General features: G+C 41.1%; 3 protein-coding genes across 5 annotated transcripts; 2 read left to right on the top strand and 1 right to left on the bottom strand.

Annotated features, from left to right (window-relative positions):
• The first annotated feature begins 23,415 nt into the window (after positions 1-23,415).
• On the top strand, positions 23,416-39,931 carry LOC139949953 (translation initiation factor eIF2B subunit delta-like). Of its 2 annotated transcripts, none has more exons than XM_071948543.1 (11): positions 23,416-23,500; positions 24,935-25,209; positions 25,540-25,678; positions 28,994-29,097; positions 29,363-29,544; positions 32,079-32,186; positions 32,737-32,839; positions 33,942-34,066; positions 35,344-35,521; positions 36,324-36,504; positions 37,243-39,931. In XM_071948543.1, exons 2-11 carry the CDS (start codon positions 24,937-24,939, stop codon positions 37,440-37,442), a joined length of 1,593 nt encoding a protein of 530 aa, XP_071804644.1. In that variant the 5' UTR covers positions 23,416-23,500; positions 24,935-24,936; the 3' UTR covers positions 37,443-39,931. The 2 variants fall into 2 exon arrangements, with proteins under 2 accessions (XP_071804644.1, XP_071804643.1); XM_071948542.1 differs by having other exon boundaries at positions 23,424-23,588.
• A 421-nt stretch (positions 39,932-40,352) lies between these two features.
• On the bottom strand, positions 40,353-51,132 carry LOC139949941 (adenylate kinase 2, mitochondrial-like). Of its 2 annotated transcripts, none has more exons than XM_071948526.1 (4): positions 47,019-47,316; positions 45,149-45,385; positions 44,127-44,294; positions 40,353-43,214 (listed from the first exon to the last, which is right to left on the bottom strand). In XM_071948526.1, exons 1-4 carry the CDS (start codon positions 47,175-47,177, stop codon positions 42,993-42,995), a joined length of 786 nt encoding a protein of 261 aa, XP_071804627.1. In that variant the 5' UTR covers positions 47,178-47,316; the 3' UTR covers positions 40,353-42,992. The 2 variants fall into 2 exon arrangements, with proteins under 2 accessions (XP_071804627.1, XP_071804628.1); XM_071948527.1 differs by lacking the exon at positions 47,019-47,316 and adding an exon at positions 50,826-51,132 and having other exon boundaries at positions 40,356-43,214.
• A 235-nt stretch (positions 51,133-51,367) lies between these two features.
• On the top strand, positions 51,368-60,112 carry LOC139949850 (sorting nexin-17-like). The gene is made up of 12 exons (XM_071948402.1): positions 51,368-51,819; positions 52,942-53,140; positions 53,724-53,899; positions 55,167-55,260; positions 56,068-56,152; positions 56,473-56,542; positions 57,327-57,419; positions 58,293-58,493; positions 58,910-59,095; positions 59,243-59,353; positions 59,811-59,873; positions 59,973-60,112. The coding sequence occupies exons 1-12, from the start codon at positions 51,763-51,765 to the stop codon at positions 60,075-60,077; spliced, it is 1,440 nt and encodes a 479-aa protein (XP_071804503.1). The 5' UTR covers positions 51,368-51,762; the 3' UTR covers positions 60,078-60,112.
• Positions 60,113-60,948: the final 836 nt, after the last annotated feature.

Raw genomic sequence — 60,948 nt, forward strand, 5'->3', positions numbered from 1 at the left:
GGAATGGGAAAAGGCGTATAACTTGGTATAACCATGATTCAACCTGGTATACAGCCTATAGCTCCAATGCGAGGGGGTATGTGGTTGTACAAATCAAGTTGTGTACAGCCTCCCTCCCTCTGGAATGGGAAAAGGCGTACAACTTGGTATAACCATGATTCAACCTGGTATACAGCCTATAGCTCCAACGCGAGAGGGGGGTACGTAGTTGTACAAATCAAGTTGTGTACAGCCTCCCTCCCTCTGGAATGGGAAAAGGCGTACAACTTGGTATAACCATGATTCAACCTGGTATACAGCCTATAGCTCCAATGCGAGGGGGTATGTGGTTGTACAAATCAAGTTGTGTACAGCCTCCCTCCCTCTGGAATGGGAAAAGGCGTACAACTTGGTATAACCATGATTCAACCTGGTATACAGCCTATAGCTCCAATGCGAGGGGATATGTAGTTGAACAAATCAAGTTGTGTACAGCCTCCCCACCTCTGGAATGGGAAAAGGCGTATAACTTGGTATAACCATGATTCAACCTGGTATACAGCCTATAGCCTCAATGCGAAGGTGTATGTAGTTGAACAAATCAAGTTGTGTACAGCCTCCCTCCCTCTGGAATGGGAAAAGGCGTATAACTTGGTATAACCATGATTCAACCTGGTATACAGCCTATAGCTCCAACGCGAGAGGGGGGTACGTAGTTGTACAAATCAAGTTGTGTACAGCCTCCCTCCCTCTGGAATGGGAAAAGGCGTATATCTTGGTATAACCATGATTCAACCTGGTATACAGCCTATAGCTCCAATGCGAGGGGATATGTAGTTGAACAAATCAAGTTGTGTACAGCCTCCCTACCTCTGGAATGGGAAAAGGCGTATAACTTGGTATAACCATGATTCAACCTGGTATACAGCCTATAGCTCCAATGCGAGGGGATATGTAGTTGAACAAATCAAGTTGTGTACAGCCTCCCTACCTCTGGAATGGGAAAAGGCGTACAACTTGGTGTAACCATGATTCAACCTGGTATACAGCCTATAGCTCCAATGCGAGGGGATATGTGGTTGAACAAATCAAGTTGTGTACAGCCTCCCTCCCTGTGGAATGGGAAAAGGCGTATAACTTGGTATAACCATGATTCAACCTGGTATACAGCCTATAGCTCCAATGCGAGGGGATATGTGGTTGAACAAATCAAGTTGCGTGCAGCCTCCCTCCCTCTGGAATGGGAAAAGGCGAATATCTTGGTATAACCATGATTCAACCTGGTATACAGCCTATAGCTCCAATGCGAGGGGATATGTGGTTGAACAAATCAAGTTGTGTACAGCCTCACTCCCTCTGGAATGGGAAAAGGCGTACAACTTGGTGTAACCATGATTCAACCTGGTATACAGCCTATAGCTCCAATGCGAGGGGATATGTGGTTGAACAAATCAAGTTGTGTACAGCCTCCCTCCCTGTGGAATGGGAAAAGGCGTATAACTTGGTATAACCATGATTCAACCTGGTATACAGCCTATAGCTCCAATGCGAGGGGGTATGTGGTTGTACAAATCAAGTTGTGTACAGCCTCCCTCCCTCTGGAATGGGAAAAGGCGTACAACTTGGTATAACCATGATTCAACCTGGTATACAGCCTATAGCTCCAATGCGAGGGGATATGTAGTTGAACAAATCAAGTTGTGTACAGCCTCCCCACCTCTAGAATGGGAAAAGGCGTATAACTTGGTATAACCATGATTCAACCTGGTATACAGCCTATAGCCTCAATGCGAAGGTGTATGTAGTTGAACAAATCAAGTTGTGTACAGCCTCCCTCCCTCTGGAATGGGAAAAGGCGTATAACTTGGTATAACCATGATTCAACCTGGTATACAGCCTATAGCTCCAACGCGAGAGGGGGGTACGTAGTTGTACAAATCAAGTTGTGTACAGCCTCCCTCCCTCTGGAATGGGAAAAGGCGTATATCTTGGTATAACCATGATTCAACCTGGTATACAGCCTATAGCTCCAATGCGAGGGGATATGTAGTTGAACAAATCAAGTTGTGTACAGCCTCCCTACCTCTGGAATGGGAAAAGGCGTATAACTTGGTATAACCATGATTCAACCTGGTATACAGCCTATAGCTCCAATGCGAGGGGATATGTAGTTGAACAAATCAAGTTGTGTACAGACTCCCTACCTCTGGAATGGGAAAAGGCGTACAACTTGGTGTAACCATGATTCAACCTGGTATACAGCCTATAGCTCCAATGCGAGGGGATATGTGGTTGAACAAATCAAGTTGTGTACAGCCTCCCTCCCTGTGGAATGGGAAAAGGCGTATAACTTGGTATAACCATGATTCAACCTGGTATACAGCCTATAGCTCCAATGCGAGGGGATATGTGGTTGAACAAATCAAGTTGTTTACAGCCTCCCTCCCTCTGGAATGGGAAAAGGCGTATAACTTGGTATAACCATGATTCAACCTGGTATACAGCCTATAGCTCCAACGCGAGAGGGGGGTACGTAGTTGTACAAATCAACTTGCGTACATCCTCTGTTTTGATTGGGTAAAAGGCAGAGACTTTGGTACCACCATGATTCAACCTGGTATACAGCCTATAGCCTCAATGCGAAGGTGTATGTAGTTGAACAAATCAAGTTGTGTACAGCCTCCCTACCTCTGGAATGGGAAAAGGCGTATAACTTGGTATAACCATGATTCAACCTGGTATACAGCCTATAGCTCCAATGGGAGGGGGTATGTTGTTGTACAAATCAAGTTGTGTACAGCCTCCCTCCCTCTGGAATGGGAAAAGGCGTACAACTTGGTATAACCATGATTCAACCTGGTATACAGCCTATAGCTCCAATGCGAGGGGATATGTAGTTGAACAAATCAAGTTGTGTACAGCCTCCCCACCTCTGGAATGGGAAAAGGCGTATAACTTGGTATAACCATGATTCAACCTGGTATACAGCCTATAGCTCCAATGCGAGGGGATATGTAGTTGAACAAATCAAGTTGTGTACAGCCTCCCTACCTCTGGAATGGGAAAAGGCGTACAACTTGGTGTAACCATGATTCAACCTGGTATACAGCCTATAGCTCCAATGCGAGGGGATATGTGGTTGAACAAATCAAGTTGTGTACAGCCTCCCTCCCTGTGGAATGGGAAAAGGCGTATAACTTGGTATAACCATGATTCAACCTGGTATACAGCCTATAGCTCCAATGCGAGGGGATATGTGGTTGAACAAATCAAGTTGCGTACAGCCTCCCTCCCTCTGGAATGGGAAAAGGCGTATATCTTGGTATAACCATGATTCAACCTGGTATACAGCCTATAGCTCCAATGCGAGGGGGTATGTGGTTGTACAAATCAAGTTGTGTACAGCCTCCCTCCCTCTGGAATGGGAAAAGGCGTACAACTTGGTATAACCATGATTCAACCTGGTATACAGCCTATAGCTCCAACGCGAGAGGGGGGTACGTAGTTGTACAAATCAAGTTGTGTACAGCCTGCCTCCCTCTGGAATGGGAAAAGGCGTACAACTTGGTATAACCATGATTCAACCTGGTATACAGCCTATAGCTCCAATGCGAGGGGATATGTAGTTGAACAAATCAAGTTGTGTACAGCCTCCCTCCCTCTGGAATGGGAAAAGGCGTATAACTTGGTATAACCATGATTCAACCTGGTATACAGCCTATAGCTCCAATGCGAGGGGATATGTAGTTGAACAAATCAAGTTGTGTACAGCCTCCCCACCTCTGGAATGGGAAAAGGCGTATAACTTGGTATAACCATGATTCAACCTGGTATACAGCCTATAGCTCCAATGCGAGGGGATATGTAGTTGAACAAATCAAGTTGTGTACAGCCTCCCTACCTCTGGAATGGGAAAAGGCGTACAACTTGGTGTAACCATGATTCAACCTGGTATACAGCCTATAGCTCCAATGCGAGGGGATATGTGGTTGAACAAATCAAGTTGTGTACAGCCTCCCTCCCTGTGGAATGGGAAAAGGCGTATAACTTGGTATAACCATGATTCAACCTGGTATACAGCCTATAGCTCCAATGCGAGGGGATATGTGGTTGAACAAATCAAGTTGCGTACAGCCTCCCTCCCTCTGGAATGGGAAAAGGCGTATATCTTGGTATAACCATGATTCAACCTGGTATACAGCCTATAGCTCCAATGCGAGGGGATATGTAGTTGAACAAATCAAGTTGTGTACAGCCTCCCTACCTCTGGAATGGGAAAAGGCGTACAACTTGGTGTAACCATGATTCAACCTGGTATACAGCCTATAGCTCCAATGCGAGGGGATATGTGGTTGAACAAATCAAGTTGTGTACAGCCTCCCTCCCTGTGGAATGGGAAAAGGCGTATAACTTGGTATAACCATGATTCAACCTGGTATACAGCCTATAGCTCCAATGCGAGGGGATATGTGGTTGAACAAATCAAGTTGCGTACAGCCTCCCTCCCTCTGGAATGGGAAAAGGCGTATATCTTGGTATAACCATGATTCAACCTGGTATACAGCCTATAGCTCCAATGCGAGGGGGTATGTGGTTGTACAAATCAAGTTGTGTACAGCCTCCCTCCCTCTGGAATGGGAAAAGGCGTACAACTTGGTATAACCATGATTCAACCTGGTATACAGCCTATAGCTCCAACGCGAGAGGGGGGTACGTAGTTGTACAAATCAAGTTGTGTACAGCCTGCCTCCCTCTGGAATGGGAAAAGGCGTACAACTTGGTATAACCATGATTCAACCTGGTATACAGCCTATAGCTCCAATGCGAGGGGATATGTAGTTGAACAAATCAAGTTGTGTACAGCCTCCCTCCCTCTGGAATGGGAAAAGGCGTATAACTTGGTATAACCATGATTCAACCTGGTATACAGCCTATAGCTCCAATGCGAGGGGATATGTGGTTGAACAAATCAAGTTGTGTACAGCCTCCCTACCTCTGGAATGGGAAAAGGCGTATAACTTGGTATAACCATGATTCAACCTGGTATACAGCCTATAGCTCCAACGCGAGAGGGGGTACATAGTTGTACAAATGAACTTGCGTACATCCTCTGTTTTGATTGGGTAAAAGGCAGAGACTTTGGTACCACCATGATTCAACCTGGTATACAGCCTATAGCCTCAATGCGAAGGTGTATGTAGTTGAACAAATCAAGTTGTGTACAGCCTCCCTCCCTCTGGAATGGGAAAAGGCGTATAACTTGGTATAACCATGATTCAACCTGGTATACAGCCTATAGCTCCAACGCGAGAGGGGGGTACGTAGTTGTACAAATCAAGTTGTGTACAGCCTGCCTCCCTCTGGAATGGGAAAAGGCGTACAACTTGGTATAACCATGATTCAACCTGGTATACAGCCTATAGCTCCAATGCGAGGGGGTATGTGGTTGTACAAATCAAGTGGTGTACAGCCTCCCTCCCTCTGGAATGGGAAAAGGCGTACAACTTGGTATAACCATGATTCAACCTGGTATACAGCCTATAGCTCCAACGCGAGAGGGGGGTACGTAGTTGTACAAATCAAGTTGTGTACAGCCTGCCTCCCTCTGGAATGGGAAAAGGCGTACAACTTGGTATAACCATGATTCAACCTGGTATACAGCCTATAGCTCCAATGCGAGGGGATATGTAGTTGAACAAATCAAGTTGTGTACAGCCTCCCTCCCTCTGGAATGGGAAAAGGCGTATAACTTGGTATAACCATGATTCAACCTGGTATACAGCCTATAGCTCCAATGCGAGGGGATATGTGGTTGAACAAATCAAGTTGTGTACAGCCTCCCTACCTCTGGAATGGGAAAAGGCGTATAACTTGGTATAACCATGATTCAACCTGGTATACAGCCTATAGCTCCAACGCGAGAGGGGGTACATAGTTGTACAAATGAACTTGCGTACATCCTCTGTTTTGATTGGGTAAAAGGCAGAGACTTTGGTACCACCATGATTCAACCTGGTATACAGCCTATAGCCTCAATGCGAAGGTGTATGTAGTTGAACAAATCAAGTTGTGTACAGCCTCCCTCCCTCTGGAATGGGAAAAGGCGTATAACTTGGTATAACCATGATTCAACCTGGTATACAGCCTATAGCTCCAACGCGAGAGGGGGGTACGTAGTTGTACAAATCAAGTTATGTACAGCCTGCCTCCCTCTGGAATGGGAAAAGGCGTATAACTTGGTATAACCATGATTCAACCTGGTATACAGCCTATAGCTCCAACGCGAGAGGGGGGTACGTAGTTGTACAAATCAAGTTGTGTACAGCCTCCCTCCCTCTGGAATGGGAAAAGGCGTATAACTTGGTATAACCATGATTCAACCTGGTATACAGCCTATAGCTCCAATGCGAGGGGATATGTGGTTGAACAAATCAAGTTGTGTACAGCCTACCTACCTCTGGAATGGGAAAAGGCGTATAACTTGGTATAACCATGATTCAACCTGGTATACAGCCTATAGCTCCAACGCGAGAGGGGGTACATAGTTGTACAAATCAACTTGCGTACATCCTCTGTTTTGATTGGGTAAAAGGCAGAGACTTTGGTACCACCATGATTCAACCTGGTATACAGCCTGTAGCCTCAATGCGAAGGTGTATGTAGTTGAACAAATCAAGTTGTGTACAGCCTCCCTCCCTCTGGAATGGGAAAAGGCGTATAACTTGGTATAACCATGATTCAACCTGGTATACAGCCTATAGCTCCAACGCGAGAGGGGGGTACGTAGTTGTACAAATCAACTTGCGTACATCCTCTGTTTTGATTGGGTAAAAGGCAGAGACTTTGGTACCACCATGATTCAACCTGGTATACAGCCTATAGCCTCAATGCGAAGGTGTATGTAGTTGAACAAATCAAGTTGTGTACAGCCTCCCTCCCTCTGGAATGGGAAAAGGCGTATAACTTGGTATAACCATGATTCAACCTGGTATACAGCCTATAGCTCCAATGCGAGGGGGTATGTGGTTGTACAAATCAAGTTGTGTACAGCCTCCCTCCCTCTGGAATGGGAAAAGGCGTACAACTTGGTATAACCATGATTCAACCTGGTATACAGCCTATAGCTCCAACGCGAGAGGGGGGTACGTAGTTGTACAAATCAAGTTGTGTACAGCCTCCCTCCCTCTGGAATGGGAAAAGGCGTACAACTTGGTATAACCATGATTCAACCTGGTATACAGCCTATAGCTCCAATGCGAGGGGGTATGTGGTTGTACAAATCAAGTTGTGTACAGCCTCCCTCCCTCTGGAATGGGAAAAGGCGTACAACTTGGTATAACCATGATTCAACCTGGTATACAGCCTATAGCTCCAATGCGAGGGGATATGTAGTTGAACAAATCAAGTTGTGTACAGCCTCCCCACCTCTGGAATGGGAAAAGGCGTATAACTTGGTATAACCATGATTCAACCTGGTATACAGCCTATAGCCTCAATGCGAAGGTGTATGTAGTTGAACAAATCAAGTTGTGTACAGCCTCCCTCCCTCTGGAATGGGAAAAGGCGTATAACTTGGTATAACCATGATTCAACCTGGTATACAGCCTATAGCTCCAACGCGAGAGGGGGGTACGTAGTTGTACAAATCAAGTTGTGTACAGCCTCCCTCCCTCTGGAATGGGAAAAGGCGTATATCTTGGTATAACCATGATTCAACCTGGTATACAGCCTATAGCTCCAATGCGAGGGGATATGTAGTTGAACAAATCAAGTTGTGTACAGCCTCCCTACCTCTGGAATGGGAAAAGGCGTATAACTTGGTATAACCATGATTCAACCTGGTATACAGCCTATAGCTCCAATGCGAGGGGATATGTAGTTGAACAAATCAAGTTGTGTACAGCCTCCCTACCTCTGGAATGGGAAAAGGCGTACAACTTGGTGTAACCATGATTCAACCTGGTATACAGCCTATAGCTCCAATGCGAGGGGATATGTGGTTGAACAAATCAAGTTGTGTACAGCCTCCCTCCCTGTGGAATGGGAAAAGGCGTATAACTTGGTATAACCATGATTCAACCTGGTATACAGCCTATAGCTCCAATGCGAGGGGATATGTGGTTGAACAAATCAAGTTGCGTGCAGCCTCCCTCCCTCTGGAATGGGAAAAGGCGAATATCTTGGTATAACCATGATTCAACCTGGTATACAGCCTATAGCTCCAATGCGAGGGGATATGTGGTTGAACAAATCAAGTTGTGTACAGCCTCACTCCCTCTGGAATGGGAAAAGGCGTACAACTTGGTGTAACCATGATTCAACCTGGTATACAGCCTATAGCTCCAATGCGAGGGGATATGTGGTTGAACAAATCAAGTTGTGTACAGCCTCCCTCCCTGTGGAATGGGAAAAGGCGTATAACTTGGTATAACCATGATTCAACCTGGTATACAGCCTATAGCTCCAATGCGAGGGGGTATGTGGTTGTACAAATCAAGTTGTGTACAGCCTCCCTCCCTCTGGAATGGGAAAAGGCGTACAACTTGGTATAACCATGATTCAACCTGGTATACAGCCTATAGCTCCAATGCGAGGGGATATGTAGTTGAACAAATCAAGTTGTGTACAGCCTCCCCACCTCTAGAATGGGAAAAGGCGTATAACTTGGTATAACCATGATTCAACCTGGTATACAGCCTATAGCCTCAATGCGAAGGTGTATGTAGTTGAACAAATCAAGTTGTGTACAGCCTCCCTCCCTCTGGAATGGGAAAAGGCGTATAACTTGGTATAACCATGATTCAACCTGGTATACAGCCTATAGCTCCAACGCGAGAGGGGGGTACGTAGTTGTACAAATCAAGTTGTGTACAGCCTCCCTCCCTCTGGAATGGGAAAAGGCGTATATCTTGGTATAACCATGATTCAACCTGGTATACAGCCTATAGCTCCAATGCGAGGGGATATGTAGTTGAACAAATCAAGTTGTGTACAGCCTCCCTACCTCTGGAATGGGAAAAGGCGTATAACTTGGTATAACCATGATTCAACCTGGTATACAGCCTATAGCTCCAATGCGAGGGGATATGTAGTTGAACAAATCAAGTTGTGTACAGACTCCCTACCTCTGGAATGGGAAAAGGCGTACAACTTGGTGTAACCATGATTCAACCTGGTATACAGCCTATAGCTCCAATGCGAGGGGATATGTGGTTGAACAAATCAAGTTGTGTACAGCCTCCCTCCCTGTGGAATGGGAAAAGGCGTATAACTTGGTATAACCATGATTCAACCTGGTATACAGCCTATAGCTCCAATGCGAGGGGATATGTGGTTGAACAAATCAAGTTGCGTGCAGCCTCCCTCCCTCTGGAATGGGAAAAGGCGAATATCTTGGTATAACCATGATTCAACCTGGTATACAGCCTATAGCTCCAATGCGAGGGGATATGTGGTTGAACAAATCAAGTTGTGTACAGCCTCACTCCCTCTGGAATGGGAAAAGGCGTACAACTTGGTGTAACCATGATTCAACCTGGTATACAGCCTATAGCTCCAATGCGAGGGGATATGTGGTTGAACAAATCAAGTTGTGTACAGCCTCCCTCCCTGTGGAATGGGAAAAGGCGTATAACTTGGTATAACCATGATTCAACCTGGTATACAGCCTATAGCTCCAATGCGAGGGGATATGTGGTTGAACAAATCAAGTTGCGTGCAGCCTCCCTCCCTCTGGAATGGGAAAAGGCGTATATCTTGGTATAACCATGATTCAACCTGGTATACAGCCTATAGCTCCAATGCGAGGGGATATGTGGTTGAACAAATCAAGTTGTGTACAGCCTCACTCCCTCTAGAATGGGAAAAGGCGTATAACTTGGTATAACCATGATTCAACCTGGTATACAGCCTATAGCTCCAATGCGAGGGGATATGTGGTTGAACAAATCAAGTTGTGTACAGCCTCACTCCCTCTGGAATGGGAAAAGGCGTATAACTTGGTATAACCATGATTCAACCTGGTATACAGCCTATAGCTCCAATGCGAGGGGATATGTGGTTGAACAAATCAAGTTGTGTACAGCCTCCCTACCTCTGGAATGGGAAAAGGCGTATAACTTGGTATAACCATGATTCAACCTGGTATACAGCCTATAGCTCCAACGCGAGAGGGGGTACATAGTTGTACAAATCAACTTGCGTACATCCTCTGTTTTGATTGGGTAAAAGGCAGAGACTTTGGTACCACCATGATTCAACCTGGTATACAGCCTATAGCCTCAATGCGAAGGTGTATGTAGTTGAACAAATCAAGTTGTGTACAGCCTCCCTCCCTCTGGAATGGGAAAAGGCGTATAACTTGGTATAACCATGATTCAACCTGGTATACAGCCTATAGCTCCAACGCGAGAGGGGGGTACGTAGTTGTACAAATCAAGTTGTGTACAGCCTGCCTCCCTCTAGAATGGGAAAAGGCGTTTAACTTGGTATAACCATGATTCAACCTTGTATACAGCCTATAGCTCCAACGCGAGAGGGGGGTACGTAGTTGTACAAATCAAGTTGTGTACAGCCTCCCTCCCTCTGGAATGGGAAAAGGCGTATATCTTGGTATAACCATGATTCAACCTGGTATACAGCCTATAGCTCCAATGCGAGGGGATATGTAGTTGAACAAATCAAGTTGTGTACAGCCTCCCTACCTCTGGAATGGGAAAAGGCGTATAACTTGGTATAACCATGATTCAACCTGGTATACAGCCTATAGCTCCAATGCGAGGGGATATGTAGTTGAACAAATCAAGTTGTGTACAGCCTCCCTACCTCTGGAATGGGAAAAGGCGTACAACTTGGTGTAACCATGATTCAACCTGGTATACAGCCTATAGCTCCAATGCGAGGGGATATGTGGTTGAACAAATCAAGTTGTGTACAGCCTCCCTCCCTGTGGAATGGGAAAAGGCGTATAACTTGGTATAACCATGATTCAACCTGGTATACAGCCTATAGCTCCAATGCGAGGGGATATGTGGTTGAACAAATCAAGTTGCGTGCAGCCTCCCTCCCTCTGGAATGGGAAAAGGCGTATATCTTGGTATAACCATGATTCAACCTGGTATACAGCCTATAGCTCCAATGCGAGGGGATATGTGGTTGAACAAATCAAGTTGTGTACAGCCTCCCTCCCTGTGGAATGGGAAAAGGCGTATAACTTGGTATAACCATGATTCAACCTGGTATACAGCCTATAGCTCCAATGCGAGGGGATATGTGGTTGAACAAATCAAGTTGCGTGCAGCCTCCCTCCCTCTGGAATGGGAAAAGGCGTATATCTTGGTACCACCATGATTCAACCTGGTATACAGCCTATAGCCTCAATGCGAAGGTGTATGTAGTTGAACAAATCAAGTTGTGTACAGCCTCCCTCCCTCTGGAATGGGAAAAGGCGTATAACTTGGTATAACCATGATTCAACCTGGTATACAGCCTATAGCTCCAACGCGAGAGGGGGGTACGTAGTTGTACAAATCAAGTTGTGTACAGCCTGCCTCCCTCTAGAATGGGAAAAGGCGTTTAACTTGGTATAACCATGATTCAACCTTGTATACAGCCTATAGCTCCAACGCGAGAGGGGGGTACGTAGTTGTACAAATCAAGTTGTGTACAGCCTCCCTCCCTCTGGAATGGGAAAAGGCGTATATCTTGGTATAACCATGATTCAACCTGGTATACAGCCTATAGCTCCAATGCGAGGGGATATGTAGTTGAACAAATCAAGTTGTGTACAGCCTCCCTACCTCTGGAATGGGAAAAGGCGTATAACTTGGTATAACCATGATTCAACCTGGTATACAGCCTATAGCTCCAATGCGAGGGGATATGTAGTTGAACAAATCAAGTTGTGTACAGCCTCCCTACCTCTGGAATGGGAAAAGGCGTACAACTTGGTGTAACCATGATTCAACCTGGTATACAGCCTATAGCTCCAATGCGAGGGGATATGTGGTTGAACAAATCAAGTTGTGTACAGCCTCCCTCCCTGTGGAATGGGAAAAGGCGTATAACTTGGTATAACCATGATTCAACCTGGTATACAGCCTATAGCTCCAATGCGAGGGGATATGTGGTTGAACAAATCAAGTTGCGTGCAGCCTCCCTCCCTCTGGAATGGGAAAAGGCGTATATCTTGGTATAACCATGATTCAACCTGGTATACAGCCTATAGCTCCAATGCGAGGGGATATGTGGTTGAACAAATCAAGTTGTGTACAGCCTCCCTCCCTGTGGAATGGGAAAAGGCGTATAACTTGGTATAACCATGATTCAACCTGGTATACAGCCTATAGCTCCAATGCGAGGGGATATGTGGTTGAACAAATCAAGTTGCGTGCAGCCTCCCTCCCTCTGGAATGGGAAAAGGCGTATATCTTGGTATAACCATGATTCAACCTGGTATACAGCCTATAGCTCCAATGCGAGGGGATATGTGGTTGAACAAATCAAGTTGTGTACAGCCTCACTCCCTCTAGAATGGGAAAAGGCGTATAACTTGGTATAACCATGATTCAACCTGGTATACAGCCTATAGCTCCAATGCGAGGGGATATGTGGTTGAACAAATCAAGTTGTGTACAGCCTCACTCCCTCTGGAATGGGAAAAGGCGTATAACTTGGTATAACCATGATTCAACCTGGTATACAGCCTATAGCTCCAATGCGAGGGGATATGTGGTTGAACAAATCAAGTTGTGTACAGCCTCCCTACCTCTGGAATGGGAAAAGGCGTATAACTTGGTATAACCATGATTCAACCTGGTATACAGCCTATAGCTCCAACGCGAGAGGGGGTACATAGTTGTACAAATCAACTTGCGTACATCCTCTGTTTTGATTGGGTAAAAGGCAGAGACTTTGGTACCACCATGATTCAACCTGGTATACAGCCTATAGCCTCAATGCGAAGGTGTATGTAGTTGAACAAATCAAGTTGTGTACAGCCTCCCTCCCTCTGGAATGGGAAAAGGCGTATAACTTGGTATAACCATGATTCAACCTGGTATACAGCCTATAGCTCCAACGCGAGAGGGGGGTACGTAGTTGTACAAATCAAGTTGTGTACAGCCTCCCTCCCTCTGGAATGGGAAAAGGCGTACAACTTGGTATAACCATGATTCAACCTGGTATACAGCCTATAGCTCCAATGCGAGGGGACATGTAGTTGAACAAATCAAGTTGTGTACAGCCTCCCCACCTCTGGAATGGGAAAAGGCGTATAACTTGGTATAACCATGATTCAACCTGGTATACAGCCTATAGCTCCAATGCGAGGGGATATGTAGTTGAACAAATCAAGTTGTGTACAGCCTCCCTACCTCTGGAATGGGAAAAGGCGTACAACTTGGTGTAACCATGATTCAACCTGGTATACAGCCTATAGCTCCAATGCGAGGGGATATGTGGTTGAACAAATCAAGTTGCGTACAGCCTCCCTCCCTCTGGAATGGGAAAAGGCGTATATCTTGGTATAACCATGATTCAACCTGGTATACAGCCTATTGCTCCAATGCGAGGGGGTATGTGGTTGTACAAATCAAGTTGTGTACAGCCTCCCTCCCTCTGGAATGGGAAAAGGCGTACAACTTGGTATAACCATGATTCAACCTGGTATACAGCCTATAGCTCCAATGCGAGGGGATATGTAGTTGAACAAATCAAGTTGTGTACAGCCTCACTCCCTCTGGAATGGGAAAAGGCGTATAACTTGGTATAACCATGATTCAACCTGGTATACAGCCTATAGCTCCAATGCGAGGGGATATGTGGTTGAACAAATCAAGTTGTGAACAGCCTCCCTCCCTCTGGAACGGGAAAAGGCGTACAACTTGGTATAACCATGATTCAACCTGGTATACAGCCTATAGCTCCAATGCGAGGGGGTATGTGGTTGTACAAATCAAGTTGTGTACAGCCTCCCTCCCTCTGGAATGGGAAAAGGCGTACAACTTGGTATAACCATGATTCAACCTGGTATACAGCCTATAGCTCCAATGCGAGGGGATATGTGGTTGAACAAATCAAGTTGTGTACAGCCTCACTCCCTCTGGAATGGGAAAAGGCGTATAACTTGGTATAACCATGATTCAACCTGGTATACAGCCTATAGCTCCAATGCGAGGGGATATGTGGTTGAACAAATCAAGTTGTGTACAGCCTCCCTACCTCTGGAATGGGAAAAGGCGTATAACTTGGTATAACCATGATTCAACCTGGTATACAGCCTATAGCTCCAACGCGAGAGGGGGTACATAGTTGTACAAATCAACTTGCGTACATCCTCTGTTTTGATTGGGTAAAAGGCAGAGACTTTGGTACCACCATGATTCAACCTGGTATACAGCCTATAGCCTCAATGCGAAGGTGTATGTAGTTGAACAAATCAAGTTGTGTACAGCCTCCCTCCCTCTGGAATGGGAAAAGGCGTATAACTTGGTATAACCATGATTCAACCTGGTATACAGCCTATAGCTCCAACGCGAGAGGGGGGTACGTAGTTGTACAAATCAAGTTGTGTACAGCCTCCCTCCCTCTGGAATGGGAAAAGGCGTACAACTTGGTATAACCATGATTCAACCTGGTATACAGCCTATAGCTCCAATGCGAGGGGACATGTAGTTGAACAAATCAAGTTGTGTACAGCCTCCCCACCTCTGGAATGGGAAAAGGCGTATAACTTGGTATAACCATGATTCAACCTGGTATACAGCCTATAGCTCCAATGCGAGGGGATATGTAGTTGAACAAATCAAGTTGTGTACAGCCTCCCTACCTCTGGAATGGGAAAAGGCGTACAACTTGGTATAACCATGATTCAACCTGGTATACAGCCTATAGCTCCAATGCGAGGGGATATGTAGTTGAACAAATCAAGTTGTGTACAGCCTCACTCCCTCTGGAATGGGAAAAGGCGTATAACTTGGTATAACCATGATTCAACCTGGTATACAGCCTATAGCTCCAATGCGAGGGGATATGTGGTTGAACAAATCAAGTTGTGAACAGCCTCCCTCCCTCTGGAACGGGAAAAGGCGTACAACTTGGTATAACCATGATTCAACCTGGTATACAGCCTATAGCTCCAATGCGAGGGGATATGTAGTTGAACAAATCAAGTTGTGTACAGCCTCCCTACCTCTGGAATGGGAAAAGGCGTATAACTTGGTATAACCATGATTCAACCTGGTATACAGCCTATAGCTCCAATGCGAGGGGATATGTGGTTGAACAAATCAAGTTGCGTACAGCCTCCCTCCCTCTGGAATGGGAAAAGGCGTATATCTTGGTATAACCATGATTCAACCTGGTATACAGCCTATAGCTCCAATGCGAGGGGATATGTGGTTGAACAAATCAAGTTGTGTACAGCCTCCCTACCTCTGGAATGGGAAAAGGCGTATAACTTGGTATAACCATGATTCAACCTGGTATACAGCCTATAGCTCCAATGCGAGGGGATATGTGGTTGAACAAATCAAGTTGTGTACAGCCTCCCTACCTCTGGAATGGGAAAAGGCGTATAACTTGGTAAAACCATGATTCAACCTGGTATACAGCCTATAGCTCCAACGCGAGAGGGGGTACATAGTTGTACAAATCAACTTGCGTACATCCTCTGTTTTGATTGGGTAAAAGGCAGAGACTTTGGTACCACCATGATTCAACCTGGTATACAGCCTATAGCCTCAATGCGAAGGTGTATGTAGTTGAACAAATCAAGTTGTGTACAGCCTCCCTCCCTCTGGAATGGGAAAAGGCGTATAACTTGGTATAACCATGATTCAACCTGGTATACAGCCTATAGCTCCAACGCGAGAGGGGGGTACGTAGTTGTACAAATCAACTTGCGTACATCCTCTGTTTTGATTGGGTAAAAGGTAGACACTTTGGTACCACCATGATTCAACCTGGTATACAGCCTATAGCCTCAATGCGAAGGTGTATGTAGTTGAACAAATCAAGTTGTGTACAGCCTCCCTCCCTCTGGAATGGGAAAAGGCGTATAACTTGGTATAACCATGATTCAACCTGGTATACAGCCTATAGCTCCAACGCGAGAGGGGGGTACGTAGTTGTACAAATCAACTTGCGTACATCCTCTGTTTTGATTGGGTAAAAGGCAGACACTTTGGTACCACCATGATTCAACCTGGTATACAGCCTATAGCCTCAATGCGAAGGTGTATGTAGTTGAACAAATCAAGTTGTGTACAGCCTCCCTCCCTCTGGAATGGGAAAAGGCGTATAACTTGGTATAACCATGATTCAACCTGGTATACAGCCTATAGCTCCAACGCGAGAGGGGGGTACGTAGTTGTACAAATCAACTTGCGTACATCCTCTGTTTTGATTGGGTAAAAGGCAGACACTTTGGTACCACCATGATTCAACCTGGTATACAGCCTATAGCTCCAATGCGAAGGTGTATGTAGTTGAACAAATCAAGTTGTGCACAGCCTCCCTCCCTCTGGAACGGGAAAAGGCGTAGAACTTGGTATAACCATGATTCAACCTGGTATACAGGCTATAGCTCCAATGCGAGGGGGTATGCGATTGAACAAATCAAGTTGTGTACAGCCTACCTCTTTCTGGAATGGGAAAAGGCGTATAACTTGGTATAACCATGATTCAACCTGGTATACAGCCTATAGCTCCAACGCGAGAGGGGGGTACGTAGTTGTACAAATCAAGTTGTGTACAGCCTGCCTCCCTCTAGAATGGGAAAAGGCGTATAACTTGGTATAACCATGATTCAACCTGGTATACAGCCTATAGCTCCAATGCGAGGGGGTATGTGGTTGAACAAATCAAGTTGTGTACAGCCTCCCTCCCTCTGGAATGGGAAAAGGCGTACAACTTGGTATAACCATGATTCAACCTGGTATACAGCCTATAGCTCCAATGCGAGGGGATATGTAGTTGAACAAATCAAGTTGTGTACAGCCTCCCTACCTCTGGAATGGGAAAAGGCGTATAACTTGGTATAACCATGATTCAACCTGGTATACAGCCTATAGCTCCAATGCGAGGGGATATGTAGTTGAACAAATCAAGTTGTGTACAGCCTCCCTACCTCTGGAATGGGAAAAGGCGTATAACTTGGTATAACCATGATTCAACCTGGTATACAGCCTATAGCTCCAATGCGAGGGGATATGTAGTTGAACAAATCAAGTTGTGTACAGCCTCCCTACCTCTGGAATGGGAAAAGGCGTATAACTTGGTATAACCATGATTCAACCTCGTATACAGCCTATAGCTCCAATGCGAGGGGGTATGCGATTGAACAAATCAAGTTGTGTACATCCTCCATCCCTCCCTCTGAAATGGGAAAAGGCGTACAACTTGGTATAACCATGATTGAACCTCGTATACAGGGTATAGCTGCAATGCGAGGGGGTAAAGTTGTGTACATCCTCCCTCCCTCCCTCCCTCCCTCCCTCCCTCCCTTTCTCTGGAATTGGAAAAGGCGTATAACTTGGTATAACCATGATTCAACCTGGTATACAGCCTATAGCTCCAATGCGAGGGGGTATGTGGTTGTACAAATCAAGTTGTGTACAGCCTCCCTCCCTCTGGAATGGGAAAAGGCGTACAACTTGGTATAACCATGATTCAACCTGGTATACAGCCTATAGCTCCAATGCGAGGGGATATGTAGTTGAACAAATCAAGTTGTGTACAGCCTCACTCCCTCTGGAATGGGAAAAGGCGTATAACTTGGTATAACCATGATTCAACCTGGTATACAGCCTATAGCTCCAATGCGAGGGGATATGTGGTTGAACAAATCAAGTTGTGAACAGCCTCCCTCCCTCTGGAACGGGAAAAGGCGTACAACTTGGTATAACCATGATTCAACCTGGTATACAGCCTATAGCTCCAATGCGAGGGGATATGTAGTTGAACAAATCAAGTTGTGTACAGCCTCCCTACCTCTGGAATGGGAAAAGGCGTATAACTTGGTATAACCATGATTCAACCTGGTATACAGCCTATAGCTCCAATGCGAGGGGATATGTGGTTGAACAAATCAAGTTGCGTACAGCCTCCCTCCCTCTGGAATGGGAAAAGGCGTATATCTTGGTATAACCATGATTCAACCTGGTATACAGCCTATAGCTCCAATGCGAGGGGATATGTGGTTGAACAAATCAAGTTGCGTACAGCCTCCCTCCCTCTGGAATGGGAAAAGGCGTATATCTTGGTATAACCATGATTCAACCTGGTATACAGCCTATAGCTCCAATGCGAGGGGATATGTGGTTGAACAAATCAAGTTGTGTACAGCCTCCCTACCTCTGGAATGGGAAAAGGCGTATAACTTGGTATAACCATGATTCAACCTGGTATACAGCCTATAGCTCCAATGCGAGGGGATATGTGGTTGAACAAATCAAGTTGTGTACAGCCTCCCTACCTCTGGAATGGGAAAAGGCGTATAACTTGGTAAAACCATGATTCAACCTGGTATACAGCCTATAGCTCCAACGCGAGAGGGGGTACATAGTTGTACAAATCAACTTGCGTACATCCTCTGTTTTGATTGGGTAAAAGGCAGAGACTTTGGTACCACCATGATTCAACCTGGTATACAGCCTATAGCCTCAATGCGAAGGTGTATGTAGTTGAACAAATCAAGTTGTGTACAGCCTCCCTCCCTCTGGAATGGGAAAAGGCGTATAACTTGGTATAACCATGATTCAACCTGGTATACAGCCTATAGCTCCAACGCGAGAGGGGGGTACGTAGTTGTACAAATCAACTTGCGTACATCCTCTGTTTTGATTGGGTAAAAGGCAGACACTTTGGTACCACCATGATTCAACCTGGTATACAGCCTATAGCCTCAATGCGAAGGTGTATGTAGTTGAACAAATCAAGTTGTGTACAGCCTCCCTCCCTCTGGAATGGGAAAAGGCGTATAACTTGGTATAACCATGATTCAACCTGGTATACAGCCTATAGCTCCAACGCGAGAGGGGGGTACGTAGTTGTACAAATCAACTTGCGTACATCCTCTGTTTTGATTGGGTAAAAGGCAGACACTTTGGTACCACCATGATTCAACCTGGTATACAGCCTATAGCTCCAATGCGAAGGTGTATGTAGTTGAACAAATCAAGTTGTGCACAGCCTCCCTCCCTCTGGAACGGGAAAAGGCGTAGAACTTGGTATAACCATGATTCAACCTGGTATACAGGCTATAGCTCCAATGCGAGGGGGTATGCGATTGAACAAATCAAGTTGTGTACAGCCTACCTCTTTCTGGAATGGGAAAAGGCGTATAACTTGGTATAACCATGATTCAACCTGGTATACAGCCTATAGCTCCAACGCGAGAGGGGGGTACGTAGTTGTACAAATCAAGTTGTGTACAGCCTGCCTCCCTCTAGAATGGGAAAAGGCGTATAACTTGGTATAACCATGATTCAACCTGGTATACAGCCTATAGCTCCAATGCGAGGGGGTATGTGGTTGAACAAATCAAGTTGTGTACAGCCTCCCTCCCTCTGGAATGGGAAAAGGCGTACAACTTGGTATAACCATGATTCAACCTGGTATACAGCCTATAGCTCCAATGCGAGGGGATATGTAGTTGAACAAATCAAGTTGTGTACAGCCTCCCTACCTCTGGAATGGGAAAAGGCGTATAACTTGGTATAACCATGATTCAACCTGGTATACAGCCTATAGCTCCAATGCGAGGGGATATGTAGTTGAACAAATCAAGTTGTGTACAGCCTCCCTACCTCTGGAATGGGAAAAGGCGTATAACTTGGTATAACCATGATTCAACCTGGTATACAGCCTATAGCTCCAATGCGAGGGGATATGTAGTTGAACAAATCAAGTTGTGTACAGCCTCCCTACCTCTGGAATGGGAAAAGGCGTATAACTTGGTATAACCATGATTCAACCTCGTATACAGCCTATAGCTCCAATGCGAGGGGGTATGCGATTGAACAAATCAAGTTGTGTACATCCTCCATCCCTCCCTCTGAAATGGGAAAAGGCGTACAACTTGGTATAACCATGATTGAACCTCGTATACAGGGTATAGCTGCAATGCGAGGGGGTAAAGTTGTGTACATCCTCCCTCCCTCCCTCCCTCCCTCCCTCCCTCCCTTTCTCTGGAATTGGAAAAGGCGTATAACTTGGTATAACCATGATTCAACCTGGTATACAGCCTATAGCTCCAATGCGAGGGGGGTATGTGGTTGAACAAATCAAGTTGTGTACAGCCTCCCTACCTCTGGAATGGGAAAAGGCGTATAACTTGGTATAACCATGATTCAACCTGGTATACAGCCTATAGCTCCAACGCGAGAGGGGGGTACATAGTTGTACAAATCAACTTGGGTACATCCTCTGTTTTGATTGGGTAAAAGGCGAACACCATAATGAACACCATTGATGAACATCATAACAGTTCTTTTAAATTATAACAAGACACGTTTTGTGTGTGCAATACATACACCATTGATAATAAAAGATTAAAACATAATTTTCACAAGACATTCATTGATAAAATAAATGAGGTTTAAAACAAACCTTTTCAAAAAAAATCATCCCTTTTAAAGTATCTTTCGAAACCTGTCTAAGCGATTATGTAATGTCCTCTTATTTGCATGATTTGGCCCAAGACAATTTTAAACTGGCAGTTTATCCAGTAAATATTTTGTACTGTGAAACCTTGCAAATGAGTAGGCCTATACAAATCATGCAAATCATGTTCATCGTCACAACGAAATTTCGTTCGGTGCTTTTATTTTTGAGTAAACAATATTTGCAAAAATCAATCATTTTTGTTCACTAGCATTAATTTTTTGTTTATATTGCATCATTTTGTTCATTTTACCCAAAGCACATGAGCATGAACTTAAACAGAAGTTTGAAAGGAATTTGTTTGTGAATCTTTGTACACATTATACAACATTTTTAGCAGGTGTTTTGACAAAATAAATTAGGGTTTTCAACACAAAGCTGGTTGTCCCCACAAGACTTGCAGCTAAAACAAAACCATAGAAACAATGTATCTCTATGTTAGTGAGAGTTGTTTGCCCTACTGATGAGTACTGGTGGTTCTTAAAAGAACCGTTTTCTGGTTGACTCACTTCTTCATTCTTCTAGAAATAGAAGTTTGTTCAAGTTTCAGCAAAACAGCCAGCGACTTCGCTTTTATAGTTGTACGGTCTCAACTTCTCGAAGAACAGCAAGCCGCCGTGCTTTTGAACGGCGGCATTTAGTGTACGGCACACGGGCGAAAGTGTCAAATGGTGCAGCGTTTTCATTTCCGAAATTTAGCCTTTTTACTCGTCAAGTTCCAGCTTTAAATGTTTTACGTTTAGTCTATAATATCATTCAAGGCGTCCACTTGAATCCACGGCTTGACCAAATTCGGCATTTTTTTTTACTTTCCGTAAAGTAGGACAGCGAAATACGAAGGAGTCGCAAGGCTGTTACATCCGTTCTACATGTGTTAATTACACATGATACTCATGATTATATTTCTACGCGAGATGTTTACTTGTCGAAAAATCTAAGCAAACAAAACATTTTAAATAAGAGTGAAGATTTTTTGTTCAAAAGTATCTCAAACAAAATAACCTGGAAAACTTTCATTGTGTTTGTCCTTTGTTTGCCAATGTTAACTCAGCAAAGGCGCACTACTTTCACCGGTGCGCGGAAGGTTTAAAGTTCTACGGTCGCGGAAATGTTGTCCGTGAAACTTTGAGCATGAGAGGCATGGACGTGTTTTTGTTTTTTGTTTTTTTCGGGGGGGGGGGGTGGGAGGTTTTAGCTCATTTAGACTAAATCTAAACTAGTACCTTCTGTAAACCCTGTAAGTTATTTGTAAATTTGTGAACTTTTATTTGTTGTTCTGTTCCGAAAGTGTATCATGGCTAGGCAATGGAAACTATTGGTAATTACTCAAAATGTAGCATAAAACCTTACTTGGTAACGAGTAATGGGGAGAGGGTGATAAAACAGTGTGAGAAACGGCTCCCTCTGAAGTAATAAGTATTTTTCCACGAATATGATTTTGAGACATCAAATTTAGAAATTGAGGTCTCGAAATCAAGCATCTGCGGAAAGCACACAACGTCGTGTGACAGGGGTGTTTTTTCTTTCATTATTATCTCGCTACTTCGATGACCGATTGAGCTCAAATTTTCACAGTTTGTTATTTTATGCATATTATGTTAAAATACACCAAGTGGGAAGACTGGTCTTTGACAATTACCAATAGTGTTCAATGTCTTTAAGATGGACTCATTGAGTTGTCATCAGTTGCACCCAAAAGCACCCACGAGAAAACAGAGCGTCGCGGGCCTCAAAATTGTACACTTATCCTAAACTATTTTACTCCATACTCGAAGATTTTGAGAGCTAACAAAGAAGTAACAGGTATTATATTCTTAGGGGCATCAAAATTATGGTGTGGGTCCAGGGGCCGGTGTCAGATGCAATTGTGTCCGCCATGTAATACTGTCCGTTCCGGACACTTTTGCATATGCAATTGTGTCCGGTATGCAAAAACCGTCCGGCGGACATGTATGTATGTGCACGCGTAAGCGAGCATGCATGCACTGAACCTGATGCAGCATGAACCACGTATTAATTTTTATGATTGCAGCGAATACCCAACGGCCGAACATTTCCCATGTCATTCATGACATGCACTTAGCTTGTAAAACAAAATGGCGAACGTGTTCCGTTGACCAAGGGCGATTATAGTTTACTGCAAGGACGGTTTTGCACGGGGCGGACACAACTGCATATGCAAACGTGTCCGGGCGGACACAATTGGCATATGCAATGTGTCCGGGTGGATACAACTGCATTATGCAGCAGCGTCCGGGCGGACACGATTGCATGTGCAAAACCGTCCGGCGGATGTCCTCCGGATAGTATTGCATAGAGGACATAATTGCATGCGACACCGGCCCAACGCCCGGTAAAAGCACCTCGGTTTGGGGTGTAATCAAGCCTTTGTTATAATAATAATGTAGTAAAATAGAAAAACTGACAAACTTTTCAAGCGCACTTCTAGTTCAAAGTAAAGAGACAAAAATTCGATATTTTGCCCAAAGTTTCGGGGTTAATCTGTGTGTTGACTTCCAAAATGTTGACGTCATCGCTGAAATAAAAATGGTCCTATTGGCCGAGAGGTTTAAGAAATTGAGTTTCTCAAGCTTTGGAAAATCACGACGGCGAGCCGGGTGTTTATTAGGTCTAGCTTTATAATGTTCCCAGTTTGGAGTTGTAGGGAGATAACTCGGCAGGCCTCACTGAGCAGAGAGTAATAGGGAGTCAATACATTAATTTCCTACCGTTCCAGTTCGCTCGTCCCCAGCGCCTTGCTTTGACTGGCCGCTGGGGCCAAGCGAACCGTTCCAGTAGTCATTCCATCGCCACTGGAGGGCGCTATAATTAGCTCACGCTTGCATCATCATCGCAGGTGAGTTTAATTTGACAAGTTTCGTTTTTGTTATGATGCGCAAACCCTGAGATTGATTGGGGTTTACAAAAGAACTTTAGAATATAAGGTAAGTTAACAACTATTTCGTAGTAGGTTTTAATCTCTACAAGACAATTTCTTGTTGTATTATGTGCAAAAACACAGAACAGATGTTTTGCCTGTCCAGTTTACGGACATCTCCTCCTCATCATATAATATAGCGAATAGTCAATATGGGTACCGGTCAACTCGGTCCCAAGCCAACTCGGTCCCAGTCAACTCGGTCCCAAGTCAACTCGGTCCCAAGTCAACTCATAAGCGTCCATATTGAGCATTTTGGGCGGAGCAAGCAAGGTTTTCAAGTGGATGTGTCAGACAAGTCTTCGTTGGACAACTCGTCGGTTCGGACAACTCAACGGTTGAGATAGCCCACCTTGTTGAGTTGAGCTGTAAATGGCTCCACTTTTAACATCGGTCTCACCACTGTCGCCACGACAGTGATGTGGCGACAGTGGTGAGACCGATGTTAAAAGCGGAGCCATTTACAGCTCAACAAGGTGGGCTACGCCTACGGTTGAGACAGACGGTTGAGACAGCTTGACCGTCTAGACAGCTCGACGATTCAGACAACTCGACTTTGTCCCTTTCTTTTTGACTCATTGGCCATTGCATTGACTTGATTGAGACAACTCAACGTACATGCTAGACAAGTCGACGGTTGAACAGACCTACGTTACTGACATGTTTACACAAATTTTCTGTAAATCCTTTATTAACCCTAATCCCAACCCTAACCCTAATCTTACCATAGCCCTACCATAATTACAAAGGAATCACAGGATCAGCATTCAGGAAGATTGTTTATTTACCCAAGTTGTTTGTTTTGATTGATGGCAAGATTATAATTTAATTATGATGTTTAACTCTCCTCCTAGAATCTGAGGCTGATCTGACCGATTGTTGGATTGCAGTAATTTATTTATTTAATATTCTTATTTCCAACTTTGTAAATCGCTTAGTTGGCCCATTTGCAATTTGAGGAAGGCTTAATATTGCCAAAGTCTTGCATCAATTATAAATTCACATATTGATTTTATTTGCCATAATTGTAACCCATTCATGATCCCGACTGTCGCAGGTGCTCACATGAAGTGAAAGAGCTATGATTCTTGATTTCTTACATCTTCAGAAAAAAAACTGGTGGAAAAAAGACATAAATACATGTACATAGCACAAATTCAGGACTAGAATTTCATCTGTAAATATGTTGAAAAGGCAAGGCCATTTTCATTTTGCAATAGGGCAATTCCGTTGGAAAATCTTAAAGTCTTTTGAATGGAACCTGCCAAGGCCAAGACCAGGCTGCCAGGGGTAACGGAGGCCATGACATCAGTTTTTACTAAGTTCCAGTTTTCTATGCCATATTTTTTAAAGCGATGGACACCAAACCCTCATCAGTGGCGACACCAGCAAAGACCCTGGACCAACAGGCCAAGAAATTATCAAAAAAGCAAAGAAGAGAGCAGAGGTTGCAGGAGCAAGGCAAACTAGACCCAGCAGGTAAACCCTTTGCAGCACCAACAGCAGCAGCAGCTGCAGCAGCGAGTGGAAAGACACCAGCAAAGACACCTGCAGCAGCCGCAGCGTCAGAGTCTCAGGGAACTCAGAAGAGTAAAGCCGAACTAAAGGCTGAAAGACGTGCCAAGCAGGTCAGTATTTCAGGGGTTTCCCTGAACTTTTCTTTCAAATCGCCTGCCGGACCAGTCAACCAGAATTGTGGGTAGCTTGCAAGGATTTTTCACTAGCCTGCATGATTTAATGCTTACAGTTTTCACAATGTGCAAGAACAAAATCCGGAAGTGAGGTTTGGACAATCTTAGGACCTTATTTCTGCCCTTAATAAGACTTTTTTTTCCAAATACTAAGACTTTTCAAACCGTTTTACAAACTAAAATAACTTATCTCACGGATTTTACCAATGACCCCTCATTTATTGTGACTCTGCCCTCAACATGAACAAAGTGTGCTTGTAATTCCAGGAGGCAGACAGACAACGAAAAGCCAAGGAAGCTGGCGGAGGCCATGGAGGGTCAACGGGGGTGCCAACTGGGGGGTCATCAGGGGTAACAACACACACGAAACTCAGAGCTTCAAAATCCACATCGTCAGATGGACCAGGTTGGTAACAATAATAATAATATATTTATTACGAGCTTAGTACGGATGTTTCTAAGAGCACATTCATTTTTTTCCTGCAAGTATGCGGGATTTGAATTATGAGACCTACTCCTTTTACATAGCATTTTCTGGCTGAAAAAGTATACAAAAGAGTAGAATTATTTAATATTTAAAAAATTATTTGTTAAGAGCACCCGATTCAAGCTCTGGTGTTTGTGATCAGCAGATTGTGGGTTCAAGTCCCGGTCGTGACACCTGTGTCCTTATTTTTTAAAGCAAGACACTTAACCATGATTGCTTCGTTAAATTAGGGAGGTAGTGCTTTCTGCTCTACCAGCCAGGCTTCGGATTGATGATACCCAAGCCTACATTCGTATGGACTGTAAAGGGGTTAACCCTGTTTCAACCCCGGAGTAGGTGGCAATGGCCCCTGGAAAAATAGTTGAATTGTAGCCCACACCTTGAGGCCTTGTGTGTCTGGCGACTTGCGTTAAAGAACAAAATTCTAAATAATTCTTACATGTCTAAGGTTATGATAATTTCCTTGCAATGAAGTTACATCTTTTGACCCCTACCTGTAGGTCAAATGGTAGGAGGCCCTCTATTGACCGATAGTGGTATGTATCTGTATGGTGCCTGTCAGTGGTCAGTGCAATCATTTTTTTTTTAAATCTTGAAACTTTAACTTACAGCATCTCATGTCAAACCAGTTCATCTAAGACTTCATTTGCATTGGATATTAAATTTATAGGTTACTGTGTACCATGGTAAACTTTTATTCTTGGTTGGGTTGAGTTACACAATGTACCATCCACGGGACTTAAATTTAGGGAAACAATCAACAAAAATGCATGAAGAGCTTGTAGTGAAAAATAATAATAATAATAATAATAATAATAATAATTGTGGCTTCTTATATAGCGCACATGTCCATCACCCAGTGACGCGCCTGTAACATACAGTATTTCCTGCCAGATGTTGGACTACGTTTGAATTATGACACCTTATTCTGATAGCACCATGTAATGCTTTACAAGGTGCTGTGGCGCAATTTGCTGCCGATGTTCTGACTAGACCGGTGTTTATTTTACAAGGACAAGGGGTTTCTGTCCCAGTGCTAAAATGACTGGGCTCTGGCCAGTAGGCATGTGTGGGTTACTGGCGTAATGTGAAACTACAGGACTCTAGCCAGTGGTCTAGAGGGTATTTGGTTACTAGTAACTTTGTTGCAGTGTCATGGCCGAGTGGTTGAGAGCACTAGATTCAAGCACTGGTGTTTGATCAGCAGGGTGTGGGTTTGAATCCCGGTCGTGACACTTGCTACACAAAATTGGGGAGGTAGTGCTTCCTGCTCTACTGACCAGGCTTCGAATTGATGATACCCAAGCCTACATTCGTATGGACTGTGAAAAGGGTAACCCTGTTTCAGCCCTAGGAGTAAGTGGCAACGGCCTCTGGAAAATATTATTGTAGCCCACACCTTGAAGTGGCCTTCAGGCCTTGTGTGTCGGGTGACTTTCATAAAAAAATTTAAAAATGAAATTAAAAAAAAAGTCAATGTTTGAATTACTGGACTCTGGTCAGAGTACAATGTATTTCAAGCCCTTGGGTTTACTGAGTCTGGCCTGTGCTCCAGTGGATATTTCAACCTATGCATTGGCTTACACCACTTTACATTCAGCCACCCGTCTTTCACCAAGCGCCTCAACACAATAATTCTTTGTTTATTTCCTCATGGGTTGATTGTACATGGGTATCATTTGTTGATCACTGAGGTGGCATTACACATTTTACTTGGAAGTGATTGTTGTTTTTGTGGTTTTTTAAGATCAATTTCATAAATTTACATATATAACAACGCCCCGGCCAGATTGCAGACTAGGGCTATTGAGATGAATGTTAATATTGGGCTTTATGCTTGTAAGGTTTTTTGCTTTCGTGCTTTGTGCTCCCAAGGTTTTTTTCTTTTCGTAACAGCCTATCAAATCCCTGATTTAAAAGGAATGATCAGGTTGCTAAAGTTTCCATTAAATTGTTGATGTCCTTATGGTACCATAAGCATGATGTTTATAGTCTTGGTGCAAGGCATTTTTCTATATAATATTGTCTGTCATACATGTACATGTCATACCACTGGTAATAATGAGCTACCATGTCTTGTATTGAGACTAGACTGTTGGTAAATGAAGGGCTATCAGCTTGTGGGTACTTTTCCATGCAAATACTTGCTTTACTGTTGCTGAAAGAGGGAATACAAAGCACATAGTTATGTCGTTGGATGCGGGATGAGTTGGTTGATGGGAGAAGCCAGTGCTTTTTGGGAAGAGTTGGTTAAGCATAGTACAATGTGGTTTCTTGGCGTGTGCAGAGTTTCTAGCCTTTGTTTTCTAGGGGCATGTGCATTGCATTATATTACATCGCATTGGAAATTTAAAATTGCATTAGTTTCTTGTTGTTATGTTTGTTATTTTCTGAATTTGTAACCTCCCAAGTAAAGGATTGATAAAACTTAATTACATGTAGTAGCGAACAAATTCTATAATAATGTTTGAGTTTAGCAAACACTGTGAACGGTCTGGATGTGATTTCTCTACAAAAATGGTAAGGCGGCTCACTTGCATGTGATATTAGTAGGGATATCCCGACCAATAACATCACATGCATTTTTGTAGAGAAATCACAATGAAACCAATTGAGAGAGGATAACTACCGGTAGTTTTTTAGCAGACCAGTTTTGTGCATTGATTAGAATTTGATTCATACTGCAGAGCTCAAATTTGTAGGGAAACCTACAACACAGTAGAGCTTGTATGTAGCTCAGAACTTGTACAGGACCAGACTAATTAAATCAAACAGTTTGATACCTTTAAATTTGAACAATCATGAAAAGAAAATGTGTCATTTGTCTCAGGGGTACGTACTGTTTACTTTGATAATCAAAGACTAGATTGCACTGAATGTTTTCCCTTTTTGTCTAAGTCTAAAAAGATATGACACAGTTGTGAGTTTGTTTTTATCCAAGTGGAGACTTTTGGACGGTGTTTTTTCACAGTTCTCGCCAGCAGTGCGCATGCTCAGACCTACGCGCTCAATACTGAGCGTTTGTGCGCATGCTCAGAGCCCTCATCAAAAAAGGACCGGTATGTCTGCTGCCGCCAGCATCTAAAAAGTCTCACATTAAAAAAAAAACCAGACTCACACACTTGTACAGTTGCAATTTTCAAACCATAAAGATTCTGAAGTAATCCTGGTGAAACATAAATTTCTGTTACTTTCTAATGCTTACCACTTTTTGATGTTTGTCCTCAATTGTAGCCTCGAGTTTGTCCAAGAAAGAGCCTCCTCGTGTGTCGGACGCGTTAAAGCAAGATGATCCAAAGGTGCAGAAGAGAAGAGCCAAGAATTTGGAGAGACATCAGGTAAGGTAGACCAGTTAAATCTCCTTCATCCTTCTGAAATCATCATCACTGGTAACTTTAACATTCATGTTGATGCAACCATTTAACACCAATGCAAAGTATCTGCTTCAGACTTTCGATCTTACCAAGCAAATCAAGGAGCCAACTCATCGTCTCGGTCAATGCATGGACGTTGTCGTAGCTTAATTTTATATTCTCGTGGTTGCATAAAGTAAACATTTGTGTGAAAATAATAGTTTTGTATTTTTGTCTATATTATGTGTAGCTTCCACAACGAGCTGAGATCGAGCGCAAAGTCAGTCTGTTCTCTCATCTGGATCAATATGAGAGACAGGTGTCGATCACTAGAGGGCTGAGCTTCGGTGGCGGTAGCGGAGGGATCCATCCAGCTATTATGAGATTAGGATTACAGTATGCAGAGGGGATTATCTGCGGAGCTAATGCAAGGTAAGATAACTGCAGGAGTGGGTGTTGGAAGAGGGTAAATACAGAAGACCTCGGCTACTTTTGTATTTTTCTTGACTCATTAACAGTCCTAGAAATACACAGAGGCCATGGCCCTGCATGGTCTCGGCCTTGATGACCCTTCAAACAGTTTTCCATAGACTTACAGGCAGTGAACACTATTGGTAAATGTCAAAGACCAGTTTCTCACTTAGTGTATCTCAACATATGCATAAAATAACAAACCTGTGAAAATTTGAGCTCAATCGGTCGTCGAAGTTGCGAGATAATAATGAAAGAAAAAAAACACCCTTGTCACACGAAGTTGTGTGCTTTCTGATGCTTGATTTCGAGACCTCAAGTTCTAAACTTGAGGTCTCGAAATCAAATTCGTGGAAAATTACTTCTTTCTCGAAAACTACGTCACTTCAGAGGGAGCTGTTTCTCACAATGTTTTATACTATCAACCTCTCCCCATTAATCGTAATCAAGAAAGGTTTCATGATGATAATTTTTTTGAGTAATTACCAATAGTGTCCACTGCCTTTAAGATTTTCCGATGGAGGTGCCCTTTGCAAAATGAAATTAGCCCAGCATTCTCATGTTTACAACTGATATCATTTACAACCTATCGGACCTGCAACTAGGCATGACACTCCTCTCTCAATACTCCTGGACAAGAACACCCAACCTACAGAACCCTGTGGTAGAGGTGGAGCACTTATGCGCACCAACCAACAACAACTCTCTGGTGACCTTGGGATGGTTGGTATTGGATTACAGCAGCTTCAGAATATAATGATTTCTAAACAATAATTCAGTTAATAAAGTGAGGGAGCTTGAAGCAGTTTTAGTTTAATCTGCCGCTAGAGGGCGCTCTTACATTTAGTGACCTAATTGGTATTATTTTTTTAAACCAGACCTTTGCCAGAGTTGTAATAAGTTATGGTAAAGCATCAAAAGGTGTACATATCAACCTAAAATCCAACCCTAAAGTAACTTTTTTTCAAAGTATGTTCAATTCAATTCAATTCAATTCAATTGTTTATTGTCACACATATAAATACATATACAGTGAAATTCACTTTGGCTTGCGAGTCTAAAAATATTGAAAAATGACAAAAGTTACAAAAAGTACAGAAAACCCTTAAACCACATAGGCATAGAATAACGAACAAATAAACAGAATGCGCACATTATGCAGAGAGACAATAAGAACTATCGTACTATCGTAATAATTGTGTTGGAACTTATTGTTTGTCTTTATGAGAGGGCTACGCTTAATGGGAGACTTTTTGAGTACTCTGCCACTAGAGGGCAGCAGACCTACCAGGTAAGGGTGCACAACTCCTATAGCAAACAATGGTAAATGCTAACAATTCAAAAATATCCAAAAATATTTAGAAGTCTCTCAGCCTCTTGAAAATTAAATCAGATACATTGTCATACAACTAAACTTCAGATTTCTTCTCAATTTTTGGTAGGTCAGCATTTTGGAATTTTTGCTAATTATCCTAGAAGAAACACTCCCAAAAACTCATGCACACCGCTTGTTATCATTGGGGAACTCGTGTCCAGTACGTCCTGTTCCAGAACAGTTTGGTTTATGCTGGCAATGTGTTATGAAAAACAAAATACAGTTTGACTTAATCTAAAATACAAAATCAAAAACACGCAAAACACAAGGTATTTGCTGTCAGTGACCGTCACTCATGCTTCTCCTATTCCTAAGTTGTTGACATTACCTGGTGAAGAGCGCCCTCTCTTGGTGATTGGCAGATAGTCTAAAGTTTCCCATTGATTTTGGCTGTCAACCCCAATCAACTACCCCCAGGGGCACATTGCCACCTACTCCTGAGCCCCAAAAAGGGTTTACCCCTTCACAGACAGCAAGGATGTAGACATGGTTATCATCTATCATCTACCTCACCCTCCTCTACAAAATGCAGAACCAAGCTATTGCAGTCAATCCACACCTATACCTCAACCCAGCAATCCCATGTAATACTAGATCATACCACCCAAATAAATATCAGATCATCCCATGTAGGATATAGTCATTCTCAAACTCATTTTTCCCAAGAACCGTCATCTGGTGGAACTCACTCCCTGGCAACATCATCGCCTCCCCTTCAGTTGAGGTATTCAGGGGAGTGGTGACTGCTCACCTATAAGCAGCAACGAGTCTTTTTTTACTTGCACCTTGTACAAACACCCCCCTGCACCGCTCATGGACAAGTAGTCCCTCGGCTTTACGTCCTGTCTTATGGACCCTACCGAGTATCCAAGTGTCATGACCAGGATTCGAACCCACACTCTGCAGCTGACAACACCAGAGTTTGTGTCTAGTGAACTAGACCGCTCGACCACGACACGCCAATGCTTGTACTTAGTTCTTTTTAAATCTGTTTAAATTATTGTTAATATCTGTATATTGTTGTAATGCGCATCTGTACATATTGTTTATGAAACTTGCACATAATAAATGAATAAATTATTATTATTATTATTATTTTTGTTGTGATATGTCATTGCAGATGTATAGCCATGTTGCATGCTTTCAAGCAAGTCATAGCGGACTACACCACCCCGCCCCAGAAGGAATTATCTAGAGATCTAGAAAGTAAAATCAAACCATACATCAGGTAATTGACTCCTTGTACAACCTCCAGGGCCCAATTTCATAGAGATGCTAAGCACAAAAATTTGCTTAGCATGAAATTTCTTCCTTGATAAAAACAGGATTACCAACCAAATTTCCATATGTTGCATATTCCTTATTAATGGTATTCAACTGTTGTTTGCTTATCCTAAAAATTAAGTGGCAATTTGGAAGGTAATCCTATTGTTATCAAGGCAAAAATTTCATGCTTAACAAATTTTTGTGCTTAATAATAATAATAATAATAATGAACCATTTTTGTATAGCGCATATCATAATCACAGACAAGTCTCTATGCGCTTTGCAGCTCTTTGAAATTAGGCCCAGGATTTTTTGTTTTGAGGGTTTGAAAATTGTGTGAACTATAACATGTTGGCTAGTGAAAAAAACTGAGGGCGCCCCAACAGTTTGGTTGACTCGTCCGGTGGGCTAGTGGACAAATTAATGAGGGAAACCCCCTGAATTGTCATGATTGTTTTTGAGATTTGGAGTGTCCAATGTTTAACTTTGATGTGTATCTGATTTGATTGTAGTTTTCTGAATGTATGTCGACCTAAGTCAGTGAGTATGGGGAACGCCATCAAGTATGTCAAGCTACAGATCAGTCAGATTCCCCAGGACATGGCTGATACAAAGGTATGTATACACCAATACACCAAAGACAAAGAGCAAGGTCGAGTGCGAACATTTAGTCGACCCCTGATTAACCACTGACCAACACTGACATGCGCAGTGTCGCACTCATTCGAAAGACTTGTTTGAAAGTCTAGTTAGCAATCTTGAACATTTCTGCATTTTCGCTGTAGGGGCGCTGGTTCCCTTCTGCTCTTTACACATGTTAGCATGAAACAGGCTATTGGGACCAGTGAAGAAACCATGATCATGATGCTGGTTCCAAATGGTCAACCACAGTAGTCTACCAATGTTCGACCAGCGTGGGTTCGTTTCAAACTAGTCAACCTTTAGTTAACCATGGTGCACACTCGAACTTGCTCACACCTGCTGCATTATAAGACCGGTTGGCTGAAGCATGTCTGGCGGTCCTAGTGACACGCTAGTTGGTGTGCAAGCTTATGCTTGGTCACTGATAATGCATAATGCAATTTAGCCTGATGTTCTTACTACTTTAGTCTGTTTTCTATTTTTGTTTTACCCTTGGGAAAAATCTGATTTTTTGTTATTCTACATGTTCTAAGTAAGGCCTGAAAAGTCTATTAAAGACATTGGACACTATTGGTAATTATCAAAGACTAGCCTCCACAGTTGGTGTATCTCAACATATGCATAAAATAACAAACATGTGAAAATTTGAGCTGAATCGTTCATCGAACTTGCGAGATATAAATGAAAGAAAAAACACCCTTGTCACACAAAGTTGTGTGCGTTTAGATGGTTGATTTCGAGACCTCAAGTTCTAAATCTGAGGTCTCGAAATCAAATTTGTGGAAAATTACTTCTTTCTCGAAAACTATGGCACTTCAGAGGGTGCCGTTTCTCACAATGTTTTATACCATCAACCTCTCCCTATTACTCGTCACCAAGAAAGGTTTTATGCTAATAATTATTTTGAGTAATTACCAAAAGTGTCCACTGCCTATAAAAGCACTGGACACCTTCAAATTGTCAAAGACCAACAAGAATAACAAATAAGGAGAATTTCACCTCGTGATTATTTTCTGTGACATTGCACTCAATCCATCGAACACTTATTATTAACAAACTTTATATTTTTTCTTAGGCAAAGGAACATCTATATCAGTGCATTGACTCTTATGTGAATAAGATTATTCTGGCTGCTGTAGCAATCTCTAAAGATGCCATAAAGAAGATTAAAAATGGAGATGTAATCCTCATATACACATGGTATGTAAAACTATGTCAACTAAATAAACTATAATAGTGGTTTCGAATCCCACCAGAGTTACATGCCTGTGATATTTTTTCACAGGACTCGGGAAAGTACTGAGTATACAGTGCTAACACACATCGGTGTCAGGTAAAAATCAAAATTAATATTCTTTATCCCCGGTGCAAATTTAACATCTCTTATTATCGTTGCGGTACCCGCTGCCAAAAACATAGGATTCGAACTGCCTCTAGCTGCCAGGCAACCTCGGTAGTCTAGTTGGTAAGACACTGCTCTAGAATTGCAAGGGTCATGGGTTCGAATCCCACCCGAGTAACATGCCTGTGATATTTTTTCACAGGACTCGGGGAAAGTACTGAGTATACAGTGCTAACACACATCGGTGTATGGGTAAAAACCAAAATTAATATTCTTTATCCCTATGCAAATTTAACATCTCTTATTATGTTAGTAAACTTGCAGGGTACAACCATGTCATAATTCTCTCTTGAGGGAGTGTTGGCTCTGAAAAGAGCCGGTTTGGTCTCAACGTTTCAAACAGTATTCTCCTGAAATATCTGTTTTTCGATGGAAACAATTCAAATATAAAACAAAGCCATTTTTCAATGATTGTCAGTGTAAGCCATAGGTTCTGTATACTAGAAGTTGATAGTGCTTGTAAAAGAGCCCAGAACACTTATAAATAATAATAATAATATTATTCTTGTAAAGTGCCCATGTCCGTCACTCAGTGACACTCCTGGCGCTGTAACACACAGTATTTCCTGCGAGAAATGGAAGAGTAGGTGTTAACGCAGGTGTTTCTACTTCACATACATGTAGCAAGCACCCTTGTTTACAAGTTTTCCTCAGGCTTGAGAGCTACAGTGAAAGGGTAGGGGTTAACCCTGGTGTTTCTGCTTCACATAGCAAGCACCCTTGTTTTAAGGTTTCCTCAGGCTTGCAAGCTACAGTGATTTAAAGTTCACTTATGAGGCATTCTTGGTTTCATCACAAGATATATATAATAACTGACGCTTATCATGGAAGAGTAGGGATTATTACCCCCGGTGCTTCTGGTTCACATAGCACCATTGTTTAAAGGTTTCCTCAGGCTTGCAAGCTACAGTGATTTAAAGTTCACTTATGAGGCATTCTTGGTTTCATCACCATAAGTACAAAATAAAAATAATAGTAATAATAAGACCTTATTGCCCGGACCGGACAAAATGTCTGTCTTTCGATAGAAATAATTCAAATATAAAACAGAGCATTTCCTGTCATTGTTTCACAGTTCTTCCCTGATATACAAAGTTCTTTGTGACGCCCATGAAGCCGGCAAAACGTTCCGGGTGATCGTGGCCGATAGTAGACCCAAATCAGAAGGCATTGAAGCTGTACGTCGACTCATGAAACATGGAATCAAGTGTACATACATCCTGATCAGCGCAATCTCATACATGATGCAAGAGGTTTGTGCTAGAAGTGCATTTAAAAATCAGAATCTCTTAAATGTGTTGATCCACAGAACAGTAAGCTTAATTTGAAGTTTTATATAGCAACAAGTCAATTTTTTTTCTAGTTTAAGAGAAAGACAAGCACAGTGTTAGCTTTTTTTTGTTAATTTACCATGATTGTAGGGCCTCAATTCAGTCAACTACATGTAAGTGAGACTTTGTTTTTCATACTAAAGTAGTTTTTTTCTGTGAAATACTTTTCTCTGAAATGAAGTCATAATCAAGAAAACTGGATCTAAAAAAATCTAAACAAAAAATGTATCAAAGATGCTATGTCAGATTTTTGGCCAATTTGACCCCAAAAAATTGATTTAAAATTCAACAGGTATTTTGATGGGGGGTCGAGAAAGTAACAAGCTTTCATATGAGCCATTGCTCGAAAAAGTCCGCCAATTATTAGTAGCAGTGAAATAAAGTGCTCAAAATGAGTTTTTGTCGGGATCCCGACAATATACCACGTGACCAATTCTTATGTGTTTATAAGAAACGTTTCAAATTTTTGTCATGGTTCCTGACCATTACAAGTAAAAGTTGAACTTGTTTTCGTTAGCGCGGGTGATACTCTTTGAAATATACACTCAAAAAAATCTATTTTTTAATGTTTGGGGCAACAAATCTGACATAGCATCTTTAACCAAAGTTATAACAATCGAAGTTAAGGACTTTGTATTTACATGCTTAAAATTGTACATGGTGGGATTGTCCATAAATGTCATAGTCTAGTTTATTTTTCTTTGTTCATCCCAAAACTGTCAAGGTATCCAAGGTGTTCTTAGGAGCTCATGCCTTATTGGCCAATGGTTACGTCATGTCTAGGGTGGGGTCATCCATCATTGCCATGGTAGCCAAGGCGTACAACGTGCCCGTTCTTGTCTGCTGTGAAACCTACAAGTTTAGTGAACGTGTACAAACGGATAGCTTTGTCTTCAATGAGTTGGGTAAGTATTGAGTATTTGCATTGTATCATTGTATGGCATGTCATAACCGAATGGTCTAGTACACCATACTGAATCATTAAATCAAAACAGTTTTTGGTTTCATGATTTTCTGGTGACATTTTTACAAACGCTTTTCAAAGACCAACTCGACCGATCCAAGGCAATGTGTTCCTTTAAAGAAATGAACAATATTATCAACGTATGGGCGTTTGTGATGGTTATACAGAAATAAATGGTCTTGCTCACCAAATAATATAATGTGTAGCCCTTGTCAGGAACAAAGGACATCTGTGATGCTATCAAGCAAAATGAGTCTTTTGCTGTGGTCGACCCGGGTCTTTTTTTATTTTTTTTATTATGAAAAGAGAACAATCTATGGTTTAAAACTGTTAAAACCCTATGAAACTGAGAAAAAGGGAACAGTCAAAGTGTTTATTGAACATACATCGACATTTTCTCTCAATGCTAGTTTTAACCCGTTTTCGATTTTATTAATCGGGAAGGAAGTTGCCAATATAAAGGAAAATACGATTTGGCATTTAATTTAATTGGTAAATTAAATGCCAAATCGTATTTAATTTTACCCAAAAATGCTTTTGAAAATTTCACTCTTGTTGGCTTGCTTTGGCTTGTTTAGGCTTGTTTATCCATTCTGATATTTCCGACAAACGACTCATTTAGCTTGATTGCATTTTTTCTATGTCTAAACCTTTGTGTTCTTATTTCTTCCTTGTACAGGAGATCCAGATGATCTAGTGAAGATCAGGAAACCCACCCAGTACCTAAAGGACTGGAGAAACATCCAGTCCCTAACCATCCTCAACCTCGTCTATGATGTCACACCACCTGACTTCATCTCCATGGTGATCACCGAGATTGGCATGTTACCATGCACGTCAGTACCCGTTGTGTTGAGAGTCAAGAATGTCGAAACGTAACCCATCGTGTCCTGGACAGACCTGGAAGTAGTTGCAGGCCCGGGAGGCCATTGCCCATGGTCTTGGCCTTCGGCCCCTTCAAAAGTTTCTCATTGGTTTTAAGATTTTCCAATGGAATTGCCCTCTGCAAAATGAAAATTGCTTTGCCCTTTTGAAGATGAAATTCCAGGCCTGTTTGGAGACCTTAGAAGTCGAACAAATCTACATATAATCTGTCGTATTTTTTTAAGGGAGTGCCCTCAAACCAATAAGGGTAAAGTATCTTGCTCTAGAATACAAACTGGAACCCACAGAAACATCAGAGCTTCAATCCCGGCACTCTTAACCACTCAGCCACGACACGCCAAAGTGACTTATTGTAAAAACAATTTTACCATTGTGCAACAATGTCATATTTTTGTCAAAGGGAGTGCCTAAGAAGTTGTTCTAGGTAAGAAGGAATGTTAAAGTAGGCAGTGCCCGAAATCCAGTGGACTGCAGAACACTTCGCTGGGCCCTGACGTTAGGGCTCGCCCTTAATAATAATAATTATAATATCAAAGTCTTATATAGCGGACGTATCAACCAAACAAGGTACTCGAGGCGCTGAGTATACAAACTTTCAGAAAGATAAGTTATTGCAGTGATGAATTCTGAGACCCAATTATTTAACACTAGCCGGCATACAGTATGTTTATTAAAAACTGCTACGACTAGTAAGCACCACCTGTCAACTTGCCCAGTGGGCTACTAAAAACTGTGCAACCTACTTGTGTATTTTGTTAAAATTTCTTTCTTTTCAGATGTGAATAATACATTTTTCAAATGTGTCTTGAATGTTTGAGTGTAACTCTATTTGCCTATTATACTGGTTGTAATTGCTACCATTAATGCATCAACAAGATACAGTTATACATGTTTAAAATCAGGGCTACTAAAACTTACTGGGGCAAGTTAAAGAGATAATAATGAAAGAAAAAACACCCTTGTCACACGAAGTTGTGTGCTTTCAGATGCTTGATTTCGAGACCTCAAAATCTAATTCCGAGGTCTTAAAATCAAATTTGTGGAAAATTACTTCTTTCTCAAAAACTACATCACTTCAGAGGGAGCTGTTTCTCACAATGTTGTATACTATCAACCTCTCTCCCCATTACTCGTTACCAAGTAAGGTTTTATGCTAATAACTATTTTGGCCACTGCCTTTAACAAAAAGCTCATTGTGCTGAACTACAGGAACATTCCTACATAAGAGAACCACCTTTTTGTATTGTGAATATTCAAATTAAAGTCTACGGTGGTCCGAATCTTTGTGCTTAGGTGGTTTGAGAAAGTCACATATTTATGTGGTCATCGCTTTTATTCTGAATGGAATGTATAACTTGGAAGGATACTGTTTCCTCTGCAAATGTAGTCTAGGTGCAAGACGTTATTAACCATCACTCGACTATCACAATCCCCTGCTCCACTTCTCCTCGCTGCGCGCCTTACTATCGAATGTTAGCAGGCGCTGTTGGAGAACTTCCATATCACCCCACCCCATGGCCCACCACACTCAAAACACATGCTGGTGGATGGGGTCGCAGCTTATAGAAATGCCCTCTACCATTGGAATAGTCGTAGTGTGTGTAGCGTTGAGTGTACCGTAGAGGTTGGCAAACACAATAAGAACGTCTTGCACCAAGACTACTGCTAATGCTGCGAAGGATGCAAGGGAAGATATATTTACAAGTGTCTCATACATTTCAAGAGGGATGTTTTCAGTTAACTCTTTCACTAGCGGCTGGTTTAAATCCCCTCAGAAAATTAGTTTTGAACAAAACATTAAGTCTGCACGCCCAGACATAATTCAGAATGGGAAACAGGACTCTTTAGGGTATAATCGTGACCTGTTCCGGGGTGTCGTTTCTTGCAAAAGAAACAAGTAAAAACTTATGTGCACATACTGTATTACCAAGTTATCATTAAAATAAAAGGTGCCTGAAATGGATACTCCGAAATAAGAAGTGTGGTGCTAAGTGGTGCTTTGAAAGTACTAAGTGTTCTCATTTTAACAAGTGTTCTCAAATTACAAGATCTTACTGTAGACTAAAACATCTGCAAGAGAAATACAAGTCTGCACTTACAGAAGATTTCTGCTCTTCTTTGAGCATGTTGAATGATTTGGCAAGTGTATGGTGCGTTTACTCCTGCATTGGTTAGCATTCTGTGCTAACCTCCTTAACAGTTAGTTGATTGCAAGCAAAGAATGCTACCCTGATGGATTATAAGGCCCAATTTTATGGCTCTGCTTACCACCAAACTCTGCGCTTGCGATCACCATTCTACGCTAATTGTGCAATGGCCAAATTTCTGCGCTAGCTGTGTAAAGCGAAAGAATGCCTAGTAACATGGAGTACGCACACACACAAGCAAAAATTTCCTGCCAACACATGAGATTTGACAAAGTGCGGAATTCTCTGTTTCTGTAAGCGTTGATCCTTTGCTTCACACATGTACTATAAGGAGAGCCCCAGGCATGCCAGGGCCCAATTTCATAGAGCTGCTAAGCAGACAAATTTGCTTAGCATGAAATTTCTTCTTTGATAAAAACAGGATTACCAACCAAATTTCCATTTGTTGCATACTGCTTGTTACTGGTATTCAGCTGTTTGCTTATCCTGAAAATCACCTGGAAATTCTGTTGGTAATCCTGTTTTTATCAAGGAAGAAATTTCATGCTAAGCAAATTTTTGTGCTTAGCAGTGCTATAAAATTGAGCCCTGATCACAGCAAACAATTTTGGGAATAACGGCTATGGATTCTCTATCAAAACTGTTTTCAAATTGCATCTTTCAGGCCAAAACAAAATGTTTGTTTATCCATAGATGGTCCCAAAAGACGGGTCACTCTGTAGTTTTGTTTAAATATGTTTTATATGGATATTGTACTTATGATTAACTCTTTGGTATAAAAATATTAAGTCACAAAACACAACATTTTCACTGTTTTTTAAGCAATCGAATGGTTCAACAAATCCAACACTGCTCTAGAATTGGTTTGAATCCCTCCAGAGTAACATGCCTGTGATATTTTTTCACAGGACTCGGAAAAGTACTGAGTATACAGTGCTAACACACATCGGTGAATGGGAACAAAACCCCAAATTAATATTCTTTATCCTCTCGATGCAAATTTAACATCTATTATAAATCCGAGGTATACTTTGCCTCTGAGAAACTGGGTCCTGGAGTGAAATTTGTACATTGTTTAACAAAATTCTTAGCATAATTTAAAATGAGGATATCAGTTGACACAACATTACAATATTTGATAAGTTTTATCTTTTATTTGAACTAAAATTCATCCTGGGTCGGCAGGTGAACCCTGTTAGTTTTTAACGTGCATTGAACGAGTCACTTTGATTTGATTACCACTCTCACTCTTTGAAAAAAAGACAAATCTTAAAAAAAATAACAGTTCTTAACGATGTTAATTTAAAAGTTGCACACTTGATGCTCGACTTTATTATCTACGAATAATATAGAAGACAAAATTGCATAATAGGATTTACTTTTTTTCAATACTTTGCAATTGGGTCATTTCAAATGCATGAATTACAATTTGACTAGACTTGTGGACAAATCATTAATGGTTTTACGCGGTGAGATGGTCGAGTCGTGGTGGTGGCGTAATGATTCAGGTCTCTGTAATCGAAGGCCTCCTGCTCTCGCGAGATCACTGCTCTCACGCAAACTGCTGGCTGCAGACTACTCTGCTACCGCGAGAGCAGTCGACTCACGGGGGCCAGCAGTTTTGGGAGAATACGGCCAGTGTCGCGAGAATTAGAGAGTCGAAATGCTATCACCGCGACGGACATTTAACAACTTGTCCACAAGTCTACCATTTGATGGATTCTCAAATACAAATAGCCCTTCAAGATTCCCAAAGCGGCCACAAGTGGCCTGTATCATTACAACCAACAGCAAGCTGCCTAAACTAGAATGCCCACAGCTCTTAATGGCCGCAGCATTTGACCTCGTTCCACTGAATCAAAATGGTATGGTCATTTCTTGCACTGAAAATATTGTCCATGTTTCTTAAACGAAACAAAATTTATGACAAGTTTCATTTTTCAGCTGAATCTTTGCAACATTCACAATGTTTGGAAGGTAAACAAGTGACACCTTTAAGAGAATTACTTGCAAAGGTAACCTGGGAAGTTAACCAGCCATTATGAAACAAAATTTATCTTAACAGTTTTGCAGGCCGAAATGGCTACAATCATATCTGTAATGAATTTTGGGGGGTTTTCATTTCAAGAGTCGACTTTGTAAGGCCAATGTTTATATATGGTGTACATTAAACAGGCATAATATTCTTCCTACTTAAGTATGTTAGTCAACTTTTTCTTGGAAAAGTCAGAAAAATTTAATACATTCTGAAAAGTCTATTAAAGATGCCATGTCAGATTTTTGGCCCCAAACAGTAACAAATAGATTTTTTTCGAGTGAATGGTCTTTCAAAGAGTATCACCCCCTCTAACGTAAAAAAGTTTAACTTTTACTTTAAATGGTCAGGAATCATGACAAAAATTTAAAACGTTTCTTATAAAACCCATAAGAATTGGTCACATGATATATTGTCGGGATCCCGACAAAAACTCATTTTGAGCACTTTATTTCACTGCAACTAATAATTGGCGGCATTTTCCGAGCAATGGCTCAAATGAAAGCTTGTTACTTTCTCCACCCCCATCAAAATACCTATTGAATTTTAAATCAAAATTTTTGGGTCAAATCGGCCAAAAATCTGACATAGCATCTGAAAGCCCACATCATGTACGCATGTAGGTCAGTCCCTATACCACAATTAGATAAAATAGTCATACTTTATTCCCAAGGACAAGTTTTTCCCAACTAATATAGTATTTATAGTATTACACTAAGTGCCACAATTTTCACCCATTTATTGAAATCATAAACTGACCTATTGCAGACGCATCTTGTAGCTACCCTTAGAAGCACTTTTCATGAAGTACGCACCGCACAAGCAGAAATTCCCTGCTTCCATAAGTGCTGAATCTTAAGCAGAGTCTAAAATTTTTGCCTGGTTATATGTGGAACGACTCCCATTAAGCAGCTCTATGCGATTAGGCCAAACAGCTGGTTTATTGTGTTTCAGCAGGGTAGCTTCTTGTTGTGTCTGACCAGGGAACAATTTTATGAAGCCTGTAAGCACAAACATGTGCTAAGCACAGACAAGTCTTGCTTAGCAGAAACTTGGTACCAGCCAACATTTCACCAGGCTCACATTGTGAAAATTTGTTCTTAGCAAAGAAATTTGAAGTTTATTCTTCTTAAACAGCTCAAATTCATAGAGCTGCTATGGAAATATTGCGGGAAAAGTTTTTGCCAAGAAGAAATGAGCAGGATACCAGTCACAAATTGTACATATGACATGGTAATTTTGCTGGTAACCTTAGTCTGGTAAGCAATATGTAATTGTGCTTAGCTACTTTTGTGTGCTTAAGCAGATCTATGAAATCGGTCCTGTAGATCTATAGAAAATATTCTCTAGGTATACTTTGAGTTATAAGAACATGACTTTGTCTTTGGAAGTTGCTTTAGTGAATATCGCCTGGATGGTTGTAAAGACAGTGTTGGGTGCTTTGGAAGCGTCGATCGTGTCCAGGATTCCCTTCTTCCTGTAGTAGTCAGTCAATGGAGCCGTCTGCTTGTGGTACGTCGCTAGACGAGCTACCAACGTGGACTCGTTGTCATCTGAACGCTTCATTAATGGCTCACCGGTAATCTGCAACAGTTTGAAATGATCCTTATTGTTAATATTCATTCTTAACCCTTCAGAGACAATAATAATATTAATATACACCATGTTTCAAAGCGCTACCAACATTATTACCCCCGATGACTGTGCCTTTTCATTCCTTAAACCAACTCAGCTCCCTGGGAAGTAAACAGCCTATGCTGGAAATGTATATCTAGCACACTAAGCTAAATAAACCACAAGAACCATCTCTGCCCTCACAGTTACCCATTTACCCTTATGGGTGGAGAGAAGCAATAGCTAAGTGTCTTGCACAGGGGCACAAGTGTCATGACCGGGATTCGACACCCCACAATAGCAGCAACAAGCGGCTTGCGTCAAAATTGCCCATAGCAACTGTTTACAATTGCAAGATTTGAACTCCGGGTACATTGCAAATCCACTCAACAAAAAAACACAGCCATGTATTTAATTGGTACAGTATTGTCCATGTAAACAAACAATTTAAATTTTAGGAACTCAACTTTTGTTGCGTATTTTTGTCTTCTCTTCAACTATCGGCAAAATATAAACACAAGGGAAACTGACTGGGTGACTGCCATGTAGATTTTTAAGTTGTAGAGGCCGGCATGTCATTGATATAAATCCCCTTAGTATTTGTTTTGCACCAGACACCTCCTGCACCAAATTGATGTCAATTTTTAAATTGCTGACAAAACTATTCACTTTCCTTGCACTTTAGATTATCTTAAAAACCTTGAACTACTAAAATTGAACTACTTTAACACAGTGTTTAATGAGGGTTGTTTCTAACGTTTGTATATTACCAACAGCTCTCCAGTGTTCTATACCAAGTAAGTAAATACCCAACGTTAGAAATTAATGTTGAACTAAAAACATGAAGCTGTTATTTGCTAGGCTGAGCATCAGGGTACCTACATCATCAGTCATAGGCACTTTGGGTGGATTGAACTCTTCATGATAACTTCGTCCACTAGCTCGATGAATCAATCGACCACAGATTCGCTTGATGAGCAGCGAGTCATCGATGCCGAACTCCACTACCGAGTCGAGCTGAGTCTTCCTGGAATCTAGAAGATTATCCAGCTGCAAGATAATCAAATCAAATCAAAATAGATGTAAATCAAAATTTGATAATCCAATCAAATTAAATCAAATTGATTGAACCAAAATGAAATGAAATTTAATCACATAAGATAAATTTCACATTTATAAGATCAGGTCAGATCAAGCCGAATCGAGTCAAATCATATCAGATCACATTAGTTCAGAGTGAATCAAAATCAAATCAAATCACATCAAATCACATCAAGTCAAATCAAATCAAATCAAATCAAATCAAGTCAAGTCAAATCAAATCAAATCAAAGTGAATCAAAATCAAACCAAAATAAATCAAAGAATCTGCCAAATTCTACACTTAATTTACAATTGTCCCCATATTCTTCCTATTGGTAAGCAAATGATACTTAGTGACATGAAGCAGGTATGCATAAAAAGCATTAATTCCTTGCTTTTCATTTCATTTCATTTATTAATTTCACAGGCAAAAATTCAAGCACAGACAATAAAAACAGTAAGAAAACAAAAACATGAACATACAATAGAATTACAAAAAAAAGCAGCACCCCTGGAAGGATTTTTAAAAAGTAAACTTAATTACTATCGAGTTAATCCCACTGATGCAACAATTTAAGAAGAGACAAAAAGGGACATTACAGATGGACATTATTAAAACATGGCATACAGTATAAAAATATAGAACTATACAAGCAGTTAACGCGCTAACCTGTGAAATCCGCTTACTGGTTACAGGTGATTTTTTTGGAGCAGCAACTGACACATCTTGCGAAGCATTTTACTTTGCTATACAAAGGAAATCGTTCACTGGGTTAAGGGGGACTTTTTCCGGTTACCATAAATTGGACCCTATTTATTTACCATTTCAGCTTGAACCACCGTCCTTGGGAAGCCATCCAATAAGAAACCATTAGAGCATTCGGGTGTGTCCAGCTTACTGTCAATCATCTTGACCACCAAGTCATCGCTGACCAATGCCCCACTGTCAATCACGGACTTGACCTCTTTGCCAAGGTCTGACCCCGATGCTATGACGGCTCGCAACATGTCACCAGTCGCTAAGTGACACACGCAGTACTTCTCTGCAATCATAGGACCCTGGTTTTGGGTAGAGAGAAAAGGGTAATATTAAAAAACAATTAAATGATAATAAAAACAAAATGCTCAAATACCAGGGGTTTTCTCCTAAAATAGTCAGACAACAAAGATCCTCAAGAATCAGGTGAAATTAACTCATAAAGAGGTACTCTTTTCTATTAACCAAGGGAAATATGCCTTAAAAGAAGGAACCGGCCATCGGCCAAGGCCATTTATTTTTGCACTTCCACTTGTTAGTGTCATTGATTGTGACCAGAGTGCAGACTGCAGAGTCCGAGTTATGAAAAAATTAGACTCAAGTCAAAATAAAAGAAAAAAAATGTGACTCCGGTCCAACGGTAACAAGATCAAATATTTTGACTAACGTCCTACTAAAAACTCATACCACACGGGTTGTTGTATCCAGTTGGATGCATGACAATGAAAATTCACATTCAATTATGTACAAGGCTACACAAGCTCAAATCCTAAAAAAGGGCAATAATACAGGAAGTACACGTAGCCTTCAGTGTTGATCGAATGTGTTATGTGCATGCCATTTCAATATGGTGTTTAAATCATCTCATAAAATAATAACACTTTACAGTGTAGTAGGCAGCGCTTGAACTTGACCACATGCCTTTAAGATAAATGATTTCAGCCTTGGGGGTCAGGCCAGTTTACTCATGACAGAGGATTAGTATTTTGTAAAAACTTGTTTTGAAGCACCATCTTCAAAGGGTGAGTTTTAGTCTGATAATATCTTTCAATTCATCTCAATTCAATTCAATTCAATTCAATTCTATAAAACATTTATTTGGGTATCGCCCTCACATGATAAAATACATAATTGGTGTTTCATAATATTAACAGTGAAAGAGTACATGTAGCTAACATTATTATTTAACCAACTACAGCAATTCTGTTGAGTATTGATTAAAGTAGCCTACATGTATACCTCTTAGTGCTTGTTCAAATCAAAACAGTTCATGAAAATGTGCACTTAAATTGATGTAGGTCTTGTACAAATAATTCTGGTCACTGGTGAACATTCTGAACTACGAGCCCTGCAGTCTCAATGATTATCCAAGCAAATTCAAGATTTTGACAAGGTGTGTTAAAAGGCATTGTAAGGAGAGACATGCCACATTATGCACATATTATTATGACTGTGTATCAAGGGTGGGGTATTAGATCTTTTGATGTGCATTGAGCCATGACAGTACAGTTACATGTAAACAAGTGTAGTAAATTCAAATGAAGGAAGTACATGTAGTGTTCCCAGTACTCTTCACAAAAACACACTCCACACAGGTAGTATTTAACATAACTGATAATAGGCCCTATAACTCATTCTTCGATGTACAAGTACCTGGGACTTTAATGAGAAGTAAGACAGTATACACATTTACTCCAAGATTTCACAAACACATGCAGAAAGAGCAAAGATTGATATTAACTGTGTTACTCATTACTGTGTATTTATCATGAAGCAAAGTGTTATCTCCAAATACAAATTACCAAGGCATACTGACAACTCATCCATGATGAATAAAATCAAATCTTGGCTCAACAAAAATACAGGAATTTTATAAATTTTACAAAACTCCCTGACAGCAATGTCGCCGTGCCATCATCCAACCCTACATTGTACCTGTACGCCTTTACCAGCCCCAGGCGGCCCCAATAGTACAGCAATAACCCCAGTCCTTGTAGCAGGGCGAGGATGCCGTGGGTGTTCCTGCTCCATCCCACCCTCCGGTCCCCGTCCTGGTCCCCCATGATGGCCCTTAATAGCTGGCACCGCTGCCATTGTAGGTATCAGTGACTGTCACTTAACAATGACACAATATGAATGACACTCACTTCCTCTTGTCTCCTGAACCCTACACTACTGTGGTACACAGCACACAGTCTATTTGGGTTTACATTGAATTGATGCTTTGGATCGAATGAGGACCGTGTGCAGATGTTTTTTAGCCAGCAGTGCGGACTGGTATTCAGAGATTGTGCGGTATGCATGCAGTCAAGGGTGTCCACTGCAATGTACATGTAATGCATACTATACAATTGTACATGATGTCTAGTGTATGTGATCTAGGCCAGGGTTTGTGGTCTGATTCAATGAAGTAGGGGCCTATGGGGAGCCCGATTTAATTTTGATGAGGAATGATTGCCATTGCTGGATAACATTACAACGGAGTAATTAAAATTAATTGGTTTCAAAAGTATGTAATTAAAATCACTTCTTTGGTCCAGTGCTTATATAAAATACAACCTTAAAAAGTAGGGTCTATCTGGTAATTGTGTTAGTTTATTTCTGTCTATTTTAACAGTCATACATGTAAATCATTGAATGTTAAATTTAAGGTTTTTTTATTAGAGAATTTGAATTTTTCTGTGCATATATATGACACCAACCAGTGAAAATTTCATGTAAAACAACTAGAATGTTTCTGAAATTTGTTGTTTTATCTGGGGTTTTTTGTAAAACCATCTGTGTTCACATACATAATTTTTTTTATGAAGTTTAATAAATCAGGCATGGCTTTAAAAAGTGTCATAATGTGCAGTACATTTTTTTAATAGTGAAATAACATACATCTGACTGGTTTGGCCTTTAATACACATACTGTGTGGCTTTTCTGGGGCAGTACCTAATAGTGCTGGGCGAATAGTGAAATTTTGTTATTCGGATACCGCTGGCCAACTATCCGAAATTAACCGGATATTCGAATAGTTTTTTCGCCGCTAGAGGGCGCTGTTTAAAAAAAATATATATATTTTTTTGCCGCTAGAGGGCGCTGTTCGTTTGTGAATGAGATCTTTTGGGCGGATTGATATTAGTTTTAGACAGTGTCACTCGGTTCATTCATAAAAATGACCGGATCTAATTTAAAGATGGCGATTTGCTTTTTCTTTTGATCGTCATTGACTGTACGTGAAGGAAAACTTTTGTAATCTTTGAACAAATTACGTCAGAAATGTCATTGTTTTAACTCTTCACGGAGGTGAGCATAGTTAAATACTTAATATATGCTGTTTTATGCTGTCTTAATAGAAGTTTCATAAGGATTCAGACAAAACATTCATATCAGTTGTCGCCCGACGTCCGCGGATATTCGGATATTAAAGAATATCCGGTTACTCGGTTGTAATTACAGAATTATCCGGTTTGTAAATAGGTATTCGCGCCCTATGCGGATATCCGGTTAAGAAAAAAAAGGCATTCGCGGTTATGGATAGGAAAACCTATTCGCCATTAACCGGATATTCGAATAATTCGCCCAGGCCTAGTACCTAAAACATTCAAACCTTGGTACGGAAACTAAATAACAAAAGGGTGCATTAACATGTAGTGTCCCCGGTTGGGTGAAGGTCCCCAATTAGAAAGTGTGTACAAAACCATGTAGCTCCATGACAAAACCAATGGGAGCTGTTGCCAAAAGGTGGACTTAATGGGCGAATACACATTTACTAGGAGACCATAATGCAGGTGTTTACACTGTGTTGTTTTACAGATTGCACAAAGCAACATTCACATGATGTTACCATACAATGTAATAATGATGTAAATCTAGATTGTTGACTCACTAGCCTAGCATGCCCCAAAACCAATAAAATGTAAATTTTAATCTTTAACCTGGGGTGGAAATCAGTAAAACAAATTTCAAGAGCCGGATTTCAACCAGCAACTTCTAGATTTATGTGCTGGTGCTCCATTGAACTGAGCAGTTTAGCCCAATGTTGGCAGTCTCCCCTACATTGTATTTGTCAATTCTTCCTCAGTTGGGCAGGAAACGATTATTCGCGAAAAGCTATTATAAAGCACCTGAAGTGTCCAATAATTATTCATGTACATGTAGGACTCTCCAATAGTGTATGGAAATTGTTAGTGCTGCAACTAAAAATGAAAGCAAGGATAAAAAGTGAACTAATAATTGGATTAGTTAATTGAAAGGAAATTCCTGTAAGTTAAAACACTGGCAAGATTAAAGTTTTTGTTTTGGGGTTAGGGTTTTGTAAAAAAAAATTATAAGACTTGATACAAACAATACATACAATGTAACTTGCACAAGGATAAAAAGTTGTCTAAAATTGTTGTTTGGCCTTTTAGATCAGGAGACCAGGCACCAGGGGAAATGCGGCTGCCCATGTTAGAAAATACTGTGGTGGGTGTTATCATCGTGGAGCTATTGAGGAGGTACAGGTAGGGCCCAAGGGCACGATGAACAAACCTATTGGAGTCCCAGGTATCAGAAAATGGCCCTGCCAGACATTTTCTGTGGCAGGGGACTCCTGCCAGACATGCCCAAATGGCCCGAACCTTCGTATTGTGCTAAATCAGCTTGAGTTTTAACTATGCCCAACATAGGTTTCATCCAGCTGATCTAGCTCATACATTTTGTCACAGGAGGATTTAGAAGAGCTTTGACCTTTGAACTCTCTACTTCTGAAGGAACACTATATGAGGATTTGGGTTATGAACAGAAACTAGTCAACTTTCCCACCAGAAAAGTCGCTCCCTAGTAAAGTTGCCCCTCACTTACAAAGTTGCCCCTCACTTACAAAGTTGACCCTCACAAAGTTCCCACTAGAAAGTCGCCCCAGCAAAGTTGCCCCGAACTTCCTCCGTCATCCCCTCTCAAAGCCACCCCTCACAAAGTCGCCCTCTAGCTACTAACTTTATTCACTAGTCACTACTTCACTGGGGCTACTTATAAAACTTTTTTTTAACTTTAAGTAATAATTTTTAGGATAGGTTGATAGGATGAATATTTACTTTATATTACTTTTATATATTCATTAATTTTTGTAATGCTTTCTGCGTACAAAATATATCAACTTAATTATCAATTGTCTTTTTACCAAGTCTTTATAACAACTCTTGCAGACAACAATAGCCTCTCCAAAAAGCTATAAATAAAGCCAAAAAGGAGTTGAAACATCAGTTTTTAACGCAATCAATGACAATGTCAATTTTCAATGTGAAAAAAAATAGGGTCAAGTCAAGATGCCAAATCGACGACATTTTCACTAGGTTTCATTCATAATTATTTAATTTAAAAAATATGAAAAATATTAATTAAAATGTACACTAAAATTTTTTAAAATATTTCATTTAAATCAAATTTAGGCCCCTAATTAATTAGGCCCTATAAACTAAAAATTAGTAAATCATTTAAATAAAATAATCAACTTTTAAAACCAAGCTCAATTAATTAATAATAATTTAATTATTTCTCATTATTAAAAACCAAGTCAGTACTGACAGGTGAAACTGAGATAAATAAATAAAATGAAATAGAATAGAAACCTACAGTTTGTTTACTTGTTAAAATTTAGTAAAGAAAAGTGATGGCAGGATATGGAAAGTTTTCTGCCCCACACAGCCCCCGGTCTCCAGCCCCAGTTGGCCCGCCCGAGCCAATGGACCCAGCCCCCGGGTTAATCTTCTTACCTGCGTGCCTTTCCCCGCACCGGGAGGTCCCAACAAAATTGCCTTCACTCCATCGACACTTTCGTCTGGTTTAGCGGCTGGTTGTGCTTGTGGAACGGGTGGCATTGTGGCAGGAGGAATCTACAACTCTTTATCACTTAGAATACTAGTACAGGATGGCAGATAAACTTGATGATACTCAAAAATTCAGCACTTTTTTATTTTATATATTTATAAAAAAAATACCGGCTAATTTTGATGCGGGCAAATTGCTAACACACAAGATCCTGCAGTAAATGCCATGTGTACACGCGTACGACCTTTAGCGACCCGATGACCTGGCCAACTGCCTCGTTCTAGAAACTTACCTAAACATAAAGTTAAAAACCTCCATTGTTCACAAAATACACAATAATTATCTCATAAAAATATTTCCAAAGTTGTTCAAAGCGATACATATTATAATTTATCTACTTTTTTTATTGTTTTACAATAATCATTTGGTACAAAGTGTATAATTATATAAATTTTTATGGGATCAAAACAAAGTGGGAGGGTTTCGCGACGACCTCCTGTCTGGAACGACGGGAAAGTTATATTATCATAGTCGAAGTTTTCATTTCAATAAGGGAAAAGGATCAGAATTCATGTATCCGGGTCAGTTGAATACCAAAATTAAACTGGACTGTCTAGTGCAACTTTATCTGGCTGTGTTGATCCATCCAGCAGTTCATCCGTGCTGTGACCCTCATTCATTCAGAAGTCCGTGCTTTTGTTGGAGATTGCAGCTAACAGGGCGCCCGGGGTCAGAGACGTGTGACGGCAACAGTGGTCAGGCCAACTGGTCCAGGCTGTTCGTGAAAAGTGAAAGTGTTCTGAGAATCTTAGGCCTTGAACTGACCATAGAGCTAGGAAACTGACTGAGTGTGAGGACTGAGAGCCTCTTCACGGGTCAACCATGCATTTCTCAATCCCAGACACCCAGGCATACAGTGAGGGAAATTCTAATTACACAGTAAGTTAATTAACTGATTTATTGAATACAATATTGAATGAATATAATTATAAATAATGGTTGAAATTTTGGATAACTTTCCGTATGGCGCCACCACTTTTTCACTCATTTTTACAAAAAGGGATATATAAATCAGGTAAATTAGATACTATATTATTTTATTTCGAATGAAAGTGGTGGCGCCATACGGAAACTTTTCAGAAATTTTCAGTGGTGCACTAAACCGGCGCTGTACTCCTTTTTGAGTACAGCGCCCGATAATGTCAAAATTAGAAAAAAGGAGTACAGCGCCCCAGTTACTGGGTCTAGTGGTGTACCTAGTATTGTAAGTAAAAACTAGGGGAGAAGAGAACTTGTTGCAAAAAGTTTAACTGATCAGCAAAGTTTCTGTTCAGAAGTTTTTTCCAACCAGCCTGGACTGCGACCTTAAACTTAAAGGCTAGGAACACGTTACCTTGGATCGAGCAAGTTGGTCTACTAAGCGTTAATAACTTTTATATAGTTAATAACCGTTTATTATAACAATTAAAATGCATGGTAATTGTTGGAAAGATGTTTTAAAAGTTGAAAACAATGATCCACCACGCAAATTTGTCTCGAAATTGCGTAGTTTTCCTTTTACTTTGAGAACTAACACGGACAGCCATTTATGGGAGTGAAAAGTTTGACTTCCATAAATGGCCGACCGTGTTAGTCAACAAAGTTAAAGGAAAACCGTGCAATTTTGAGGTGTGTTTGTGTGGAATATTGTATTCTAATTTTATAACATCTTTCTAATTCTAGGAAATTCTACCCATACATTTTATTAAAAATGGTTACAAGCTCTTTTTAAAGACCAACTCGACCGATCCGAGGCAACGTGTTCCTTTAATGACTGGACTTGGCCTTTTCACATGTTTTCTGGAATCAACTTCTCAATTCTATCTGTACCTTTTCTTTTGGAAAGTTTCAAAATAGACCTAAAGAAACTTTGGTCTTCTTTGTAAGTTTACTGTGTATTGTTTTTTAGCAATAAGTTTTTATAATTATAGTTGATCGTCCGAACTTCTCTTTATTAAAACTGTGTATTAGAACTTCTCTTTGTTATTATAAACTGTTTTCTTCTTTACCATTCAAATCTAGGGTTACAATCTTCATGTGAACGGTGTGTTCCATTGCTCACTGCGCTACTCACAGCTACATGACTTCAATGAACAAATCAAGAAAGAGTTTGGAACGGGATTTCTGGGCGCTCAGAAATTTCCCCCCAAGAAGATTTTATCACTAAATCAACAAGATATTGAAGAGAGGCGTCAAAAACTGGAAAAATATGTTCAGCTGGGTAAGAATGATTCAAGGGTTTAGGTACTTTGTTTGTAGGACAGAAAACACAACGACCACAGATTTACATTTAACTTACACGTTTGAAGATATTATTGGTAGAAAGCTTCCCTTTAAAATATTACCTGCAGAGGTGCGATAGTTTTTGAGAAATGAGTGAAACAATTTTATGAAAATAATATCCGTGAGATGACATGTATTTTTGTTTTAATATCCTATGGTTCTTATATACGTATAGCGCACATATCTACCAAACAAGGTACTCTTAACCGCTCGGCCACTCAATTCTCAGCAAGTAGTATTTTAAGGGAAGCTTTCTACAATTATTATCTTTAAATGTGTAAGTTTAGTGTAAATCTGGGAACATTGTGTGTCTTACAAAAAGTACGCAAACCCTTTAAAAAGGCAAAGTATTTGTTATTGTTTTTATTCTGATGTAAATGTAGACATGTAAAACGAACTTGTGAAAATGCCTGAGTCCTGTGAAAAAAAATCCAAGGAATGGGATACCACACACCAAGGCAATGAACAGGGCATTTACCTTTTCTGCATTTATTTGTTACTCATTCTTTGCCTCCGTACAGTGAGTCAGGACCAACGAGTAGCCAACAGTGATCTCTTCAATGGATTCCTGTTGAGTGCACAGAAAGAAACTCGGAAAGAGAAACCAGTGGAAGCTAAACTAGACGTGTTTCTTATGAATGGACACAAGATTACTGTTAATATTATGTCGATGGATCAAACTGATGATGTACTGGAGGTGAGTAATCAACGCATCACCGGGAGGAAGGGAGTCCGTGGCCCCGGACTCTGATCAGTGGTCATGGGGGTTTTGGTTACTAGCCTAAAGGGAAATTACTGGACTGTGGCCAGTGGTCCATGGGTCAGTGGGTATTTCAAGCCGTGGGGGGGGATTTAAAGCTGTGGGGGTTACTGTCCAAATGCTGAAATGAATGGACTCTGGCCAGTGGTCCAGTGTGTTTTTCAAGCCATGGGGTATACTGGCCCAGTGCTGAAATTAATAGACTCTGGCCAGTGGTCCAGTGACCGGAGTCTCTGGCCTGTGGTCCAGTGGGTATTGGCTATTGGCCTGATACTAAAACTCAATCAATCACTTTCCACAGTTTCAAAATCACAATCAAATCATAGACAATGTAAGTTGGAAATTAAGAAATCAATAGTTGTTTGATAAGATTAATTAAATGAATAATAAGCATTGACATTCGTGAAAGTATGGGGGACCCATACAGAAGCAAAGCTTGTGGGTATGGTTCCCTGAGCAAGCTTGTGCATTGAGCCGATAATTATTTAAATTTATGTGTTGTGGAAGAAGACACCCCTCCAAGTAGGAAACACGTTCCGGGAAAGACAAGTGTACTCAAAAAGGGCTCAATGCACAAGCTACTGGACCCTGGTCAATGGTCCAGCGGCTACTGGCCCAATGCTTGGACTCCAGCCAGTGGTCCAGTGGGTATTTCAAGCCCAGTGGGTTACTGGCCCACTGTAAAATTACTGAGTTTTTCCAGTGGAATTAGTTTGATGCCAAACCTATCCCCAACTTTATTGGAAATCTTACTTCCCAACATTCCCCAAATTCTGGTTTCACATTTGTCCAAGGTAACGGACAACGGAAGATCAACATGTCTGATCAAACACTTCCTGTATTGTCTGATTTTAATTGTTGTGGTTAAATGATAGTAGTTGGACCTCATGGGATAACAAAAAGTTCATACACTAGCAATTGGTTTGTTCAGTCCATAGTTGTGCCACTATACGTAGGCAACCGTCTAGTATGTAAGTGGTCCCGAATAGTTGGTCTGCTCACTGGAAAACGCAAAGCCTTGATCATACTTCCTGTGAATGTGAATGCAAAGCAAATGTTTTTCAGGAGTTGAATTATTTGTATCACGTCAATATTCGTATCGCAATTGCAGTCGCAGGAAGTATGAACAAGACTTTACAAAGATTAAGAAGTTTTAAAACGCCAATAACAAAATGCATTTTTGTCTTTCATGGGTCTGGAGCAGGCAGTGGCTTCTGAGATAGGTCTCAAGAGTGACTTGGTTTTCTACTTTGCTTTGTTTCTTGTCAAGAAAGATGAGGAAGATGAGCGGGGAACAAGTAAGTAATTATTGGCCCTTAACCATGATTGCTTCTTTTAAAGCAATCACACAACATCGGTAAACAGTATTGTCCAAAGGCCCACACTTTGTGTATCACAACTGATAAAATAACAAACCTGTGAAAATTTTGGCTCAATCGGTCATCGGAGTCGGGAGAAAATAACGGGAAAAACCTACCCTTGTTTCTGCACGTTTGGCTGTGTCATGACATGTGTTTAAAATTAATCCGTTATTCTCGATATCGAAAATTGATAATTGTTTTAATGTTTTCTCAAAAAGTAAAGCATTTCATGGAATAATATCTCAAGGGAAGTCTTTCACCATTACCTTCTGTAAACCCTGTAAGTTATTTGGAAATCTGTGAACTTTTAATTTTTGTTCGATTCAGAAAGTGTCCAATGGCTTTACCCAGTTGTATTTAAATTGGAACCTGTAACATGTGTAAGGGGAATAGTATTGTGTTTGGATTATTTAGCCCCTTATTGCTGATACAAGCAGCTTGGAGTGCTCCCAATGGAGTTGAGAAAGTTTAAAGAGTAATAATATTGAAAGTTTGATAGTTTCTTGGATAATAAAATCTGTTTAACCCCTTCCAGCATTCTCCCTTGTCCCTGAATACTATACAATTCACCACCTCCCACAAAACGGAGGTCTGTGTCGGTAATCATCCAAAATAGAGGGCGCTGCAACAGGAGATCACTAACGTTGGATGTTGTGAGCCATAGCTGCATATTGTTACTTTTAGCTCATTGCCAGGGTTCTAGAATTGAAGTTTTAACTTTTGTTTTTCTTCTCTTTCCTGCAGTTGTCAGGAGACTTCAGGATTTTGAGTCCCCTTTTATTTCACTGAAGTCGGCAGCCGGCAAGAACAAGATTGTCCTGAGAAAGAAGTAAGTCAGATGTGTAAGAATTAGCAAATTTCATAATCATAATAATAAATGCGCTCATATATATCTGTCTCTCAGTGGCGCTCAAGTATTTTACATTCAGTATTTTCCAGCAAGGTATGTGGGACAACGTTTGAATTATGAGACTTACTCCTTTTACATAGCACCATGCAGTGGTTAACAAGGTTCTGTGGTGCAACGCAGCCACTCAAATCATGAACACCAGGGCGAACCCCTGTTATTTTGATATGTGCACTGGGTTCTTCAATGTGCATTATACAACACACAGGACCAATGGCTTAAGGTTGATGTTGTTTTTGCAGTTACTGGGATGCCAACTACGATGATGATCTGATAGCTGACAGTGTGGGATTGCAACTTCTTTATGTGCAGGTGAGCCTTTGATTGTTTAATTGTCCAATATGCTACTATTTTTAATAAGGGAACAAAAGGGTAGCACGAGTTCTTAAACTTGCGTATAAAACCGACTTTTAACCGCCACTTTAAGAACGAGTCACTACTCTTTTATTCCCTCTCATAAATGCCTTTTTGTTAAAAGGCATAATAAAGTAAAAAAACTCTGTAAAACTTATCCGTTTGCCGACGTCCTTTCCTTGATCTCTGTATGTGTGTCGCATTTTTTTGACCGAGACAGTTTTCGGATATGCATATTGTGTGGGTAGTAGTAGTAGTATGCATCTTCGTATTCATGGGTCAAAGTGGCAAGGCAAGATCAATCACCCCACTAACAAAGTTGTGGGCTAACCTATACAAATGTACCCGAAAACAACCGGTTATAAACAGCTCCAGCTGGTCATTATCTACCGTTTAAGCACCCCTACGTGATGCGCTCTCCACCAAAAGGTATAGCGAAACTGTCTAAGGTTTTATGAATAGTATTTAAATTGTTGTGGTACCCGCTGCTGATCGGAAGTGAAAGATTGGAACTACCTCTAGCTACCAGGAAGTCTGGGTGGTCTAGTAGTACGACATCTGCTCTAGAATGGCAAGGTTGTGGGTTCAAATTCCACCCGAGTAATATGCCTGTGACTTTTTTCTCACAGGACTCTAAGAGTGCTTCGCACACATCAGTATTGGTAAAACCAAATGATATTCTTTATCCCCAATGCAAATTTAACATGTATAAAATGATACCTTTTATTTTTGTACCTGTCAGGTTGTGAATGATATTGAGAGAGGCTGGGTCCAAGCGAACCCAGATCAGATCAAGAGATTAGAAACCCTGAAATCTAAAGGCTCACGCAAAGAGGTAGGTTTAGGTTCGTTGACGTACACAGTCATTTTCATTTGAGAGCTAGCAGAGGCAAAGATATCATTTGGGGGAGTTAATGTATCGAACGTGTGTAGGGAAAAAGCAAAATCATCATGTAGCCCTGTGCAAGTTGTGAACGAGAAAAACTTTTTGATGGTAATATACATATTAAATATAAAGTTTGGTTTTATAAGATGTTGTTTACTGTACTGATTTGTTTTAAGGTCCAAGACTCAGTTTGGTCTCAGTGGTGATGAGGCCTCATAGTCTTGTCTTAAACATTGAGGTATATCGGTCTCAGTCTCGGAAATGAGGTTTTGGTGTTGGTCAGGATCTCAACCTTGATGGTGAGGTCTTGTTCTCTGTATCAGTCTTGAACATTGAGGAGGGTCAGTCACGGTCTCAGATATTTAGGTCACGGTCTTTGGCGCAACACAAAGACATTTACAAAACATGGAGACTGTCAACACAGGGCTAGATACATGTAGCTCAAATGGTAGAGCGCTGGCACATTAATACAGAGGTCACAGGATCCAACTTGGCAGTGGTGTCGTGACTCGCCTTCCACCTCTGGGACCCCGGTTCAAATCCTACTGGGGGCACTATGTGGATTGGGTTGTCAGTCCCTACTTGACTGATTGGGTTTTCCCTGGAATACTTTTCTGTGGTGTTCCTCCCACATCTAAAACTGACATTTCTTCATCATCTTCTCTTCTCGTTTAGCTCTAATTAGTTAGAGCGTTGAGAATATTTATCCAGATCCAGAACTGTAGTAAATATTTTTTGGTTCATCCCTAAATTGGCTTAAATTTACCCAGTCATCGATTATGTGATAAACAAAAAAAGTTATTAAACCAATTTCTATTGTAGTATTTACAGTTTGCGAGAACACTGAAGGACTATGGATTCATCCAATTTAAGCCTTGTACAGTAAATTACCCAGCCATCAACACGCCTGCAGTAGTCAGCGCTGGTAATAGAGAACTAGTCTTCCGTCTCAGGCTGGAGAGTGGTGCATGTAAGGAGGGCAGCTTTAAGATAACTCGCATGAGATGCTGGAGAATTACATTGGTAAGTCAGGGAGCCATACTTTGTCTTAAAGGCACTGGACACTATTCATGCTATTGGTATTTACTCAAAATAATTGTAAGCATAAAAACTTACTTGGCACCGTGCAATGGAGAGGTTATCCCTGATTGTTGTAAATATTTCCCCTCTTTGCAAAAAGGTTGGCATTTCCGGTACTTTACTGTTCAGCCAAGTCCATGCTCAGCCCAAAACAATGTTAATGTTTATGGTGATGATTATTAGCACATGAGTTGCACAGGCTGTTTACTCCCCACAGAGCTGAGATGGTTTAAGGAATGAATTAAATGGGGCCAACAACGAGGGGTAATAATTTTTGAAGTGCTTTGAGACGCCCGGTGTGTAAAGCCAGATATAAAAACCAATTATTATTTTTGAATGTGATGTTTATATTATTTCAGGTGAAAGAAGGGGAAGACACCAAAGAAGACCCATCCCAGCTAGAGCTAGCCTTTGAGTACCTCATCGGCAAAGACAAGCTACGATGGATAGTCATAACCAGTGACCAGGCTATCCTTATGAGTCTGAGCCTACAGGATATGGTGGATGAGTTATTGCTGTTCAAACGAGGTGGTCGAATCAAGAGGGTAAGAGAACCAACCTTGTTTCCTGTGGTGTTTGATCTTAGCCTGCCACTTTTTTGCAAAACAAAATGTATATTTTGTGTTTGTAAGTGGCCAGACACACAAGGCACTGACTCTACCATTGGTCTTCTTGTTTGTTGATGAATACAGCCACATGATAGAGTGAAGGGGCCGGAGAGACAGTTCAAAGGTCGCGATGGTGGGGTCATCGTAGCATCATCAACATCCAGTCCAGCCATTGACCCACACTCACCTCCTCAGGTAGGTTGTAGGTCATACAATAATACTCATAATAATAACTAGTTCTTATAAAACACATTTCACATCAACCGACTCAGCACGCTTCCCATAAGAAAAGACGAGTTACCCGTCCTAACTAAGGATGGGTTCAATGCGTCCTAACGTCTTCCGTTACAGAACTGAACTCGTCCTAACACTGCCTAAGCCCTAAGATTAATCCTTAGTTAAGAAGAGTTAGTGAAATCGACGGATGGTCATTGGTCTAATAACATTCCTTTAATCTTTCTCAGCCGTGTCAGCAGAGTAATCCCTTATATTGGAGTACACAATTAGAAAATGCAATACTGTCTCAAATTAAAAACAATTCTCAGATACATTTTTTTTTGCCATTCATTTAAAGAGTGATTACCAAACTTAAACCTTCCCTTGAAACAAAAATCGTTCAGGAATTTTCTGTTTTTCTTTTTGTGCGTCACAGAGCCCTACAGATACCAGTCCGACTAAGACGTCTAAAGCTATGGGGTCCGTCAAGAAGATTTCAGTAAGTCTCAAAACATTTAATGCGTGCTTGCGAGTGCAAAGCTACAACTGCAGGAAACTGGGATGACATTTCTCACATTTTCTCCTTGCTTATCAACAGGACAAGTTACAGTCTGTGGGGGTGTCCGCCAAACCACATCACTCTACGATGTCTGTCGTGGAGAACGACATCTTCGAAGCTGGTATCGGGGAAGACGACTTGTAAAACAGCGCCCTCAATCTCTGCAACGCTGATTTACTTTTTGTATAGAACCACTGTATGCATGAGGTGAGCAAGACTGTTGTCATTGTCATTAATTATGAAACAAATGAAGGAGCTTTCAGAGGGCTGTTCAAGGGACGGCAAAATTTGCGGCAAAGTTTGCTTTACATGTATGTGCTTGCCGCTGCTTTTATGTTGCAGTGAACAGTCAAGTTTTGTTAATTGTGTTTATAAACCACACTCACAGATACTTGTCATTTGATTGGTGGAACACTGGAACACACATAACGTGTCATCCTTTATTTTGCCATTACATGTACATGTATACTGCCGCAACGCTTTAAAAGTGAGTATAGCCGGCGCATGTTATGATTAGATCACACAAACCTAAGTGGAATGTTTGAGTTGGATATGGGATGCCTGGCGGGCTTTATCTTTCCACATTCCACTAGCAAGCGCATCATAACAAACTGTCTGAGTGTGCGCGCAATGCATGTGACGATCAGCATGGCACGTAAATGCACCTCTTTTGCACTTACTTTGACTTTTGTAGTTGTTTGTTTTGCGTATAGCTTAGAAAAGAGCAGTGCGCGGCGTTAAAAAGAGCACATTACGTTGTGAGTAATATAAAACACTTTGAATGCATTTCGTTTGTGCATTAGTCACAGAATAAAAACGCTCAGGTAATGGAATAGTCCAGATTTCACCGCATGTGTTCTGTCACAATTAGGCATTTATAAGTATCCAGTATTTGTTTAACAGTTGTGTTTTGTATGCATGTATATCTTTAATATTATTACTCTCATTTGCAAATTATACTTACGCTACATGTATTATTCCTACTTATATAAGTGTTTTACAAACGCTCAAAAAA

The sequence above is a fragment of the Asterias amurensis genome, chromosome 17 (genome assembly GCF_032118995.1).
Source record: "Asterias amurensis chromosome 17, ASM3211899v1".
NCBI classification, from domain to species: domain Eukaryota; kingdom Metazoa; phylum Echinodermata; class Asteroidea; order Forcipulatida; family Asteriidae; genus Asterias; species Asterias amurensis.

Excerpts from the sequence above, each read along its gene's own strand:
- LOC139949953 (XM_071948543.1), top strand. The coding sequence starts at position 24,937 with ATGGACACCAAACCCTCATCAGTGGCGACACCAGCAAAGACCCTGGAC. Across the intron at positions 25,210-25,539 it reads CTGAAAGACGTGCCAAGCAG|GAGGCAGACAGACAACGAAA; the intron begins GTCAGTATTTCA and ends TTGTAATTCCAG. Across the intron at positions 32,840-33,941 it reads AGGACATGGCTGATACAAAG|GCAAAGGAACATCTATATCA; the intron begins GTATGTATACAC and ends ATTTTTTCTTAG.
- LOC139949941 (XM_071948526.1), bottom strand. The coding sequence starts at position 47,177 with ATGGCAGCGGTGCCAGCTATTAAGGGCCATCATGGGGGACCAGGACGG. Across the intron at positions 45,386-47,018 it reads GGGCTGGTAAAGGCGTACAG|GGTCCTATGATTGCAGAGAA; the intron begins GTACAATGTAGG and ends ACCCAAAACCAG. Across the intron at positions 44,295-45,148 it reads CGGTGGTTCAAGCTGAAATG|CTGGATAATCTTCTAGATTC; the intron begins GTAAATAAATAG and ends ATTATCTTGCAG.
- LOC139949850 (XM_071948402.1), top strand. The coding sequence starts at position 51,763 with ATGCATTTCTCAATCCCAGACACCCAGGCATACAGTGAGGGAAATTCT. Across the intron at positions 55,261-56,067 it reads GGAAGATGAGCGGGGAACAA|TTGTCAGGAGACTTCAGGAT; the intron begins GTAAGTAATTAT and ends TCTTTCCTGCAG. Across the intron at positions 59,354-59,810 it reads ACCCACACTCACCTCCTCAG|AGCCCTACAGATACCAGTCC; the intron begins GTAGGTTGTAGG and ends TGTGCGTCACAG.